Source organism: Hypanus sabinus, chromosome 4 (genome assembly GCF_030144855.1).
Source record: "Hypanus sabinus isolate sHypSab1 chromosome 4, sHypSab1.hap1, whole genome shotgun sequence".
In the NCBI taxonomy this organism is placed as follows: Eukaryota; Metazoa; Chordata; class Chondrichthyes; order Myliobatiformes; family Dasyatidae; genus Hypanus; species Hypanus sabinus.
The window spans coordinates 164120941-164193029 of NC_082709.1; positions in this window are offsets into that span (position 1 = coordinate 164120941).

Below are 72089 nucleotides of genomic sequence, written 5' to 3' on the forward strand. Positions count from 1 at the left end.
TCTGATCTCTTTGAAGTCAGGCTGCCAATCAGATTTTCTTTTTTGATTTATTAGAATGATAAAAAGATGAGAATTTACAACAAGCTGATTGCTATTCTGCACGGCTTTTTGAGATCTGCCTATTATATTTCACTTTCCCATCTTTACGACTTTATATACCACGTAGCATTCTGTGTAGAAGTAAAATAAGATTATTTAAAAATGGCAAAATTGTTCCACAAATGGAAGTTGACTGTTTTGTTTTAGGAAGATATGATAAATATAAAACACAAGTTTATATAATAATGCAAAACCTGTATAATTAGCCTGAATTATGATTACAATCATGCAGTGAAATCGGAATGGATATAAATGCATCGAGATCTCCTGGTGTTCAGACCAATATTCCTCCTTAATTGTCTGCCACCATTCAGATAAGGTTGTCAAGTTTCTTGCAATCTGTGGCTAGGTTGATAGCATTATTACCTCTGAATTAAATGACTCTATCATACTCCACAGAGTTCATATTTATGGAAGCATTACCTCTTGAACAAGATGTTAAAATGAGAACATGTGGGTCTTTCTGGGGGATGCAAGAGATTCCTCGGTAATATTTTGCCTAAAAGGAAAACTGTTATTTTGTGTCCTGTCCGATATTTAATCCTTGGTCATCATTTCTGAAAGAGAAGTTGACCTTGTCAATCTCAAATTGCAGATTGTATGAAATTCACAAGTATGTCAGAAAAAATTATTTTGTTTGTTGACATAATTGGCTAGTTATGAATTGCTTGGGAATGTTGATAGCATCTTTGTTTAGTGTGCGTCTCAAACTGAGCTGTAGATTCATTCAGCTTCCATCTCATTTTCAGATGAGACCTCCAAATTACCTCAAACCAGGATTTTTCAAGTGGCCTGGAGGAGAATGAGAAATCTGGGGTTTGCACAATATATGATAACATAAATTTTACTGAAGATGTATTTAATTTTGCTGCTCAGTGTTCCAGAAGTCTCCTCAGGTCCTAAACTAAAATACAAGTCAAACCTCGCATAACTTAGACTAATTCAAATTTGACATGCATAAAAGGACATAATTCTTTTTGATACCCAAATCAACCACACATAGAATTTTCTCCCAGAAATCTTGGGATAGTTACTAGAAGTCTACTGAGCGATTGGGACTACTTTCTGTGCTATCAGACCTCTCCCAAGAAATTTCAGGAGGTCATCTCTACAATGACCCACGATCCTGAATGCTAAGTATTTATTTATAAAGAGCCAGAATGGACTGATCTAACACAAAGCAGAGAATGTATAATTTTTACATACTTGACACACTAACCAGTACATTATGGAGTGATGGGAGACATTGTCCAAGATGGCATGCAACTTGGACAGCATCCTCTTTTCAGACACCACCGTCAGAGAGTCCAGTTCCACCCCCACAACATCACTGGCCTTACGAATGAGTTTGTTGATTCTGTTGGTGTCTGCTACCCTCAGCCTGTTGCCCCAGCACACAACAGCAAACATGATAGCACTGGCCACCACAGACTCGTAGAACATCCTCAGCATCGTCCGGCAGATGTTAAAGGACCTCAGTCTCCTCTGGAAGTAGAGACGGCTCTGACCCTTCTTGTAGACAGCCTCAGTGTTCTTTGACCAGTCCAGTTTATTGTCAATTCTTATCCTCAGGTATTTGTAATCCTCCACCATGACCACACTGACCCCTTGGATGGAAACAGGGTCACCGGTGCCTTAGCCCTCCTCAGGTCCACCACCAGCTCCTTAGTCTTTTTCAAATTAAGCTGCAGATGATTCTGCTCACACCGTGTGACAAAGTTTCCCACCGTAGCCCTGTACTCAGCCTCATCTCCCTTGCTGATGCATCCAACTATGGCAGAGTTATCAGAAAACTTCTGAAGATGGAAAGACTCTGTGCAGTAGTTGAAGTCCAAGGTGTAGATGGTGAAGAGAAAGGGAGACAGGAAAGTCCCCTGTGTCCTCTGTGTGTAGAGTAGTAGATGTAGTGTATATGGATTTCAGCAAGACATTTGATAAGGTATCCCATGTAAGGCTTATTAAAATGTAAGGAGGCATGGGATCCAAGAGGACATTGCATTGTGAATCCAAAATTAGCTTGCCCACAGAAGGCAAAGAGTGCTTGTAGATAGGTCATGTTCTGCATGGAGGTCAGTGACCGGGGTGTGCCTCAGGGATCTGTTCTGGGAACCCTACTCTTTGTGATTTTTATAAATGACCTGGATGAGGAAGTGGAGGGATGGATTAGTAAACTTGCTGATGACACAAAGGTTAGGGGTGTTGTGGATAGTGCAGAGGGCTGTCAGAGGTTACAACGGGACATTGATGGGATGCAAACCTGGGCTGAGAAGTGGCAGATATTGCTTGGATTGAGGAGCATGCCCTATGAGAATAAGCTGAGTGAACTTGGCCTTTTCTCCTTGGAGTGACGGAGGATGAGAGGTGACCTGACAGAAGTGTACAAGATAATGAGAGGCATTGATTGTGTGAATAGTCAGAGGCTTTTTCCAGGGCTGAAATGGCAAAAACAAGAGGGCACAGTTTTAAGGTCCTTGGAAGAAGGTCAGGGCAAGTTTTTTTACACAGAGGGTGGTGAGTACATGAAATGGCCTGCCGGTGATGGTGGTGGAGGTGGATACGATATGGTCTCTTAAGAGACTGCTGGACAGGTTCATGGAGCTTAGAAAAATAGGGGGCTACGGGTAACCCTAGGTAATTTCTAAAACAAGTACATGTTCGGCGCAGCACCATGGGCCGAAGTGCCTGTATTGTGCTGTAGGTTTTCTATGTTTTTCTATGCTTATGTTTAATCCTATGTTAATCGTCTAGTCAGGAGCGGACTAGACAATAAGTTCTAGTGTTGAATATCTCATGGAAAGACAGTCTGAGCATCCAGGTTACTTAATGTCACTTTAATGGCATAGCATTAGATCTTTCTGGAACATACTTCACACCACTTCCACCAGCTTGCAACTGAATTTTACACTTAAAGTTCTGCACCATATGGTGGGGTTTTAAAACATCGAAGCTAAATTGCAGTCACTTCTGGATAATCAAAACAAATATTATATCCAGCAAACACATGGATGAAGTTAAGATCAAACCTATGTATAAAGTTAAGGTGCATAATGAGATGCATTGTCTCCAAAAGAAGCAATAGGCTGTGACTTGAATTTTTGTACCCACCAAAAGAACTAAGTCTGTTTGTCATCACAAAAAATGATGGAGTAATTTAGCAGGCAGCATCTATGGAGAGGAATAAACAGTCGACGTTTCAGGTCAGCACTTTTTATCAGGATTGGAGAGGAAGGGGAAGGAACCCAGAATAAGATGGCAAGGAGGAGGAGGAGGAGGACGACAGACTTGCAAGTGATATGAGGTACCAGGTGAGGGAAATGTGTGTGAGTGGGGGAAGGGAGTGAAGTAAGAAGCTAGGAGGTGATAGGTGGAAACGGTAAAGGACTGAAGAAGAAGAAATCTGATAGGAGAGGACAGTGGACCACGGGAGATAGGGAAGGAGGAGGGGCATAGAGGGTGGTGATGGGCAAATAAGAAGAAGAAAAAGGCTAAGAGAGGAGCCAGAGTGGGTGATGCACCATCAATAACTCACACTGAGACGTAAGGCAAGATATCGGCTTTTATTGACTGGAAGAAGGAACCAGGAGTGAGTGTCCATCATACTATGTCCTGGAGCGTCCGGCCTCAGATCGCCTTTATACAGGGGCCTGTGGGAGGAGCCTCAGGAGCAGTCAGCAGGGGACGTGTCCAGACAGGCACATAGTTCACCACATTGGGGAATGGAAAAACAGAGAAAAAGGAGGTGGGAGTTAGAACTGGGAGTTAGAGAAATCAAATGGAATAATGTTCACTCTGCCCAATGCCTCTTTTAAAGAGGCATTATGAAAAACGATTCATAGACAACCATTACAGAATTATTCCCAAGTTGAATGGTAAAAATCTGCTGAAGAATTTATAAACTACCTTGCAATGGAAAGTGAAGGGCGTAGCAGAATGAAAAATTATTTGCTGACTGTTACTGAAGATCACAAACAAGAGAAAATCTGCAGGCACTGGAAATCTAAGCAACACCACACAAGATGCCGGAGGAACTCAGAGGCCAGGCGGCATCTATAGGGAAGAGTGCAGACGATGTTTCAAGCCAAGATCCTTCATCAGGACTAGAAAACATGATGAGGAGTCAGAGTAAGAAAGTGGGAGGAGGGGAGGAAGAAGCACAAGGTGATGGGTGAAACTGATTGGGGGGTGGGGGGTGGAGAGGTGAAGTAAAGAGCTGGGATGCTGATTGATGAAAGGGATCCAGGACTGGAGAAGGGGGAATCTAATAGGAGAGGACAGAAAGTCATGGAAGAAAGAAAAGGGGGAGGAACACCAGAGGGAGGTGATGGGCTGGTAAGGAGAGAAGGAAATGGGAATGGGGAATGGCGAAGGGAAGGGGCATTACTGGAAGTTCAAGGAATTAATGTTCATGCCATCAGGTTGGAGGCTACCCAGATGGAATACAAGGTGTTACTCCTCCAAATAGAGTGTGTCCTCATCGTGACAGTAGAGGAGGACATGGACTGATATATCAGAATGAGAATGGGAAGTAGCATTAAAATGGGTGGCTACTGGGAGATCCCATTTCTTCTGGCGGAGGGAGCTTGGCGAAGCGGTCTCCCAATCTGCATCAGGTTTCACCAACATACAGGAGGCCAGATACAGTAGATGACCTTAAGGGTTTCACAGATGAAGTGTTGCCTCACCTGCAAGAACTGTTTGAGGCCCTGAATGGTAGTGAGGGAAGAGGTTTAGGGGCAGGTATAGCACATATTACTTGAAGGTGTTGGTCAATGAAGCATATTCTCGGTTTAAACCAGTAACAGTAATTGTCCATGATGTGGAAAAGGGCCTGCTTGTAATACAAAATTTGCTGACAAACAGTATGCCCAAATGATTGACTGCACTGAAAGGGATTGTCATCAATTAAGAGTAAAGAATGGCAGATAGATAAGGATAAGGCAATATGCACAATTTGTGATTACAGAATGAATGAGTGTCCATTAGCAAAAGAGGAAAGGGAAATGATTTGTGTTCATTTATTGACTGGAACAGGATCCAGCCTGTTATGAAGAAGCTTTGGTATGCCTCTGTAAACTTTACAGGAAAGATGACTAAATGTTGAATTATTGGAGAGACTACATTTAAAATCTTCACAAAACCCTCTCTTTGAAAATGGATTAGGAATATTTCAATGCAGAGTACCAAAAATAATCCCAAGATTTGCGAAAGGGAAGGATATATTTAACAAGAACCTTGTTTCAGCTGAAATGAAATTGTTGGTGTATAGCGATAGGTATGCAAGTAAACTCTCTGTAAAAGCAATTAATATTGTGATGAAGAATAATCTTTGAAAAAAGTCAAATAGGTGCCTGCAAATAGCTAATGTGGCAATGGTGCTGCTGTAAATTTGTTTCTGACATGGAACTTCCACCTAATAGAAGATTTTAGTGAAATTCACCACTACAAGAATTTTTAAAATGACTTTCAATGAATTAATATCCCTTAGTGCTGAAAGTGAATACTCTTTCTTCAAACTCCAAGCATTATTCATAACCAGTTTTGATGTCAATGTCATTTTAGTTCAGCTGATATACAAAAGGCCATGATCTCTAGTCATACTCCAGGTCCTGAGTGTATAAAATGAGCAGCAGGTTAGCAGTGTCACTATTACCAGTGACTAGAAGCTTTGTTCATGGAGATAACTAAAGCAATGATTCTCAAACTTTTTACCATAGTGGACCACACCTGTGGCTCTGAAAGAGTTGAAACAGATTGGTTTAGGTGGTAGTTCTAAGACTCAGTAGAGGATCCAAAACCACATTAACTTCAATGGGGATTGATCAGCTGCCAAAGGGAAAGGACTTTTTTTTAGACATAATTAGCTTTAATTTAGCGTCTATAATTACTTTAAAGTATTTTAATGTTTTAATAACTTTTTTACTTAAAGCTATTTTACTATTACTTATTTAATTGGTTATAAGACCATAAGACCATAGGATATAGGAGCAGAATTAGGACATTTAGCCCATCGAGTCTGCTCTGCCATTTCAGCATGGCTGATCCATTTTATTTCTCTCAGCCCCAATCTCTTGCCTTCTTCCTTTATCCCTTCATGCCCTGATCAGTCAAGAAGGTATCAACCTCTGCCTTAAATATACATAAAAACTTGGCAACGAGTTCCACAGAGTCACTACTCTCTGGCTAAAGAAATTCCTGCTCATCTCTGCTCTGAAAGGACACCCCTCTATTCCACGGGTGTGTCCTCTGGTTTTAGACACGCCCACCCTAGGAAACATACTCTCCTAATCCAGTCTATCATGACACAGTTGCCTGTGGCAACTCAACAGGTTTCAATGAGGTCACCCATGATTCTTCTGAATTCCAGTGAATACAGGCCAGTGCATCAAACGCTCTTTGTATGACAAGCTGTTCAATCCTGGAATCATTTTCTTGAAACACCTTTGAACCCCTTCCAGTTTCAGCACATCCTTTCTGATATAAAGGGACCAAAACCGCTAACAATACTCCAAGTGAGGCCTCACCGATATTTTATAAAGCCTCAACATTACATCCTTGCTTTTATATTCTAGTCCTCTTGAAATGAATACCATCATCACAATGCTCTCCTCACCACCAACTGAACCTGCAAATTAACCTTTCGGGAATCCTGCATAATGGCTCCCAAATCCTCTTGCACCTCAGATTTTTGAATTTCTTCTCCACTTTGAAAATAGCTGATTCTTTTACTTCTTCTGCCAATGTACCTGACCACGCCCTTCCCAACTCTGTATTCCATCTGCCACTTCTTTGTCCATTCTCTCATTTGTCTGAGTCCCTCTGCAGCCTCTCCCTTCCTCAAAGCTACCTGCCACTCCAACTATATTCATATTGCCTACAAATTTGGCCACAAAGCCATCAATTCTATCAAACAAATCATTGATATATAATGTAGAAAGAAGCGGTCCCAACGTAGAACACCACAAGTCACTGGCATCCACCAGAAAAGGCTCCATTTGTTTCCACTCTTTGCCTCCCTGCTAAACAGCCAATGCTCTATTCCTGCTAGTATCTTTCCTGCAATAACATGGGCTCTTAATTTGTCAAATAAAATTCATCAATCTTAAACTTTATTTAAAATAGGGTTGGCTCAGAAATGCAACAAGTAGACCCACATTCTATCCTGACCCTGGATGCTTTCTATATAGAGTTCTGCATATTTTTCCTGTGATTGTTTGGGTTTTCTCCTGGTGCTCTGGTTTCTTCACACATCTCAAGTGCATGTAGATTTGTGGATAAATTAGTCACTGTAATTTGCCTCTTTGTGTAGGTGAGCAACAGACTCTGGGGAAAGTTGATGGGAATGTGGGAGAATAAACTGAGTTAAATACGGGATGGTGTAAATGGATGGTTGATGGTTGGCATGGTTTCAACCAGCCATAAGACAAAACGATTTAGGAGTAGAGTGGGGTATTTGGCCAAGCAACTCTGCTCTGCCATTCCCTCATGGCTGATCTATTATCCATCTCAATCCCATTCGCCTGCCTTCCCTTGAAAATTTTTGCTCCCCTTACTAATCAAAAATCTATCATTTTCTGCCCAATAATTTGGTATCAAGAGCCGTCTCCGGCAATGAATTCCACAGATTCACGACTCTCTGGCTAATGAAATTCCTCCTCATCTCTGTTCTGAAAGAATATTCTTCTATTCTGAGGCAGTGCTCAGATCGTATACATCCCCACTATTCATACGTTAAAGGGCCTGTTTCCAAGCTGTGACTCTTTATGACTCTGAATCTTATATGGCAGTGACATTTCAAAACTATCAGCTTCACAAATGGCAAAAGGCCAACCCAGTTTTGCTGGCTGAAAAGGCAGGTTGAGACCAGGAATTTAGCTTTATGTCAACTACCATTTGGATCTCAAGTGTGCAGACAACTTCCAGGTCCCTTCTTGGTAAATGTGGGCCACTGGAAGAAAATGCAAGCAGTTGGCACTGTTCAGCAAAATCCAAACCAACATATTACATCTGCGTGTCCAAATAAATATGCTTTATATTGGTTATCGAACAGTAATGCAATACAAATTAATGTTCTGTATTCCAATGATGTCAAATGTTTACCAAGCACATTTTGAATAAGCAAGCTACGTACATCTGGGCTACAGCATGGATTAACCGATTGTGCCAGATGAAGCCTGTGGTATACATCTTGTACTTAAGCAAAGTGAGATCTGTCTTTTTAGAAGGATTCCATCGAATACGTGAGGTGCAGAGATCTCCATTAATGTGATATTCACAACCAACTCTGCACCAACACCAACAAATCAGATAACCATTGTTCTGCAATAAGTCTCCAGAAAAATGTTCAATTCTTCTCCTAACAAGAGCTGGCCCATTCAATAGCAGTGAATTGCCTTTCAAGCATATTCAAGATTCAAGATTGTTTATTCTCATTCTTCAATGCAGGAGTGTAAAGGAAAATAAAATGATAGTTACCCCAGATCAGATGCAGCATTCAAAAACACGACAAATATAAAATTAGTCCTATCAAACAACAATGTACATATAGCTGACTAGGCTGTATATACATAAGAACATAAGATTACATAAAGTGACTCTAGGTGCAGGATTATCTGAACATAAGATGACTCTGATAGGAAATGATAAAGTGACAAAGTGATTCTTGGCAACAGGGACTCTTCAAGGTAGTAGCAGTGCATATGAAAACACAGTGGGGCAGTGAATGTATCACCGTAGCGATGAGATGTGGAGTGTAAGCATAAAGTGGCAGTGCACACAACATGCAAAATAGAAGAGTGCAGCACAGGAAGGGGCCGTTCGGCCTATAATATTGTGCCGAACCAGGTACAAAGCAAATCAAAAACACAATAACGCTGATCGCACCTACCTACACCATAAGCAAATCCCTTCACCTTGTGCCTCATCCATGTGCCGATCCAAACATCTCATAAAAGCCTCTAATGTATTTGCCTCCACCACCATACCAAGCATCCACAACTCTCTGAGTAAAAACTTGCCCCTCACATCCCCCTTGAACCTACCCTCTCACCCTCACGTGGATAATCTCTGTCCACTCTGTCTATTCTTCTCATTATCTGTAGACCTCCATCAGGCAAATAAAGGGTGCTGAGAGGCTGTGGAAAGAGACATAGAGATATGTCCGTGGTATTTAAATATATGTACTATCTTTCATTAGCTCTTGACCATTGTATTAAACAATAACAATAAACTATTTCTTAGTCAAAAACTGTAAATGCTGGAAATGGGAAAAAAAATAATGGAAGGTAGAAAATGCTGAAAATACTCAGCAGATCAGGCAACATCTAAGGAGAACAAGAAATAGGGGTAAGATTTTATGTCCATGCAGAATCATTGGTCTGATAGAAAGCTGGGTGGCTATGTAAGTGGTTAGGAGAATGCATCAAGGATTCAGGGACAACAGGGCTTAACTGGCATGTTTTTGCTTCTATTTTTATGTGACCTGTTTCTCTCTCTATAGATGCTGTGTGATCTGATGAGTGCTTCCAGTATTGTCTGATATAGCCCACTCCTTAATCTTAAGTGGAAAGGAAATGTTTGCATTTGTCACTTTGAATGATACCAGGAATGGTTTACAATACAGATCACTGAAATTGCCAGCTACTTAAGAGATTAGGTAATGATGAACATACACAAGAGAAAATATGCATAAAAGTCAATGATTATGATCTCATCTGTGATATCTACAATGCATTTAATCCATATGGTTTCATTTTCTGGCCAAGATTCCACTAGCTAATAGTAATCACAGCAGGAGGCTTGTTTTCTGCCATGGGAAAGTTAGCCAGCCAGCCGAAGCCCACACTTAATTCTGTATAACGTCTTTGTGCCAAGTAGTCATAAAAACATAGTGGAAATGTCAGGCAAGTCATTATTTTATCCAGAAGCACTATGTTGAGAATTCATTCTAATAAAACTAACATCAGTCAGGAAAGGCTGGTGCACCATTACTGCAATTATTGGCCCGGTAATTTGAGTTTGCAAAGAAGGAAATTCTTTTGACAACTTGTATTTTATTCATTTCAATGTCTTTTTCTTGTATCTGACACTTGTTGCAAATTTTGTTTTGCAATGGTGAAGACGGTAATACTTTCAAAATCATGCTTTAAGACAAATGCTCAGAACCCTGTTCAGTGTGTCAGAACCACACACACACACACACACACACCTCAAACAGCAATATGTTTTTAAGAAGAGATACCACTGAATGTTTTTGTGATTTGGAACAAGATGGCTATACTGAATGCATCAACACAAACATTTCATCAATCTGTTCTATGGAAAAAAATGTCATATCCTTGGCAGGACATTGATGGAGATTAAAATCTGACAATGAAGTTAATCTTAAGCCACTGTACAATATGGACAATCGTGGATTGGCAGCCTATTTTACACCCAGCCCAATTTTTTTTTCCATAAATGAAGACCGGTTTCATTCCTTATTTTTATACCAGACAATGAAAAGTCAAAACATGCTGATCCAATCATTCATTAGTATATTGCTTCGATCTAATTGTCTCAAGTTGTAATTGAGATTATTTTGTTAAGATTCAAAATAAAGGCTCTTGACTTTTGATTTAAAGAAGAAGGTCATCTATAGTAAAAGATTGGGAAGATGTTTGTTAACCTGTACCCAATTGCTCAGTACTTTATTACTCTATGCTAGAAAAGCAATCTGCTGGCTTTTCAGTTTGGTAAACTGGAATATCTTGTAACTTGGGTATACATGTTCTGCAGTCAATATGCCTGAATCAGAGCAATCCTGGCTGACTGAGGAGGAGAAAGTAGTGGCATTTAGGTCTCTTTTCTTTATAATGTTAAGCTGAAGCCTGAAGTGCCAGTGGACATATTCCAAGTAAATAACAACATGTATTACATAAAAAACACAAGGAATTCTTCAAGTAACCTGGTTTGTATTTCTCCCTCAAACATCACTGAAGAATAATATCTGTTCAAAGTGTTACTTTTTTCATCTGCTGGTTGCTGTTGACCCGAAGCAAGAATGGTTTCCTCCAATAGCTGATCGTATACAAAACCCCAGACTGATCAAAAGAGTAAATTCAATTCAAGAGAGAATGCAAACAGATTCAAAGAAAGAATCAGCACAGGTGTTTTATTTGTAACTATAAGGCTTTTACTATAGATTTTGACAAAGCAGAATATTTAATCTCTTGCCTTTCTGCAATATGTAGGGGACATGATTTAAAATAAAAATTGCAGAGGATGCAAAAATTTCCTGTACAGGAGGCTCTGAACAATGGGGCCAGATTATAACAAACAGATGCACACAAAATTCTGGAGGAACTCAGTAGGCCAGGTAGCATCTATGAAAAAGACTGTAGTCAACATTTTGGGCTGAGACCCTTCATCAGGACTGGAGAAAAAAACAATGTTAGAAGGTGGAAGGAGGGGATGAGGAAACACAAGGTGATAGGTAAAACTGGGAGGAGGGGAGGGGGTGAAGTGATGAGCTGGGAAACTGATTAGTGAAAGAGATACAGGGCTGGAGAAAGGGGAATCTAATAGGAGAGGACAGAAGGCCATGGAAGAAAGAAAAGGGGGAGGAGCACCAGAGGGAGGTGATGGGCAGGTAAGGAGATAAGGCGAGAGAGGGAAAAGGAAACGAGGATGGTGAAGGGGTGGGCATTATTAGAAGTTCGAGAAATCGATGTTCATGCCATCAGGTTGGAGGCTACCCAGACAGAATATAAGGTGTCGTTTCTCTTCATCATGACAGTAGAGGATGCCATGGATTGACATTGTGAGAATGGAAATAAGAATTGGGTTTAGAATGGGTGGTCACAGGGAGATCCTGCTCTAACTCCTCATCTTTTTTTCTCCAGTCCTGATGAAGGGTCTTGGCCCAAAATGTTGACTGTACTTTTTCCATAGATGCTGCCTGGCCCACTGAGTTCCTCCAGCATTTTGTGAGTGTTGCTCAGATTTCCAGCATCTGCAGATTTTCTCTTGTTAGTGATTGGACAATAACGAATAGAATTCAGTTGAAATAGGAAGGATCTATTTCCCTGAGCTTGTGGAGCTTGTGATCAAAAAGCATGATTGGTGTGAGGAATTGGTGTGGGGATTCATAGATTGGAGAAGGATTTAAAAAGGAAGAATATTTTCACCCAGAAGGTTTTACAAGTCTGAAGCTCACTACCTGTAATGACCTAAAACAGTGGTGGAGGTAGAAACCCTCAATGCTTTCAAAAAACAATTTGTGGTTGTACTATAGGTCCAGGTAATACATGTTAATTTAACTTTTTTTTATTTTGGCAATACAGCATGAAGTAGGCCCTTGCAGCCCTTTGAGCCCACCACCCCAGAACACTTCGACAAACCTAATTAACCCTAACCTAATCACAGGACAGTTTGCAATGACCAGTTTACCAACTTTGGACTGCGGCGGGGTGGGGAGGGGGGACCAGAGGACCCAGAGAAAACATAATCATTCTATGGGGAGATGCGCAGAGACTCTTTACAGAGCAGCATTGGACTGAAGTTCGATCCCCGCAACTCCCCGAGTGGAACTAGCATCACGCTAACCGCTATGCTCTGATGGCAGGTGGGATAGGCTGGGTAAGTTTCCCTGTCCTCTACAGATACTATGATCTAATCATCTGAGTTTCCTGCATAGTTGTAATTCACCTTTTCAACTCTTCTCTAACCTGCATGTACTTGGATCCTGAGACGATCCAGAGCTTTCCAGGAAGAGCAATTCGACCCCGAGAAAGTTGATCTGCCAAGCTTGATATCTATATGGCCACACATGTCTTTACTGGCACGACAGGCAGGGATCCTGGACAGTATGAGAGTTAGCAAATTTCAGTGGAAGTTGTGGACCCTTACCCCAGTTCGGGGCTACATCTGAAACACTGATGGGCGCAAGGTTCGAATATCACCAGCTTAATGGAAAACTATATATTTTTTGCCTTGGAGGAAGGTTCCACTTTTTGAAATGTACTTAGTGATAAAACAGTGTCGCAGGTCAGTGGGGAACAATAACTGAAATTCAAGCTGCAGAGGAAGCAAATTCTTAGTTCTCAACTTGATTCACATTTGTCTACTTCACTGAGTAGACTTTGAAAACAGCCTTTTCTAACCCAATCTATGTTTTATCCTGAGGTTTAAGATCCTGCAAAAAAAAAATAAGAGAAGGCAGGGTAATTTTCTCTTGCCATGAGCAGAGAGAAGTTCATACTTGTATTTTCTAAGTTGTAGGACAATAAAACAAAAGTTATCTTTGATTGAGGCCTGTAAGCATAAGTTGTTTCATCTCAGCAAAGATTATTCTTCTGAAATGAAACCAATAGGAAACCCCTGTGATCAGGAGACATGATGATATAAATCAAAGAACTAGAGTGGGAGAGGTTTAAAAGTTGATTGTATAAATTTCATTCACCAAATACGCAATTCCTGTCATCCTGCTATGGGATGGAAGTTAGATTTGGAATATGCCATGGCTCAGTCTGTGCCATTCCTCTCTCTAATTGCGACAGATGGCAAAACCATATAGAAGTGGTTGAAGGAAAAGGTCAGGAGGAGGTAAAGTTGAAGAGTCATGGAACACTACAGCACAGAAACAGGCCCTTTGCTCCATCTGGTCTGTACTGAAGCATTAATCTGCCTAGTCACATCAACCTGCACTAGGACTGTTGTAATATGAACAAGTCACTGGAGAGGCACTGAAGCTAATGGATATGGAAGTGGTTTATTCAACAAAATGAGACATTCTCTGGAGAAAGAGGCCTCTTCAGCCCAATGTTACCTGACATTTTATATGCTAAACATCAAAGGAACATTCTATATTTACAATATACCCACAATGCTTCCTTTGAATTGCATATAATTTTCACATCTCCTTCTTCATTGAACTCCAGACATGCACAGTGAATGTTAATCATCATTATCTGTTTTTTTTTCAATTAACTGCTGTCCATAGCTCCTGGAAAAAGGCTGCATTTTAAATTTAATCTATAATCCACATTCACGTCTGAAGTTAATGTTTACTATATACTGTAATTCCAGAATACTTTCTACCAAGGACCATAGTCCTCCGTACTCCTCCCATCCATTTACCTATTTAAGCTTTTCTTAAATGTTGAAGTCGACCCTGCACTACTTTCGCTGACAGCTCGTTCCACACTCTCTCCACCCTTTAAGTGAGGGAACAGAATTCATATTACAGCCTATAAATAGCAAAATGAAAGGGAGATTCATTGTAACTTTGGACCTGTCATGGGCTTGTTGCAGCTGCCACTCAGTCTTGTATAGCACTGATATGGCAAAAAAAAGCTACTGCCACTCATTATTGAGTTTAACTGTCTGTCATATCAGGGCCTGTCTGTTAGATGCAGTCCTGATACATTTTGATAAAGTACCATGTCATTCAAATCAAAAAGGTGGGTTGATTCCACTTTACATTACTTTAAATATTTGATCTGACTGGTGGTGAGACAAATTCAAATGGCTGGATGATGAATCTTAGTAGCTCTTTGAAACATATCCCTATCGGCATCAAGAGAAGGAAATACTTTTTCACAAGTTAACTCCTTCATTAATATGCTTGGTCTATCTGAAAACTTGAAAGTTCCTCATTTGCTCAGCATAGCTTCTTCACAAATTACTTTGCTTCAGTTGTTTGCATGGCAGAGAGATTTCAGGAGGTTTACATCCCTCTGAGTGGAAACAGAAATCTCATCACAGCATTAGAGAGTTGAGTATTTCCTCAATTCAAAGTCAATTGCAAGCTGATGTTCCTTGTGCTGGACTCCAAAGGCAGGGGAAAAATTCTTACACTCCAGCCTCTTAAAACTATGAGAATTTTATGCACCAATATGATCATCTGTTGTTCACTAAGCTGCAAGGAAGTTAACCTTATGATCACAGGAATCAATAACTAAAATTGCACTATGAATACATACTTCTTTAGGTTTAAAGATCAAAACAGCACATGTAAGCATGGATGAATACAAATGGGCATCGACATAAACCTATCATATAAGTCAGGATGAAGCCTCCACCGGTTGGTGTCAACCATGGATATTGTGTCCTCATTGTCTACGTGATACGCAAGCCAGTAAGCAAACCAGGGCAGCAGACTCCCCTCTCCATGCAGCTGATGAATCCAAAGGAGCACCAGAGACTGATAGAGTTTGGCACGAGTGGCCCTGCAGGAGTTTTCAATCAGCATCGAACTCAACATGGGACTACCTTAGGAACTTCAGCTCCTGATTTTTCTCTTGGGGTTTATTCCTGAAACCTTTTCCATGGATTGTTACACCCACCAGGAAGCAGAGGTCTCAGATCAGAGTTTCCCTTCTCTTAGATGAGCCCCAGCTGCCCGAAGCGACTGGTTTTAGGGAGCCTGTAATCCACCTTTGCCCCTTCTCCTGCTAGTAGGAATGGATCCATCTGGCTCAGTTGCTAAATGCCAAGAAGAGGACTTGTTTGTCAGAAGCTTTTTGAGATGCCTGCCACAGGGAGCATTTAATAGGTAGTGGGAGCTCCCCCGACTATGTCAACCTTAAGGAATTCAGGATGACAGCTGGCCAACTTGGCTTGAAAACATGCTTCAATTACAGATGATACGTGCTTTGTATGAGCTAACATATGTCATCTGCATTAACACAGATTCAGGCATAACTCTCCAGCCATTTATGAAAATAGATAGTGGTTGACAGTCGGGGAGAAGTTTTAAATTGCAGATAGCTCTCTGTGATCTGGAAAGTTGGGTAGAAGAATGGCAAATAGAACTTAATCCAGAGAAGTGTGAGGTAATGCATTTGGGAAGGTGGAACGTATAAAAGATGGAAAAATGGTGATTACACTTGGAATAACAGAAAAATCATGAAGTATGTTTCCACAAATGTTTAAGGGCAGCAGGACAGGTCAATAAGGGGGTTCAAAAGAGACATGAAATGACTTCCTTTATTAGTCAAGACAAAGAATATAATCACCAAGAGATTTTGCTGGATCAGTAGATAATGCTGGGTAAGCTACATGGTACATGTACAGTTCTACTCACAATATTGACAGGAATGAATCAATTGCATTGAAGAGAATGCAAAGGAAATTTACAAAGGTCAGAATCAGAATCTGTTTTTTACTCACTGACATACATCGAAAATATGTTGTTTTGTCACAGCTGTACAGAGCAAAACATAAAAAACTATGATCAGTTATAAAAAACATAAGTTCAAAGTAAAATGTATTATTAGAATACATACATGTCATCACATACAACCCTAAGATTTTTTTCTGCAGGCATACTTAGCAAATCTGTACTACAGTAACTATAAACAAACTGTGCAAACGCAGATATAAATGGCAATAAATAAATAGCATAAAACAACAATATAACAGAGTCCTTCAATGAGTGTAGCTGACCCTTTTTGTTCAAGAGCCTGATGGTTGAGGGGTAGTAACTGTTCTTGAACTTGTACCTTCTACCTGATGTCAAAAGTGAGAAAGGAGCATGGCCTGGGTGGTGAGGATCTTTGATGATGGATGCTGCTTTTCTACGGCAACAATTCATGTAGAAATGGTGAGCTCTTTGCCTCAGGCAGCTGTGGAGGCCAGGTCTTTGTATATATTTAAGTCCGTGGTTGATAGATTCTTGATTGGTCAGGAAATGAAGGAATGCAGAGAGAAGGCATGAGATTGAGGCTGAGGAAAATTGGATCAGCCATGATGAAAAGGTTGGAGCAGGCTTGATGAGCCAAATGGCCTAATTCTACTCCAAGAATTTTATTTTCTTATAGATGCACTCAATTTAAGTAATTAAATTGTGCAAAAGAGCAATACTGACTTTAGTCTTTATGGGTTCATGGACCATTCAGAAATCTGATGGCAGAGGGGAAGAAGCTGCTCCTGTTACACAAGCGTGGCAGTGGACAAACCCAAATGCAGAACACAGGCATGGAGGCAGAGTCAGGAGGTGTTATTAACATAGAAAGCAGGGAGTCGGTATCCAGGAGCGATGCTAGGCCTAGAACTGGTAATCCTAAGAACCATAAAACAAGGTTACTCACACCAGAGTCAACCAACAAACTGGCAGCTCCTTGTTGCGGCCACGGAGTTTTTATACTGCATTTGCTGATGGAAAGTGGGTGTTTGTAGTTAGTGGAATCTGGGAGTGATTGAAAACTAAACGAGGTGATTGAGGCCCAATTCCCGAAGTAAATAGCCAGGTGGGCGATTGCCAGAAGGGACCATAACAGCTCCTAAAGCATTGTATGGGACTGAAAACTGTTACAATTAGGAAATATTGTATAAACCAGTGTTGTTTTCGCTGTAAAATTTAAATGTTTTACTCATGTTTCCTTTGATTAGCATTAAGCAAGTGATGAAGCATAACTTTGATCAGTTTCTTGAAATACCACTCAATACCTGCCGTTTTATTGTATATTGCCTTTGATTTTTTTTTTAACCTTCCCAACTGGGTTACTTCACTTTCTCTGGATTAATTTTAATTTGCCAAATAATCAAGTATAAGCAACCCCTCAAATGGTCAATTGGGTAATATAGATTTGACCTTAAATATTTCACAAACTATTATCCAAAAATTTAGGGTACAGAATAAAATTCATTATCATAGAGTCATCAATTCATAGAACACCATGGCACATAAACAGGCCCTCTAGTCCATGAAATCTATTAATCTGCCTACCTCTATACCCCTCTCATCCATGTACTTATCCAAATTTCTCTTAAATGTTATCACAGAATTTATGTCAAAAAGTAAGCAAATAAACACAAAATTTATATTTTATAATCTGCATTTCTTAACTCATAGACCGAAGTCACAGTTCTGCTGTGTGGAAAATCATATTATGAACCATTTTCTAGGAATGCAATGACCCATAAACTGGGGCTCACTTGTATAGTCGAAATTAACCACACTGCTTAAGTTTGTAAATGTAAATTCTTGCAAGATGCTTGAGTTTAGAAATAGGAAAGTATTGTTACAACTTTATGCAATACGATTGAGTTACCTGGAGTACTGTGCACACTTTCAGCCCTGTTGTTGTTGTGTGAATGAAGTCAAAGGAGAAAAGTACTGGTAGGTGTGAAGCAGCCTCTTTATTTGACCAAACAAGATACAGCAGGCATCATATTGAGTTGCTTTCAGTGAAAAGGTCTGGCTGGCCTAATGTGAACCTTGATATTTTATGTGCTAAACAACAAAGGATAATTCCATATTTACAATGTATCCACAATGTTTTCTTTGTAACTACACACAAACTTCACACTGCCTGATTTGCACCCACACCACAAACATCTAAATTAATTTTAATCAGCATTGTCTGCTCTGCAATTCAAGGCTTTCAGGAAGTCCTGACGAAGGGTCTCAGCCTGAAATGTTGACTGTTCCTTTCAACGGATGCTGCCCGACCGGCTGAGTTCATCCAGCTTGTTTGTACGTGTTGATTTGACCACAGCATCTGCAGTGTACTTTGTGTTTACTTTCAGGAACCTTTTGCTCAGAGCTGCATTTTAAATTAAATCTACAATCTAATTCAGATTTGAAGATTGACAGACAGACAGACATACTTTATTGATGCTGAGGGAAATTGGGTTTTGTTACAGTCGCACCAACCAAGAATAGTGTAGAAATATAAAACCATAAATAATTAAATAATAATAAGTAATAATGCCAAGTGGAAATTAGTCCAGGACCAGCCTATTGGCTTAGGGTGTCTGACACTCTGAGGGAGGAGTTGTAAAGTTTGATGGCCACAGGCAGGAATGACTTCCTATGACACACAGTGTTGCATCTCAGTGGAATGAGTCTCTGGCTGAATGTACTCCTGTGCCTCACTAGTACATTATGGAGTGGATGGGAGACATTGTCCAAGACGGCATGCAACTTGGACAGCATCTTCTTTTCAGGCACCACTATCAGAGAGTCCAGTTCCACCCCCACAACATCACTGGCCTTACAAATGAGTTTGTTAATTCTGTTGGTGTCTGCTACCCTCAGCCTGCTGCCCCAACACACAACAGCAAACATGACAGCACTGGCCACCACAGACTCGTAGAACATCCTCAGCATCGTCTAGCAGATGTTAAAGGACCTCAGTCTCCTCAGGAAGTAGAGATGGCTCTGACCCTTCTTGTAGACAGCCTCAGTGTTCTTTGCCAGGTCCAGTTTATTGTCCATTCATATCCCCAGGTATTTGTAATCCTCCACCATGTCCACACTGACCCCTTGGATGGAAACAGGGGTCACCAGTGCCTTAGCCCTCCTCAGGTTCACTACCAGCTCCTTAGTCTTTTTCACATTAAGCTGGAGATGATTCTGCTCAAACCATGTGACAAAGTTTCCCACCATAGCCCTCTACTCAGCCTCATCTCCCTTGCTGATGCATCCAACTATGGCAGAGTCATCAGAAAACTTCAGAAGATGGCAAGACTCTGTGCAGTAGTTTTAGTCTGAGGTGTAGATGGTGAAGAGAAAGGGAGATAGGACAGTCCCCTATGGAGCCCCAGTACTGCTGACCACTCTGTCTGACACACAGTGTTGCAAGCACATGTACTGTGGTCTGCCAGTCAGGTAATCAATAATCCATGATACCAGGGAAGCATCCACCTGCATCTCTGTCAGCTTCTCACACAGCAGAGCAGGGCAGATGGTGTTGAACGCACTGGAGAAGTCAAAAAACATGACCCTCACAGTGCTCGCCAGCTTGTCCAGGTGGGCATAGACACGATTCAGCAGGTGGATGATGGTAGCTGAAGTTATTTCCTAGATATGCTAAACCCAAAAATCGCTCTAACACTGTTATTTAAGAAAGTGTTTACAAGCATTTGAGGCACTCCAGGAGATACCGGATAGTCTAACTCCTGAGATGAAGCTTTTGTCCAAAATTTAGTGGCTAAAGAAATTAGATGTTTATTCTTTGGAAGTTAAAATAAAGGTAACAATACTGGAACATGGAAAATCCTGGGGGTGGGGGAGGTGGGGTAATGATAGGATGGATATCAAGATTTTTAGCTTAGTGGGAGAATCTGAAGTAAGGATACAGTTGTAAGATAAGGGTCTGGTTATTCATAACTGAGGCTCATCATAACTTCTCAATTCTCTGAAACTTTTAATCATGGATGGTTTTACAGGCTAGATTATTAGAGGTATTTAAAAATTAGTTAGATAATATTTTGAAAGATAGGGAAATTGAGTGCTGTAAAAACCTAGCACAAAAAAGGAGATAAGGCCAGTGCAAATCAGCCATGATCCTATTGAATAGTGGGCAGCCTTTAGCAGTCAGCTGGCATACTCCTGCCCCTATTTTCTAAAATTCTTATGTTAGTCAAGGGGATAATATAAACTGAGTTTTCTGCAAGGGATTGTTTCTGGAACCTCCCGCGGATACCAAAATCTGCGGATGCTCAAGTCCCTTATATAAAATGGTGTAGTATTTGCATATAACCTATGCTCATCCTCCTGTATACTTTAAATCATCTCTAGATTACTTATAATACCCAATACAATGCAAATGCTATGTAAATAGTTGTTATACTGTAATGTTTAGGGAACATTGACAAGAAAAGTTCCTCTTGCTCACAACACAAGCAGCAAACGAACGAGATGTCAAGCGAACGATGATCAAACAACAGGTAAAACTTGTAATACCTGTACAGTAGTTGTTACACTGTCTTGTTTAAGGAATATGGATGATTTGGAGCAGGCTCAATAATACTAAAGTCAGGAACTGCGGAGATTGAGGGCTGAGGATCTTCAAGCGTTGAACGTTGCGACTTCAGAATTGCAGATGCTTTAGTTAGAAACATTGTTATAGGAAGCTGTTTCTTCTTTTTCTTTGTGTCATCAAACAAATCTTGCAAGGTAGCCTTTGTCTTTTGTGAGATTCTTGAGCTCCTCTGGGAATGCTGCTGCGGCCTCAGCATTAGCCGATGCCGATTCTCCTGTGATCTTTATGTTCTTGAGGCTGTAGCACTTTACGTAGCCAGCCGGCCATCTCTTACTAGCCTTAAACTCTTTTCTCTCGCTCTCATCAACCCCGTCACAGTAATGCTCATAGAGACTAAGAGTTTTCTCATGTATAATTTGTACGATATACTGTATTTACATATCTGATACTGGGAAGTGAGAGTATATTCAGGTCAAAGTGGCTAACCGACTTATATGTCAATTGTATTCAGATGATCATTTGGCTCAGAAAACAAATGGTTTGTTGTCACATACTGTTGATGGTATGTATGTAGATTGACATTTCATTAGTCCATGTCATAATATACCACAAAAAGCAAGGTTGCAGGGAAAACATCCTTCATTCGTCATTATATTTCATTTTAACTTATTTACATTATTTCAAATAAGAATGGCCTATCATCCCATGGAACCCAGCGACAGTGTTGAGTACACCTAGTTACAAAATAAAAGCAGAAGCTTAATGAAGGATTAGACAACGCCTATAGAAAAGAAGGCAAAGTTAAAGCTTCAGGATATGATCAAAGTTATGTCTCAACCCAAATTAAATGCCCACTAGATCACCTGAATTTTAAAGTCGGCATCTCGGTGATTCCTTTCGGTGAGGTTGCTCATTTATTGTTAGTTGTGAAGATATGGAAGAATATGTCCTGCAGATTACCAATGTATATAGTTCAGTCTAATCAGAGCTTATTTAACAATGTACATTTATATCAGGGTGTGTGTGTGTGTGTGTGTGTGTGTGTGTGTGTGTGTGTGTGTGTGTGTGTTTAAAAATGAAAATCTCTTTCAGATGTACACCATCTCAATCAAATCAGTGCATTCGATTGAGGGATAAATATTGGTCAGTGCAATGCAATTAACTGCTCTACTCTTTTTTCTTAGAAAGAATGAAAAATATGCAAGAAATTGGAATAGGAATAAGCCCTTCAGTCCTTTGAAACCGCACTATTTGTTTACAAATCATGACAGAATTTCTATCAGAGCTATTTTCCAGCACCATTCTTATCTCCTTTGATTTCCTTGAGGCCCTCCATTGGTGGGGGTTGACCATGGCTGTGGTGTCCTAGCTGTCTACATGATACACAAGCCAGTACACAAACCAGGGCAGTAGATGCCCTTAAAGTCCAGAAATATTGAAATTAAAGATAAGCTTTATTTGTCACATGTACATCAAAACATAGAATGAAATGCATCAATGGTGTCAAATCACATCAGCAAGGATTATGCTGGGGCAGCCTGTAAGTGTCATCATGCTTCTGGTAGCATTATAACATATAATTATAACATTATAGCATTATAACATGTCCACAACTCATTAACCCTAATTGAACATCTTTGGAGTGTGAGAAGAAACTGAGTGTGAGAGGAAACCCTCTTTGCCACAAGGAAAATGTACAAGTTCCTTACAGACAGCAGTAGGAATCAAACCCCATTCTTACGGTTGACACAGTAAAGTGTTGAGCTAACCACTATGCTACTATGCCGCTCCCTCCACCCATTTCTGTTTGGAACGATCACAATAACTGAGCCTCCACAGGTCACCAGGGTAAAGAATTCCAAGGTTCATAGCTCCCTGCTTCGTCTGTTCTAAACAGCTCACCAATCACTCTAAATCTGTGCCCGTGAGTCTTAGACTTGACTGCCAAGAGGAAGAAGCCCGTTAAGAATTCAGTATATTTCATGAAATCTCTTCCCATCCTTTTAAAGAATACTAACCCAATATACTCAATTTTGTCATGGCATCTTTTGTGTCTTTTTTTTTGTTTTAGGAGAGCATGGAGTATTAGTTTAATTCCTTATTTGAAAGACCATAGCTCCTACAGTTCAACACAGCAATAGAATGGCAACTTCAGCTTGTATGGCTAGATTTCTATAGTGGGACTTGAACCCACAGCTTTGAAAACAGCTTTCAAACTAAGCAACAGCTGTTAGGTGCCAAAGGATATGAGTGGACAGATAGATGCATTATGATGTGTCTTTAGAGGAAAGTTTACAGAGTGATTAATCTAGTAATATATAGCTAGTGAGGTGGGAATAATGGCATGTGCTCCATTATCTGCAAGTTATGCAAAGTTGGGCTTTGTAAAATGCCTGGGGCTGCGGAACTTCATTAATGGTCCTATCTGCCTGTACAGTGCAGAGGAAACACCCACTAGTCCTTTCCAACCAGCAGCTGTAGGTCCTTCAGATTCTCATCTATTGTATTTCCAGATGGCTGGTGCAAAATGGAACTCCATCCACTAAAGTGAAAGGCATCATGGAATCACAGAATTGGGCATTCAAATCCACCAAAGGAGGTGTAAGGTGCTCCTTCCCTCCACTAGCCTACAGGTCATCCTTGGGCAAGGCGTAGCTCCTCCTTAGCCCCCCCCCCCCCCCCCCCCCGATTAGGGTCAAGTGAAGCCATGGGAGAGTGGTGGATAAACATATGAGCAGCTGGTGCACATCACAAGTCCTGTTTCTGCGACCACTGATGCCAGGCAGATAATCTTTGAAGAGCATTGATAATGGCTGGAGTCACCCGTCTTACAAGAGCAAGTATGTAATGCTGAGGCTTTATAAGGCACCAGTGAGGTCTCACCTTGAGTATTGTGTACAGTTTTGGGCCCTTCAACTTAGAAGAGATGTACTTGCATTGGGGAGGGTCCAGAGGAGGTTCAGAAGGATGATTCCAGGAATGAAAGGGTTATCACACAAGAAACATTTGATGGCCCTAGGTCCGTACTCACTGGAACTTAGAAGGATGGAGGGGGGGATCTCATTGAAACCTTTCAAATGTTGAAAGGACTAGACAGAGTAGATGTGGAATGGATGTTTCCCATAATGGGAGAGTCTAGGACAAGAGGGCACAGCCTCAGGTCAGAGGGGCGTCCATTCAAAACAGAGATGCGGAGAAATTTCTTTAGCCAGAAGGTGGTGAACTTGTGAAATTTGTTGCCACTTGCAGCTGTGGAAGTCAAGTCATTGGGTGTATTTAAGGCAGGATGGACGGGTTCTTGATTGGACACGGCATCAAAGGTTACAAGGAAAAGGCTGGGAACTGGGCTTGAGGAGGAGAACAAAAGGATCAGCCATGATTAAATGATAGGGCAGACTTGATGGGCCAAATGGCCTAATTCTGCTTCTATGTCTTATGGGATGTTACACTTCTTAGGCAAGTGCAGAGTAGCAGTGTGTGTTCAAGTGAATGTGGTTTCATACACCCTCGGCCAAGTGGTCAGTAAGGTGAATGAGCTGCTGTAACAGAGCATGGAAGTTTTACCTACACTCACCAATGCTAAGAAGGGAAGTGTTTATTTAAAGTTAAGTAAATTCAATACATCCAATTAGTATTGAGAAGTGTCAATAAAGATACTGTCACTCAGGCTGCTGGTCTTACAAAAAAAGGATTTCCAGATGTGAAGGATGATCGTGATTGCATTTAACCTTTGGAAAGAAATCTCAGGCTCTTTGTATGAAAGCTGCCAACCTATAATGAGATTTATACTTACTACAATCAATAATACCGGACAGTGATATCATCTCTTCACTCCGCTGAAATGGAATAGCAGTCTGAAATATGTCTCTGTGTGAAATGTAGGACTCGGACGGTATTGACTATTTGAGGCCTTTTGTGGAAATAAAAAGCAGGGCAGAAACCAGTTAAATTCACATTTTAAAATTAATTTCTCTTGCCTGCTCTTTTCTGAGGATCAGAGGTTTCTGGAAATGGTAAAATATATTACGTCTCCTGAGTCACCCCTCGAGAGACAGTGGTGAGCCACTTTCTTGTACCACTGGTGAAGGTTCTCCCACAGTTCAATAAGGGGTTCCAGGAACTGGTCGCAGACACACTTATTTCTAAGTCAGGGTGGCGTGTGACACGGAAAGGGACCTGTGTTCTTGTGTTCTTGCTTCCCTTGTCTTTATCAGTGGTAGGGTTTGTAACATTGGAAAGTGCTGTTGCAGTAGCTTCAGTGAGTAATTACAGTGTATTGTGTAAATAGTGCACACTGCAGTCATGAACCAGTGGTGGAGGAAAATTATTGTACTGCGACATGGATGAAATAAAAACAATGATGTTCTGAGCTTGAGATGATTTAAGGTAGATGCTGTATGTATAGCTTTATTTGTCACACATACATTGAAATATATGAAAATCATTAACACTAACCTGTCCACCTTTGGAAAGTGGGAGGAAAGCAAAGCACTCAGAGGAAATCTACATGGTCATGGAGAGAACATATAAGCACCTTACCGTCAACATCAGGAACTGGACACTGATCCTACAGCTTGTTGTAGTAAAGTGTTGTGCTGACCGCTGCACTGCTTTGCTGCCCCCGTTCTGATTAACTTACAGAAACCATGCCCATCTTCTTTTCCATGAGATATGGTGAAGTTGCTCGAATGGTGAAAGACCTTGTAGAGTGGATGTACAGAGGATGTTTCCTATGGGGGGGGAGAGTCTAAGACCCGAGGACACAGCCTCAGAATAAAAGGGCGTCCTTTTAGAACGGAGATGAGGAGGAACTTCTTCAGCCAGAGAGCGATGAACCTGTGGAATTCTTTACCACGGGCACAAATGGAGGCCAAGTCTTTATGTATGTTTAAGACAGAGGTTGATAGATTCTTGATTGGTCAGGGCATCAAGGGATATGGGGAGAAGACATGAGATTGGGGCTGAAAGAAAAAAAGTGGCAGAGCAGACTCAATGAGCTAAATGGCCCAATTTTGCTCCTATATCTTACGGTCTTATAGTCATATATGACTCCACCCAAAGGAATGCTTTTCCCCTGAAGCCCAATTACTTCAATTTTATCAAAACTCCTTGATGAAGCTTTGTCCAAATGCCACTTTGATATCAAAGCCAATGAGTTTTACTTCCTCTTTGCAAGTTGACTTTAATTAATGTTTGATCTAAAGATGTAATATGGTCTGGCAAAAGCCAAACTCCTTACTCTTGCATTGGTTGTTGGAAAGTGTCATTTCACAGAAGTGTTGACAGCAGATTCCATCACTTTGTCAGTGATTGAAACCTGATCGAATGAGCAGTAACTTGCCAGATTTGATTTTTCTTTCTTTTTATGAACAAGACACTTCTTTTCACCTCATCATATAGATACCAGAGTTGTAACTGTACTAGAACAAGTTGGCTATCTGGATGGTTAGGTCAAGAAACCAGTTTACAGCATTCCACTGGGACATTTGCTTCATTCAGTGTCCTCAGCCGTCTGTTGATTTTATGCAGAAAGAACTAAAATGGCAAAAATTGCTTCTGTCATTGTAAGTATCTCTAGAGAAAGACAAAATTAATTATTCACTCAGAAATTCAGGATGGATTTTTGGGTATCTCTCAACCTTGGCTTTCACACTCAAACACTGGTCTCTCACTTCACTGAGGTAGAAGATGTTCTGGGGCAGTGGGCTGTTCTCCTGCTGGTTGCTTACTTGTCTACTACTGGTGATGATTAAATGTGGCAGTACTGCAGAGTTTAGATCTGCTCTGTTGCTTGTGAGGTTACTTACTTCTATCCATTGCATATTGTTTTATGCTGTTTAGCACATATATTGCCCAGTTTTGCAGCTTCACCGGATTAGTATTTCATTTTTAGAAGTGTCTGCTCCCTGCATGTCCTACTACAATCATTGAACCAGTGTGGATCGTCTAGCTTCTAAAAGTAGAGCGAGGAATATGCTAAGCCATGATGTTATGATGTTATAGTATGTTTTTGCCACTGCTGACAGTTCACATAGAAGCCTAGTTTAGAGCTGTTCACTGTCCATCCCATTTAGTAAAATAGTGAAGACATGACACACAATACAATACTTGCAACTGTGCACTTGTTTGAATAAAAAGTCACACTTGTAGCATACAAAAAGGAGCCGTATTACTACAAAATATTGTTCCCCAAGCTTTTCCCTCTGTTTGTACCCAAGGCATAATCCTGAAAAAAAAAACTGCAGAATTCTTCTTATGTAAAAACATTGGCTTACAGGGTATTTCCGACATTTTCTATTTATACTAACTACTGGTTTTTTTAACTTTTGATCGAGGTGATCTTGTTACATATAAATGATTCTTCTGTTCACAGTAACAGTAGTGACTAAGCTAAAAAGCATTAATTCTTCAGATGGAAATCATTTCAGAGTATCATGCAAGACATAAATGTTAGTTTCCTTCATACTTCTAAACAATAGTAATTAGTAAAACCACTTCTTATCCAACTTCCAAAATAAACTGTATTGAAGTTATCAGCGGAAACTATGCTTAGCTAGTGCAGCAGGGATTACTTGGTAGCCATGTGATGTTATAGGCATGAACTTCTCCACCGTGATTATTCTCAGCACTGTTGCTCCACAAGGATGCGTCCTCAGCCCCCTACTCTGTTCTCAATAGAGCCATGACTGTGGTAGATTGTACTCTAGCTATATCTGCAAGACTGCAGATGATATTATCTTAGTGGGCTGTATCTCACACAGCAATAAATTGAAATACAGGAATCAGATACAGAGATTAGTGACATGGTGTCATGACAAAAAAAAAAAATCACTCTATGCCGGCAAAGCAAGAGTTTGTCATTAACTTCAGGAAGCAGGGCAGTGCACATGGTCCTCTTTATATCAACATGCTGAGGTCAAGAGGGTTGAGAGCTTCAAGTTCCTTGGAGTGAGCATCACTAATAGCTTGTCTTGGTTCAACCACATAGATGCCATAGCCAAAAAGGCTTACTAATGCCTCTACTTCCTCAGGTGGCTAAAGTAATGTGGCATGCCCTCACAAATTTTTATCAGTGCACAATAGAAAGCACCCTATCTGAGTGCATCATAACTCTAAATGGCAGCTGCTCTGCCCATGACTACAAAAACTGCACAGAGATGTGAACAGAACTCAGCACAGCAAACACCCTCTCCTCCACAGACTCTGTCCTTTTCACTGCCTTAGACCCAACCACCCCAGACATTCTCTCCTCTCCCATCGGGAGTGTGTGTGTGTGTGTGTGTGTGTGTGTGTGTGTGTGTGTGTGTGTGTGTGTGTGTGTGTGCCCTTAACTCCTGGTGGAGTCATTGGGGTGCTGTCATGACAAGCTTTTTGCACTGATCTTTTTGGTGACTGCTCATTGTAGGGCATCTTGGGCATCTGAAACCTGGCAGAGCCCATCCCTCTCCAGGTTTTTTTTTACAAGGTCGAGTTGCTAGCTCAACACTGGAGACACTAGCTCGATGGAGAGCGTGCAAGGGAGCCAGCTGGATTTGAACTCAGAACTCGGGACCTCTCACCTCGAGGTCCTGCATGATGCCACTATGCCACCAGCCAGCATACAAGATACAAAAGCCTGAAAGAATGTACTGCCAGGCTCAAAGATAGCTTCAGCCTTTCTGTTATAAGATTATTAAATAATTTCCTAGCCAATAAGATGGAGCCTTGGTCTCAAAATTTACCTTGTTATGAACTTGTACCTTATTGACTACCTGCACTGCATTTTCTCTGTAAACGTTTTACTTTATTCTGCATCTGCTCTTGTTCTACCTCATATTTCCTCAATGCATTGTGTACTGAATCAACCTTTATCAGCAGTATGCCAGAAAGCTTTTCATTGTATCTCAGTACACATGACAGTAACAAATTCCAATTCCAATTCCAGTGAGGTCAGGATCAAATTCAGATTTGATAAGGTGCCCCATGCAAGGCTTATTGAGAAAGTAAGGAGGCTTGGGATCCAAGGGGATATTGCTTTGTGGATCCAGAACTGGCTTGCCCACAGAAAGCAGAATGGTTGTAGACAGGTCATATTCTGCATGGAGGTCGGTCACCAGTGGTGTTCCACAGGGATCTGTTCTGGGACCTTTACTTTTCATGATTTTTATAAATGACCTGGATGAGGAAGTGGAGGGATGGGTTAGTAAGTTTGCTGATGACATAAAGGTTGGAAGTGTTGTGGATAGTGTGGAGGGCTGTCAAAGGTTACAACAGGATATTGATAGGATGCAAAACTGGGTTGAGAAGTGGCAGAAGGATTTCAACCCAGATAAGTGTGAAGTGGTTCATTTTTGTAGGTCAAACATGATGGCAGAACATAGTATTAATGGTAAGACTCTTGGCAGCATGGACAATCAGAGGGATCTTGGGGTCCGAGTCCAGAAGATGCTCAAAGCAGCTGCGCAGGTTGACTCTTGGTTAAGAAGGCATACAGTGTATTGGACTTTATCAATCGTGGAACTGAATTTAGGAGCTGAGAGGTAATGTTGCAGCTATATAGGACTCTGGTCAGACCCCACTTGGAGTACTGTGCTCAGTTCTTGTCGTCTCACTACAGGAAGCCATAGAAAGGGTGCAGAGGATAGGTCAAGGGTAGGTTTTTTATTCAGAGATTAATGAGTGCGTGAAATGGGCTGTTGGCAATGGTGGTGGAGGCAGATACGATAGGGTCTTTTAATAGACTTTTGGATACTTACATGGAGCTTAGTAATATAGAGTGCTATGGGTAAGTCTAGTAATTTCTAAGGTAGGGACATGTTCGGCACAAATTTGTGGGCCAAAGGGCCTGTATTGTGCTGCAGGTTTTCTATGTTTCTAGATCTGTGGAGCTTCAAGGAGCAATGCCAATGTGGCACTCTACATTAGTAAGTGCTTGTACATACTTCTGAGAGAAATAACACCAGTTATTAGTCACAGAGTCAAAGAGAGAAACAACATGGAAATAAGTCCTTTGGCTCACAGAGACCTCATTGACCATCAACCATCCTTGTATTTCTACATCTATTTATACCCCTTAATTCATCTTTGATTTTATCCACATACAAATCACCTTCCTCCAGAATTTACTACCCACCTGTATACAGGACTCTATATACGATAGCCAATTATCTTACCAACCTGCATGTCTTTTAGGTGTAGGAAGATTCAGAGCATATGATGGAAACTGATGTGATCACAAGAAATACATGTAATCTCCACAGAGACAACACCCAAGGTCAGAATTGGACCCGTGTCTCTTGCACTATGAGACAGCAGATCTATTAACTATACAACTCCAAAATATCGTTTTCTGGCAAGATTTTCAACCACATTGGTTTGAATCACAATGAGGCATTTCACTCCCTGATTAATCAGCCTGTGATGCTTGAATGATCAGCCACATTCCTCCTGCACTCAGAGGGAGAGTGTTGCAAAACCCAGCACCAAACACTCATCAAACAGACTGATCCCACAAACATTTTTAATAAGTTCTTTGAAGAAATCCTGCAGAAAGACAAATGTCTTCAGAATAGGGAGAAGAGTAGACAGCTGGCATAAGAGGAGGCACTAAAGTCAGGATAACGCCAGGGAGGCATCTATAAGCCCTCAAGTTCCCTTTGTGAATTCTGAACTGTTGGGAGCCTTGCAACGCAGCCAAATGCTCTTCTCAGGTGTGAAAGGGAAAGTTGCGTTTAATTAAAAACAGAAGGTTCCCCATATTCCTGCTGGAGCATTTCCTGAGTTCTGCAAAGTAACTTTGCACCTATTTAATGGTGTGAAAACAACTTCACATCCCAATTTTGGGCATTGAAAATTCAAAGATGTTACTATTGCATAAAGCAGTGTAATTAAAATGATTAGTTTTATATTGTGTGCATAGAGAGCAGTGCAGAATGTATATCGTCACACAAAATGTACAGAAGCCCAGTGTCCCATAGCACCAAGTTCGAGAATAGGTACTTCCCTTCATCAATTTAGTTCTTGAATCAACCGGCACAATTCTAATCACTACAGTTTCGCAACAGTATGACCACGAAGAAAGCATGGCAGCACCTCTACTTCCTTAGGTGTTTGCAAAGATTTCGCATGACAGCTAAAACTTTGAAAAACTTCTATAGATGTGTGGTTGACAGTATTTTGACTGGCTACATCACAGCTTGGAATGGAAACACCAATGCCCTTTTGGAAAATCCCATAAAGAGTAGTGGATATGGCCAAGTCCATCATGGGTAAAGCCCTCCCAACCATTGAGTACATCATCACAGAGTGTTGTCACAGGGAATGCTGGAGGAGCTCAGCAGGCCAGGCAGCATCTATGGAAAAAAGCACAGTCGACATTTCGGGCCAAAACACTTCGGCAGGACTGGAGATAAAAATCTGAGGAGTAGATAGATCAGCTCCTCTACTTATTTTCTCCAATCCTGCCAAAGGGGTTTGGTCCAAAACATCGACTGTGCATTTTTCATAGATGCTGCCTGGCCTGCTGAGTTCCTCCAGCATTTTATGTGTGTTGCTCAGATTTCCAGCATCTGCAGATTTTCTCTTGTTTGTTGTAGCAGGGAAGCAGCATCTATCATCAGGAACCTCACAACATAGGTAATGCCATCTTCTCTCTGCTGTCATCAGAAAGAAGGTACAGGAGCCTCAGAATTCACAGGTTCAGGAACAGTTATTACCCCTCAACCATCAGGCACTTGAACTAAAGGAGATAACTTCAGTCAACATCACTTAACCATCACTGAAATGTACCCACAACCTATGGACTTATTTTCAAGGACTTCTCATTTCATGTTCTCAATATCTATTGCTTATTTATTAGTATTACTTCTCTCTTTTTGAATTTGCACAGTTTATTGTCTTTTGCACAATTGTTGAATGCCCAAGTTGGTGTGGTCTATTATGTTTATTATTCTATTATCAATTGTCATGGACCATCACAAATGCAATAGAAAAAAGAATCAATGCAACAGAGATGTGGCTCCTCAGAAGAATGCTCTGCATATCATATACAGACAGGATGACAAACAAAGAAGTTCTACAGAGAACAAAAACAAAACGTACATTACTTAAAAAAGTGAGAAAACAGCAATCAAAGTTCTTTGGACGCATCATGTGAAGAGAGACATTAGAACGTTTAGTTACAACTGGAAAGCTGGAAGGAAAAAGAAGCAGAGGCAGACAGAGGATGAAAGTCATAGATGGATTAACATCATGGTTAGAAACAGGAGAGGCAACAGCTACAATTCGGAGGTCAGGGACCGTGATGGATGGAGAGACATGATTGCCCACGCCGAATGGCAAGGCACTTGAACTAACTATCAATTGTTTATTGAGTATGCCCACAAGAAAATGAATCTCAGGGTTGAATATGGTGACATATATGTACTTTGATGATAAATATACTTTGAAATTTGAACCTTGAATTTTGAACTTTGAACTTTGATTGCTTCGCACGAAAACAAACCTATTTTTGTTCTAATTTTGATCTTTTATGTAAAGATTGTGCACGGTATATTTTATGTCTCATTTATTGTTTTCTTGTGTTTATATTTTACTATGTGCCTGTGATGTTGTTCTCTTAAGCTTTACATTATTCCAGTGCAGACATTTACTTGTGTGCAGGACAATGAACTCAACCTTTAATTTATTGTGACTCCATCTTCAATTCAATGTGACCATTGGAGGAGACCTACAGAGGCTAGGTACCATGTTACTGGACTTGATGTCTTACTGGATTACCTGCCAAATTAAGGAAGATAATATTTTACACACACTGAAAGCAATGTTAAAGTAGTAGAAGTTATTTAAAAAGCCATTTAACCTCCTGCAATAACCCATGTTAACTTATCAGTGCACATTGTTACAGACAAGCAAATCTAAATTTAAATGTTCTGATATTTTGATGTTTGAAAACTATGAGCTCCATGTGTCATCAGATGAAAGTAAATTGACCATTTTAATGGGAGCAAGAGAAAATTCTTGGCATTTCTTAGCTGGTGCTCTGTCTCGTTATTCAGTATCACAACAAAAGAGAAAACTTAATATGAGGTTTGCAGGATGTGGGAACTGAGTGACATGATGTCTGTTCTGGTCTGAGTTCTTCATTCTTCTATTTCCCTGCAAATATTTAAGTGCACAATAATACACTCGCAAATTTCTACAGATGTACCATGGGGAGTATTCTAACCATCTGATATGAGGGGGTGAGGGGTGAAGGGACTAGTGCACAGATCAAAGTAAGCTGCAGAGAGTTGTAAAACTAGTCATCTCCATCATGGGCACCAGCCACAATGGAATCCAGGACATCATCAAAGAGTGGTGCCTCAGAAAGGTGGCATCCATCAGTAAGGACTTCCATTACCCAGAACATGCCCTCTTCTCAATACCACCATCAGCAAGGAGGTACAGAAGCCTAAAGGCACACACTCAACAATTCAAGAATAACTTAGAAGCATAGAAACATAGAAAACCTACAGTACAATACAGGCCTTCGGTCCACAAAGCTGTGCCGAACATGTCCTTACCTTAGAAATTACCTAGGGTTATTCATCGCCCTCTATTTTTCTGAACTCCATGTACCTGTCCAGGAGACTCTTAAAAGACCCTGTCGTATCCACCTCCTCCACCATTGCCAGCAGCCTATTCCTCACACTCACCACTCTCTGTGTAAAAACTTACCCCGGCACCTCCTCTGTACCTACTCCCCAGCACCTTAAAACTATGTCCTCTTGTGGCAACCATTTCAGCCCTGGGAAAAAGCCTCTGACTATCTACACTATCACTGCCTTTCATCATCTTACACACCTCTGTCAGGTCACCTCTCCTCTGTCGCTCCAAGGAAAAAAACCCAAGTTCACTCAACTTATTCTCATAAGGCATGCTCCCTAATCCAGGCAACATCGTTGTAAATCTCCTCTGCACCCTTTCTATGGTTTCCACACCTTTCCTCTAATGAGGCGACCAGAACTGAGTACAGTACTCCAAGTGGGGTCTGACCAAGGTCCTACATAGCTGCAACATTACCTCTCGGCTCTTAAACTCAATCCTACGGTTGATGAAGGCCAATGCACCGTATTGAACTTGAACGTATTGAGCTTCTTCACCTCTGCTATTTGATTTCTGAATGGACATTGAACCCATGAACACTACCTCACTACTTTATTATTTCCTATATTTTTGCACTACTTATTCAATTTAATTACTTAATATATTGTATAATATATTTATATACATACTGTAATTGACAGTTCTCTTTTTCTCTCTATTATCATGCATTTCATCGCACTGCTGCTGCAAAGTTAACAAATTTCATGACATATGCCAATGATATTAAACGCGATTCTGATATAAGAACGATACACTCCTGTTCAATTGGCACCTCAGTAAGGGAGATAGCAACCTCATGAAAGGTAGCGAGAAATTCTGTTAAAAATGAAGTTGCAGTAGGATTAAACTGTGACACTTTTGCAATTTTTTTAAAGTTATGTGGAGCATCTACAGGTCTTAAAAGTGGAAGAATGTAACAGGTCTTGTCTTTCAACCCATTGAGCACCGATGAAAAATATGGTCTCCTTCAATTCATCGAAACTTACACTTTGCTCCAACTTATAAAAGCCCCTATTAATACTTTAGCACGACTTTTCCACTTACTGTGATCATTGCATGACTGAATAGGAGTTACCAAATTAGTACCAGATTTTAAAATATAAACAAATACAATTATTGTGTAAGTATTAAATCCTGTACCTCTGAGTTTCTTTTCTATCATCTCACAGCTGCACAAATATGAGTAATGTTCTTAAAGGAGCTTTGTTACAGTGTAATAAGGACCTGATGGATTTGCTTTTCTTAAAATAATTCAAATCTTTCTGAAGGTTTTCTACTTGCTTATTATCTACAACCTGATTTTCAGAAAATAAATACAGAATAAATTCTCCTTTTCGGGTTCCATCAGCTTTTGTGCTTGTCTCCTGCCAGATATTGGGTCATACAAAACAGTACAGCTTATTCTTCAATCTCCATTCATAAGAACAAGGAGCATATGTATGCAACTAGACTTGCAAGCGTTGTCCACCATTCATCAAGATCAGAGCAGATCTTCAACCATTTGCTGGCACTATTCCATATCATTTGATTCCCTTAAAGTCCAGAGTTCTATTGATTTGTTGTTTGGTGAACGCAATATGAGTGTGACCACAGCCTTCAGGGATAAAGAATTCTAAAATCTGACCCTCTACTGGGAGAAGAAATTTCTCTTCATCCCAGTGCCACAACCAAGTCAGCTATATAAGAAGCATATGTTGAATTGGTATTTTTTAATAGTACATTGTTCCCTTAATGCTGGTAAACTCTCTGTAGGGAAGGTCTTACTGCAGGCTCCTAGATGTTAAGTTCATAAGGAACTTGAATATTAAGCTCTTTTAACTATTGAACCAATAAAATATGTTTGAATTATTATTTCAATGTCGGTAAAATGATAACTTGTTAGCAGCAATTTTCACCACTAACATTAATGTGGTAACCCAGTTTTGAAATATAGGCTGATGGCTAAATACAGACTTATAGGTCAGTAGTAGTTTCCTTTCTCTCCTTTCAAATAATATATCTTTCATTTTAACACTTCATTCAAATATACAGCATTCTCTCAGTACTGCATTGGATTATTCTCATTAAATGTCATCTTGAGAGGGTCTCAAACTCCCAACCTTGTGAATTAGCGCTGTAAATCTTACCTATTGAGTCCTAGTACAAGTGGTACCTAATAAAGTGGACACTGAGTGTATTTCTATATGTTCATCGTATTCTGCTGCTGTCGTCCATCCACTTTGTTTAACATGTTGTGCATTCAGAGATATTGTTCTCCACACCACTGTTGTAATGTATAATTATTTGAGGTTATTGTCACCTTCCTGTCAGCTGGAACTTGTCTGGCCACTCTCCTCTGACTTCTCTCATTAACAAGCCATTTTCACCCTCAGAGTTGCTCCTCAGTGGATTTGTTTTTTTCATTTTTTTGCACTATTCTCTGTAAACTCTCGAGACCGTTGTGGGTAAAAATCCCTGGAGATCAGCTATTTCTGAGATAGTCAAACAATCTGGTATCATCAATCATTCCATGGCCAAAGTCACTTCGATCACATTTCTTCCTCATTCTGGTGTTTGGGCTGAATACCAACTGAACCTCTTGACCATGTCTGCATGCTTTAGTGCAATGAGTTTCTGCCACATGATTGGCTGATTAGATATTTGCAGTAATGGGGTGTACAGGCATACCTAATAAAGTGGCCATTGAGTGTCCATTTTAATTTGTTTTTCATTGGTAATTTTCAAAAAAAAATCTAAGCCTAACATTGCTGGAACACTAACTAATAATTAGTTTAAATATTATCAGTGCAGACCATGAATCACCAAAATGTCCACAAGACCAATGTCACCGAAATTCAATAGCTTCTTGTAATTTTATTTTCTGGCTGTTGGGCATCCTCTGAGAATGGTAAACAAGGCCAGAGAGAAGGGAATATTGTTCCTAGCATGCCTTGGATTTTGGTCTGAAATGAAATGGAAGGTGGTCGGAGCTGAAGGAGACATAATTTAAATTGGTGTCCCGGCACTAGGGTAGACCACCTCTGCATCTGGGACTTTGAAAGGCAAATCTCGTTTTGTCTTATAAAACTGTTCAAATGTCAGGGCTGCCACTAGTGAGAAAGCTGAAATAGGAACAAACTGAAAACAAGTGATTACCTATTGCTCTCTTGCCAGCTTGTCTTGTTCTCTAATTAAAGCAGAAAATGCTGGAGACACTCAGTAGGTTAGTCAACATCTGTGGAAATAAGAGATAAGCTGATATTTCAGGTGTGGACTCCACATGAGAATGGTTTACATTCAAATCATTAACTTTTTCATTGTCTCCATAGATGCTGCCTAGCCTGCTGAAATCTTTGCAGCATTTTGCATTGTTTGGGATTCTAGTATCTGGAGGGTATCCTGTTTCTGTTGTACTGTTTCCATTTTGGCTTCTCTCCTCAGTCAGATGCAGTATTTATCTAGTATACAATGAGCTAATGCTGAGACTTACTTTCACTATAAAATCCTACACTTTCTGTTCTATCGTAGTTGGCTGTTTGCCTTTTACATTCAGTGGCCACTTTATTAGGTACTTTCTGTATCTAACAAAGTGGTCACTGGGTGTATGTTCATGGACTTCTGTTGCTATAGTTCATCCACTAAAAGATTTGACATGTTGTGTGTTTCGAGATGCTCTTCTGCTCATCTCTGTTGTTACACATGATTATTTGAGTTATTGTTGCTTTCCTTTCAGCTTGAAAAAAATAGTTAAGACCAAAAAAAATAGTTAAGACCAAAATTGGGCCATTAAAAACAGAAACGGGTGAATTTATTACGGGGGACAAGGAAATTGCAGACAAGTTGAACAGGTACTTTGGATCTGTCTTCACTAGCGAAGACACAAACAATCTCCCAGATTAATAGTGGCCAAAGGAACTAGGGTAAAAGATGAACTGAAGGAAATTTATATTAGGCAAGAAACAGTGTTGGATAGACTGTTGAGTCTGAAGGCTGATAAGTCCCCAGGATCTGATGGTCTGCATCCCAGGGTACTTAAAGAGGTGGCTCTAGAAATCGTGGATGCATTGGTAATCATTTTCCAATGTTCTATAGATTCAGGAACAGTTCCTGCTGATTGGAGGGTGGCTAATGTTGTCCCACTTTTCAAGAAAGAAGGGAGAGAGAAAACAGGGAATTATAGACCGGTTAGCCTGGTGTCAGTGGTGGGAAAGATGCTGGAGTCAATTATAAAAGAGGAAATTACGACACATTTGGATAGCAGTAGAAGGATCAGTCTGAGTCAGCATGGATTTATGAAGGGAAAATCATGCTTGACTAATCTTCTGGAGTTTTTGAGGATGTAACTATGAAAATGGACAAGGGAGAGCCAGTGGATGTGGTATACCTGGACTTCCAGAAAGCTTTTGATAAAGTCCCACATAGGAGATTAGTGGGCAAAATTAGGGCACATGGTATTGGGGGCAGAGTACTGACCTGGATTGAAAATTGGCTGGCTGACAGGAAACAAAGAGTAGCAATTAAAGGGTCCCTATTGGAATGGCAGGCTGTGACTAGTGGGGTACCACAAGGTTCGGTGCTGGGACCACAGCTGTTTACAATATACATTAATGATTTAAATGAAGGGATTAAAAGTAACATTAGCAAATTTTGCTGATGACACAAAGCTGGGTGGCAGTGTGAAATGTCAGGAGGATGTTATGAGAATGCAGGGTGACTTGGACAGGTTGGGTGAGTGGGCAAATGTATGGCAGATGCAGCTTAATGCGGATAAATGTGAGGTTATCCACTTTGGTGGCCAGAGCAGGAAGACAGATTACTATCTAAATAGAGTCAAGTTAGGAAAAGGGGAAGTACAACGAGATCTAGGTGTTCTTGTACATCAGTCAATGAAAGCGAGTATGCAGGTACAGCAGGCAGTGAAGAAAGCTAATGGCATGCTGGCTTTTATAACAAGAGGAATTGAGTATAGGAGTAAAGAGGTCCTTCTGCAGTTGTACAGGGCCCTGGTGAGACCACACCTGGAGAATTGTGTGCAGTTTTGGTCTCCAAATTTGAGGAAGGACATTCTTGCTATTGAGGGAATGCAGCGTAGGTTCACGAGGTTAATTCCCAGAATGGCGGGACTGTCATATCTTGAAAGATTGGAGCGACTGGGCTTGTATACACGGGAATTTAGAAGGATGAGAGTGGATCTGATTGAAACATATAAGATTATTAAGGGATTGGACACGCTGGAGGCAGGAAGCATGTTCCCACTGATGGTTGAGTCCAGAACTAGAGGCCACAGTTTAAAAATAAGGGGTAGGCCATTTAGAACAGAGATGTGGAAAAACTTTTTCACCCAGAGAGTGGTGGATATGTGGAATGCTCTGCCCCAGAAGGCAGTGGAGGCCAAGTCTCTGGATGCATTCAAGAGAGAGTTAGATAGAGCTCTTATAGATAGCAGGGTCAAGGGATATGGGGAGAGGGCAGGAACGGGGTACTGGTTGTGTATGATCAGACATGATCACAGTGAATGGCGGTGCTGGCTAGCAGGGTCGAATGGCCTACTCCTGCACCTACTGTCTATTGTCTATTGAACCAGTCTAGCCATTGACCTCTCTGATTAATAAGGCACTTAGGCCCACAGAACTGCTAGCCACTGAACGTTTTTCATTTTCCTGCACCATTCTCTGTAAACTCTAGAGACTGTTATGCGTGAAAATCACAGGAGATCAACATTTTCTGAGATGCACAAACAATAATACTAAATACACAGTCAAAGTCATTTAGATAGTATTGCTTCCCCATTCTGATCCTTGCTCTGAACAGCAACTGAACCTTTTGACTGCATGCTTTTATACTTTGAGTTGTTGCCAAATGATTTGCTGATTAGATATTTGAATTAGCAAGCAGTTGTACAGGTGTATCTAATAAAGAAGCCATTGAGTATATACTTCCCATATAGATTCAAACCATAATGGATAGAGAATCCTCCAAGATGCAAGAAGCACAAGAAATAGAAGCAAGTGTAGGCCCTCATGTCTGCTGTGTTGTTCAGTACAATCCCAGTGTCACTTTACTGCATTAACTCTGCATTACTTCCTAACCTCCATATCCAGAAATCTCCACCTTGAACACAATCAGTGACTGAGTTGCGACAGTACCATTGGGTAGAAAATCCCAAGAATTCACTCTCTTCTGTGTGAAGAAGTTCCTTCTCATTTTGATTCTGAAAAGCCAACCCTTTATATTGAGTTGAAGTAACATTCCTAAACCTGCTCACTGCTGCTTGTGAAATCTTGCCAAGTGCATGCTAGCTGAAGTGAGACTGGACACCCCAGCCAGGGTATAAATCATCTCAGCATCTAGCTTGTCAAGCCCCATAAGATTATTGTATTTTTCAATCCAATCATCTTTAATTCTTCTAAACTCTGAGAAGTAGAGACACTGTCTGCTTAATCCTCTTCATGGGGTAATTCCCCCCAGCGCTAATGCTAAGGAGGCGCTCTGTGAAATGTACGGAGCTATTAGCGAACTGCAGAACGCACACCCTGATGGTCTGTTTATTGTTGCCGATGATTTTAACCACGTGAACCTTAAGTCAGTGCTCCTCAAATCCTATCAGTATGTGGACTTTGCAACAAGGGGGGAGAACGCATTCGACCTGGTTTACACAAACATCCCCGACGCGTACCGGGCAGAGCCCCGCCCCCACCTCAGTTACTCAGACCACATCTCGGTTATGCTAATCCCAGCATTCAGACCGCTGGTCAGGCGCTCCAGGTGAAAACCTGGCCTGCAGGAGCCATCTCCGCTCTTCAAGACTGCTTTGAGAACTCTGACTGGCACACGTTCAGGGAGGATGCAACCGATGGCGACTCTACCAACTTAGAGGAGTACACAGCATCAGTGACCAGCTACACCAGCAAGTGCATTGATGATGTTACTCTGTCCAAGACCATCACTATACATGCCAACCAGAAGCCATGGATGACCGCAGAGGTGCATGCACTGCTGAGGTCCTGCGACTTCGCCTTCAGAGCAGGCGACAAGGCAGCTCTAACAACAGCGAGGGCCATCAGAGGGGCAAAGTGTGCACACGCCCAGCGAATCCACAGCCACTTCCAGGACAGCAGTGACACGCGGCGCATGTGGAAGGGCATCCAGGACATCACCAATTACAAGACAACATCACCTGACTGTGCAGGTGATGCCTCCCTCCCAAATGCGCTGAATAACTTCTATGCCCAGTTTGAGGCAGAAAATGACGTGGTGGTGAGGAAGTCCACCCCTGCTACGAATGACCAGCTGCTGTGTCTCTCCGTGGCTGACATGAGAAGAACCCTGTGCAGGGTCAACCCACAGAAGGCTGCTGGACCAGACAACATCCCTGGTAGAGTGCTCAGAGGATGTGCAGACCAGCTGGCAGATGTTCTCACTGACATCTTCAACATCTCCCTGAGCAGTGCCACCATTCCAACGTGCTTCAAGGCCGCCACCATCATCCCCATGCTGAAGAAGTCTTCAGTGTCCTGCTTAAATGATACCATCCCATTGCACTCACATCCATCATCATGAAGTGTTTCGAGAGGCTCGTCATGAGGATATCAAGACCCTGCTGCCCACCTCATTGGACCCCCCCCCCCCCCGCAGTTTGCATACCATCCCAACCGCTGAACAGATGACGCCATTGCCACCACCCTCCACCTGGCCCTAACCCACCTGGATAAAAAGGACACGTACATTCGGATGTTGTTCATCGACTTCAGTTCAGCATACAACAAAATCATCCCTCAGAAACTGATTGGAAAGCTGAGCCTATTGGGCCTGAACACCACCCTCTGCAACTGGATCCTAGACTTCCTGACTGGGAGACCTCAGTCAGTCTGGAGCAGGAGCAGCATCTCCAACACCATCAAACTGAGCACTGGGACCCCCCCAGGGCTGTGTGCTCAGTCCACTGCTGTTCACTCTGCTGACCCACGACTGTGCTGCAACACACATCTCGAACCACATCATCAAGTTCGCCGATGACACGACAGTGGTGGGTCTCATTGGCAAGAACGACTAGTCAGCTTACAGAGAGGAGGTGCAGCGGCTAACGGACTGGTGCAGAGCCAACAACCTGTCTCTTAATGCGAACAAAACAAAAGAGATGGTTGTTGACTTCAGGAGGGCACGGAGCAACCACTCTCCACTGAACATTGACGGCTCCTCGGTAGAGATCGTAAACAGCACCAAATTTCTTGGTGTTCACCTGACGGAGAATCTCACCTGGTCCCTCAGCACCAGCTCCATAGCAAAGAAAGCCCAGCAGCATCTCTACTTTCTGCGAAGGCTGAAGAAAGTCCATTTCCCACCCCCCCCCATCCTCATCACATTCTACAGGGGTTGTACTGAGAGCATCCTAAGCAACTGCATCACTGCCTGGTTTGGAAATTGCACCATCTCGGATTGCAAGACCCTGCAGCGGATAGTGAGGTCAGCTGAGAAGATCATCGGGGTCTCTCTTCCTGCCATCATGGACATTTACACTACACGCTGCATCCACAAAGGAAACAGCATTATGAAGGACCCTATGCATCCCTCATACAATCTCTTCTCCCTCCTGCCATCTGGGAAAAGTCTCCGAAGCATTCGGGCTCTCACGACCAGACTATGTAACAGTTTCTTCCCCCAAGCTATCAGACTCCTCAATACCCGAAGCCTGGACTGACACCTTGCCCTACTGTCCTGTTTATTATTTATTGTAATGCCTGCACAATTTTTCTGCACTTTATGCAGTCCAGTGTAGGTCTGTAGTCTAGTGTAGCTTTCTCTGTGTTGTTTTTTTTTTATTACGTAGTTCAGTCTAGTTTTTTGTACTGTGTCATGTAACACCATGGTCCTGAAAAACATTGTCTCATTTTTACTACGCACTGTACCAGCAGTTATGGTCGAAATGACAATAAATGTTTTGACTTGACTTGACTTGAATTGCTTCATCTCACCCCAAGAATTGATCTGATGAAAAAGATTAGTGGCAGCACGTTATTTCCTCTCAAAGGTAAAAAAAAAAGTGCCCCTTTTAATTACATACAGATATTCATTAATGCAAGCACCTAATCATGCAGTCATGTGGCAGCAACTCAATGTATAAAAGCATGTAGATATGATCAAGAGATTCAAGCAACACACACAAAATGCTGGTGGAACACAGCAGGCCAGGCAGCATCTATAGGGAGAAGCACTGTCGACGTTTCGGGCCGAGACCCTTGGTCAGGACTTGGTCAAGATAGTAAGAGGTTTAAAAGTATGAGGGGGAGGAGGAAATGCGAAATGATAGGAGAAGACCGGAGGGGGTGAAGTGAAGCTGAGAGCCAGAAAGGTGATTGGCAAAAGGGATACAGAGCTGGAGAAGGGGAAGGATCATGGGACGGGAGGCCTCGGGAGAAAGAAAGGGGGAGGGGAGCACCAAAGGGAGGTGGAGAACAGGCAGATTGATGGGCAGAGAGAGAGAAAAAAAAGAGGGGGGAAGAAAACTAAATATATCAGGGATGAGGTAAGAAGGGGAGGAGGGGCATTAACAGAAGTTAGAGAAGTCAATTTTCATGCCATCAGGTTGGAGGCTACCCAGCCGGTATATAAGGTGTTGTTCCTCCAACCTGAGTGTGGCTTCATCTTTACAGTAGAGGAGGCCATGGATAGACATATCAGAATGGGAACGGGACGTAGAATTAAAATGTGTGGCCACTGGGAGATCCTGCTTTCTCTGGCGGACTGAGCGTAGGTGTTCAGTGAAACGGTCTCCCAGTCTGCGTCGGGTCTCCCCAATATATAAAAGGCCACACTGGGAGCACCAGACGCAGTATACCACACCAGCCAACTCACAGGTGAAGTGTCGCCTGACCTGGAAGGACTGTCTGGGGCCCTAAATGGTGGTGAGGGAGGAAATGTAAGGGCAGGTGTAGCACTTGTTCCGCTTACAAGGATAAGTGCCAGGATGGAGATCGGTGGGAAGGGATGGGGGTGCCGAATGGACAAGGGATTCGCATAGGGAGCAATCCTTGCTGAAAGCAGGTGGGGTGGGAGGGAAAGGTGTCCTTGGTAATAGGATCCTGTTGGAGGTGGCGGAAGTTATGGAGGATTATACTTTGGACCCGGAGGCAGGTGGGCTGGTAGGTGAGGACAAGTGGAACCCTATCCTGAGTGAGGTGGTGGGCAGATGGGGTGAGGGCAGATGTGCAGGAACTGGAAGAGATGCATTTGAGAGCAGAGTTGATGGTGGAAGAAGGGAAGCCCCTTTGTTTAAAAAAGGAAGACACCTCCTTCGTCCTGGAATGAAAAGCCTCATCCTGAGAGCAGATGCGGCGGAGACGGAGGAATTGTGAGAAGGGGATAGCCTTTTTGCAAGAGACAGGGTGGGAAGAGGAATAGTCCAGGTAACTGTGAGAGTCTGTAGGCTTACAGTAGATGTCAGTAGGTAAGCCATCTCCAGAGATGGAGACAGAAAGATCAAGAAATGGGAGGGAGATGTCAGAAATGGACCAGGTAAATTTGAGGGCAGGGTGAAAGTTGGAGGCAAAGTTAATGAAGTCAACGAGCTCAGCATGCGTGCAGGAGGCAGCACCAATGCAGTCGTCGATGTAGCGAAGGAAAAGAGGGGGACGGATACCTGTATAGGCTTGGAACATGGACTGTTCCACAAAGCCAGCAAAAAGGCAGGCATAACTGGGACCCATACGGGTGCCCATGACTACACCCTTGGTTTGGAGGAAGTGGGAGGAGCCAAAGGAGAAATTATTGAGAGTAAGAACTAATTCCGCTAGACGGAGGAGAGTGGTGGTAGAGGGGAACTGGTTGGGTCTGGAATCCAAAAAGAAGCGGACAGCTTTGAGACCTTCCTGGTGGGGGATGGAGGTATATAGGGACTGGACGTCCAAGGTGAAAATAAGGCGGTGGGGGCCAGGGAACTTAAAATCATTGAAAAAATTCAAAGCGTGAGAAGTGTCACGAACATAGGTGGGAAGAGATTGAACAAGGGGGGAGAAGACAGTGTCAAGGTATGCAGAAATGAGTTCGATGGGGCAGGAGCAAGCTGAGACAATGGGTCTACCTGGACAGGCAGGTTTGTGGATCTTGGGTAGGAGGTAGAAATGGGAAGTGCAGGGTGTGGGAACTATGAGGTTGGTGGCAGTGGATAGGAGATCCCCAGAGCTGATAAGGTTGGTGATAGTATTGGAGACAATGGCCTGGTGCTCCTTAGTGGGGTCATAATTAAGGAGTAAATAAGTGGAGGTATCAGAGAGTTGTCGCTGTGCCTCGGCCAGGTGGAGGTCAGTGCGCCAGACAGCAACAGCTCCCCCCTTATCAGCAGGTTTTATAGTGAGGTTGGGATTGGTGCGGAGGGAGTGGAGAGCAGAGCGTTCGGGAGGAGTGAGCTTGGAATTGGAACACGGTGTGGTGAAGTCTAGATGGTTGATGTCCCATCGGCAATTAGCAATAGAAAGATCCTGAGCAGGCAGAAGACCAGAGCGTGGTGTCCATGAAGAGGAGGAGGGTTGAAGACAGGAGAAGGGTCATCGGTGGGGGTAGGAGAGTCCTTGCCAAAGAAGTAAGCTTGGAGACGGAGCTGGCAGAAGAAGAGTTCAGTTTCTTGGCATACACGGAACTCGCTGAGCTGTGGGCAAAGGGGGACAAAGGTGAGGTCCTTACTGAGGACAGAGCGCTCTGCCTCAGAGAGTTGAAAGTCGAAGGGAATGGTAAAGACCCGGCACGGATAAGAGATGGGATCAGAGGGGGGAGGAAGGCTGGTGGTGTCGGTGGAGAGGGGAGGGTTGGGGCGAGAGGAATATGGAGCCTCTGAGGGCCCAGGAGCTGACGATGGGATCTGAGGGAGAGGGGAGTGGTGGTGGGGGAAGGGGAGACAGGAGTCACAATCGCAGCATGTGAAGACCCGGCCATGAAGACTGGTCAAGAGATTCAGTTGTTTTTCAGACTAAACACCAGAGAAGAAATGTGATCTAAGTAACGTTAAACCTGGAATAATTGTGCCAGACAGGGTGCTTTAAGTATCTCAGAAACTGCTGATCTGGGATTTTCACACACGACAGTCTCTAAAGTTTGCAGAGAAAGGTGCAAAAAAAAAGCAAATATCTGGTGAGCAGCAGTTCTCTGGGTGAAAAATGCTTTATTAAAGAGAAAGCTCAGAGGAGAATGCTCAGACTAGATCAAGCTAACAGGAGGTGACAGTGACTCATATAACCATGTTACAACAGTGGTGTGCAGACGAGCATCTCTGAATGCACAACATGTTGAGCCTTGAAGCAGATGGGTTACAGCAGCAGAACACCACAAACCTCAACTCTGTGGTCACTTTAATCGATACAGGAGATACATAAAGCATTAAAATGGTCACTGAGTGTATACTTCAGCTCGTAGGGTATAAAATGGTAAATTTCACGTGGGTAGCATCTCTTTTATAAAAACAAGTTAAAGATAATGAATGATATTTGCGTGTCTCATTAATGGGCCATCATTTAATCTTATCAATGAGACTGATCTCTGCTATTACACAGGATAGACATTATTCACCTTCTAAGTATCATCTTCGATGAAAGCTCATGTGATATATTTTACGAAATCTGTCAGCATTTTGCACTCTCTGTATCATTTGTGTCATCATGAATACCTTCAAGGAATGTTTGAGAGGATTGATCATGAACTGCAGCAGGAATTTTTGAATGTGCTCATGTTCTCTAAAGATTGAAGATGAAAGATTAGCTTTATTTGTCACATGCAGATATATCAAAACATACAGTGAAATACGTTGTTTACACTAATGTCTAATAGAGTCCGAGGATTGTGCTGGGGGCAGCCTGCATGTGTCTCCATGCTTCTGTTTCCAACATATCACGTCCACAACCTATTAGCTCTAACCGAATGTCTTTGGAATGGGGAGGGAAACTGGGGAACACAGATTAAGCCCATGCAGTCATTGGGAGAATGCACAAGCTGCTTACAACCAGGGTTAAGAATTGTACCCTGATCAGTGATCACTGACACTGTAAAGAGCCGTGTTAACCACTATGCTTCTGTGGCAGCCTGTATATGTCTCAATGTTGAGGTCTTTAACTGTTATATTGTAAGCTAGATATTGAATACTGAATAGAACAATAACTTCAAGCCAGAAGTGAAGGTAAATTTATTCTTCTTTGTAAATGCTTTCCGTGATGTTATCTTGCTTTTGAGTGCAAAATCCATCTGATTGAAGGGTCTTTTTTGAAGGGTCAGCCTTAGTGGAGACTACCTGAGAGAGAGATCTGTTGCAGTATCCGATCTTTGTGAAGATCTTCTTAGAGTAAAGAATCAAATTGTTACATCTGTGGCCCCCTCCTTTTTGAGAATCGTAAGATCACTATTAAGTCAGTTCAGGAGACCCAGGAAATGAGAGAAAGACATGCAGAATCCACAAAGAGTTTGGAATGTGTCCTGGCCTCTGAAAGGCGGAACCATTGATAACAGCTATTGTCTCTTGGAGAAGGAATTGTGTATTGAATACTTTACTGTACGATGCATCGAAGCCCCCAGGCATTGAACCAAGGGGGGGGGGGTTGGTGGAGGGATTGCATCATCCCAACCTGATTGACATCTGAGACCCTGTGAGTCAGGATAAAAGAGGGTTTGTGGGAACAGCCCCTCAGACACACCAGAAGAAACGCTATAACTCCTGTAACAGCGTAATAGTGAAAGCCGGTGGAAACAGCCCACATGCGTCCTTTTCCATTTGCCTTGGAATTGGTGGGTCTTGCCACGGAAGAACGGTTTTAGCTAACAACAAAGGAAAATTCAGCCCCCACCGATTCTTGAAGGATTGACCCATAAAAGGAATGGGCAAGTTTAACTCTCTCTCTTGACTCCAACCAAAGGCTGCAGCCTACAGCTTGAATGAACCAAAGTGACTTTTATATTTCCATCAGACAATACATTATCCCCTAGACAACGATAGAGCTATTATTGATTATTATTATACCCCCACTTTTAGATTTAGTATTGACGACGTATATCATCTGTGTGTTTGCATTGATATTATTTTTGTGTATTTTATCAATAAATACTGTTAAAAATAGTACCATCAGACTTCAACGGACCTCTCTATCTTTGCTGGTAAGTGACCTAGTTATGGGGTGCATAATAAAATGAAAAATGAAACTTCTGTCAAAGTGAAGAAGTTTTGTTGCAGGCTATCATTTTTATGCAGGCCATCTTAGTGAATGGCAAACCGCTGATGCTTGTCTCTCCATTACCCACACTTAACAGCAGCAACCGTTTGATCAAAGGTCAGGTGATGGAACACACTATAGCACTGCACTTACCAACGTGCAGCAGGGTTACCGTCTCAAAATTCACAGTTCCAATGTAGATCGTAGATGGAAAGAATCTCATGGAACACAATGATAGGCCAGCAAATCTTTGTACGGGACCTTCTCATCCAGAAACCCAAGAGATGTCTGAGTAAATGTGCTGACACCTCAGTGGCTACTCCAAACATAAAACAAGCATGTTTAAAAAAATGATTGTAATATCTACATTCTCTGTCACTAATATCTGAATATGATATTAGTTGTTATATGGTGATATGATACATGATAAAATTAATCATATAATTAATAAATAATAATTCAAAAATATAAACAATTTAAAAATAATTAGCACACTTAAAACACTAGAAAATCAAGATGCTTAAAACTATTAAGTTAATATTTGAAAACATTCAAATTTACTCAGTTGATTCCAACAAATTGCCTGGAACTTACCTCTGTTCCTTGAAGAGAACAGAGTTGCTGAAGCCTTGCCAGTTTTAGCTGAGAGCTCAGATTTCCCACTGTAATTACTGGTGATCTCCTTCATCAGAATTCCAACATAAATTGGCCAGCTCGAGTCGCTTGTGTTCATGTCATGATCCGTAGCAGTTATTCCGATTGTCAGTCCAGCACCGCCCAGAGCACACAACAATCATGCAGGGGTCCTCTGCTTTGGCTTCAAAGGAACCAATGACAATGAAGGGCAAAAGTGGGATTATGAAAGGGGAATGATAAAACTTAATTTGGTTCATGAAGCATGATTACGCTATTGTAAAACACAAGCCTACCATTCAAATTCACATAAGCAGAAAAAATTCAACAGATCCTGGAATTCCTGAACAATACACTCAAAATGCTGGAGAAACCTCTCACTGCTATGGTTGGAAGTTCCCACCTGCCTCAAAAGGGCAACAATTATACCAGTGCCCAAGACTAGCAGTATAGGCTGCCATAATGACTATCGTCCAGTAGTACTCACATCCATGGTGATGAAATGCTTTGAGAGGTTGGTGAGCTTGTCATTTAAAGTAAAAAAAGTAAAATTGGATAGGTATATGGACAGGAAAGGAATGGAGGGTTATGGGCTGAGTGCGGGCCAGTGGGACTAGGTGAGAGTAAGCGTTTGGCACGGACTAGAAGGGCTGAGATGGCCTGTTTCTATCCTGTAGTTGTTATATGGTGATATGGTTATATGGTCATGTCTGGAATCAACTCCTTTCTCAGTAAGGACCCGGACCCTCTGCACTTTGCCTATCACCACAATATGTCTGCGGCAAACACAATCTCAAAGGCTCTCCACTCAGCCTTGGATCATCTGGACAATACAGATACTTATGTCAGGATGCAGTTCATTCACTATTAACACCATCATTTCTGCAGTCCGGATCAAAAAGCTACATCTTTGACTTCCTAATGAGAAGACCACGATCTGTGTGGATTGAAAGTAACATCTCCACCTTGATGACAATCAACAATGGTGCGCCACAGGGGTGTGTGCTTAGCCCACTGCTCTACTCTCTCTACACCCATGACTGCAAGGCTAGGCACAGCTAAAATGCCGTCAATAAATTTGCTGATGATACAACTATTGTTGGTAGAATCTCAGATGGTGACGAGAGGGTGTACAGGAGTGAGATATGCCGGCTAGTTGAATGGTGTCATAGCAACAACCTGGCACTCATCATCGGCAAGACCAAAGAGCTGATTGTGGACTTCAGAAAGGGTCAGAGGAGGAAACACGAACCAATCCTCATAGAGGGATCAGAAGTGGAGAGAGTCAGTAATTTCAAGTTCCTGGGTGTCAATATCTTTGAGGACCTAACATGGACACAACATATTTATGCAGCTACAAAGATGACAAGACAGACACTATATCTCATGAGGTGTTTGAGGAGATTTGGTTTGTCATCTAAAATACTCAAAAACTTCTACAGGTGTACCATGGAGAGCATTTTGACTGGCTGGAAACATTGTCTGGTATTGGAGGGCAACTGTATATGATTGAAGTAAGTTGCAGGAAGTTGTAAAATTAGTCAGTTCCATCATGGGTACTAGACTGTAGTATCCAAGACATCTTCTAGGAGCGGTGTCTCAGAAAGGTGCCATCCATTATTCAGGACCCCATCACCCAAGACATGCCCTCTTCTCATTGTTGCCATCAGGAAGGAGGTAGAGAAACCTGAAGACACAATTTCAGTGATTCAAGAATAACTTCTTTCCCTCTACCATCTGATTTCTAAATGGACACTGAACCTGTGAACATTACCTCTCTGCTTTTTATTTCTATTTTTGCATTACTTATTTAATTTAACTATATATATGCTTCCTGTAATTCATGTTCTTTTTCTATATCTATCATGTATTGCATTGTAGTGTTGCTGCAAAGTTAACAAATTTCACAACATATGCCAGTGATAATAAACCTGATTCTGATTCTGAAACTCAGTGTGTCAGGCAGCATCTAAGGAGGAGAATAAACTGTTGATGTTTCAGACCGAGACTTGCTGAAGTGTCTCTGCCAGAAACATCAGCTGTTTATTCAAGCTCACATAGTCTGCAAAGAGAGCTTTTGAAAATATTTTCTCAAAGGTAAATTACATAAAAATCCAGAATACACTCTGTATCTTTTATAGTCCTTAAAATAACATGCCCATGCCAATTGACTCAGCATGGCTTCAGAAACACTTACTGCATGATTCTCCTTCCAGCAGTCAGGGCTCCCTTTATCTGCACTTATGTTTATGATCCACAATAACATTGCCAAATACCTGTTCAGTGAGCTGTTAGTCAGCAACAGTATTAGAAAGTTTATTCTATAAATCTGCAAGAGAGAGAAGTCCTTTCAATTTCACATAACTGTAAGGCAGCAAACTGACTTCTCACTCTTCTGTTAGATTCACCTTAGAGTCCAGTCCTTGAACAGTGATGCCATGTAGAGTGTATCTGGATGTATGTCATAGATGGTCCTTAGCTTTCCTATAAGGGGCAGTGCTCAAAGGAACGATGCCCCATTATGTGGAAGGGATTACTGACTGTATAGAGAAAGTACAGAGTTCAGGATCACCTTAATTTAAATTAATTCATTTATAATAATTTGTTAATATTTTAAAATTAATTACATTTAAATATTTCAAATCCATTTCAGTTTTTTTTTCAAATATCTTTTGAAAACATATTTGGGAGAAGTCAGTGTATGGAGAGCAGGGGGGGCACACTGAGAGTCTTGTCAACGGGATGGGTTTGGGTAATCCTGTCTGTTAATGCAGTGAGTTGATCACCTCTTTCCACCAAAAGTATTGCTTTCATCCTCAAAATAATCACTGGAAGGATTATTTAATAAAGATCCAATTTAATAAAAGCATGGTATGATTTGCTGTTTCTGAATGTCTCTGATCAATGGGATGAGATTCTCCTCTGTTACTAGACTTGTGGTATGATAGGTAAGATAACTTTAAACAGTCTCAATCCAATTGTTAATAGAATAGGCAACACACAATTGATCTTATTTCACTACTTGGCGACCTCTTTGTTGGTGAAAATGTAAAGATGATCCACACTAGTGCACCAAGTGACCCTGTGCAGAAGCTAACACTTATCTTGTACCTACGTGCTCTACCTTGCACAAGAGGTTGTGCAGATACTGGGAACCCAGAGCAGCACACACAAAATGCTGGGGGAGCTCAGCAAGTCTGGCAGCTTCTCTGAAAAGGAATAAACTGTCGACCGAGACCTTTCATCAAGACTGGAAAGGAAGGGGTAAGAAACCAGAACAGGGAGGCTGGATGAGTTTTCTTCTGGCTTCTTCCCACTTCTTTTCCAGTCGTGATGAAATTCTTGGCCCAAAACTTCGACAGCTTATTCCTCTCCATAGATACTGCCAGAACAAGAAGGTGGGGGAGCTTTATTCTGGCTTCTTCCCTCTTCCTCTCCAGACCAGATGAAGAGTCTTGACCAGAAATGCCAACTGCTTATTCTCCCTAGACACTGCCTGATCTGCTGAGTTCCTCCAGAACTGTGTGTGTGTATGTGTGTGTTACTTTGCACATAAGTGTGTCACGAAGAAGGCACAACAACAGGTCAGCTACTTTAGATGCTTATATAGATTTGGCATTTCACACAAAAACTTTGTCAAACCTCCATAGTTCCATCATGGCCAGTATAGAAATAACAGCTACCAGGACTGGAAAAGTGTTATGAAATTGACATTGTAGACCAATTGATTCAATTGCTGTTAAGCCTGTCCAGCAGAGCATGAAAGAAGCTGTTCTGTATGTTCAGTCCCAAAGAAGGGTCTCAGCCCAAAACATCAGCTGCTAATTCAGTTCCACAGTACTCAGCCTGACCTGCCGAGTTCCTCTAGCATTTTGTGTGTGTTGCTTGCGATTTCCCGCGTCTGCAGAATTTCTCATGTTTATAATGTTCTGTGTGTTTCTTGTGTTTCTTGTGCTTCTCTGCAATTTCCTCTAATGAATAGAAATAAATACTTGATTCTAAATTTGGGCTCCTGAAAAAATATATTGGAACTGTTATATGAGATGGATTAAAATCAGCTTAGTGGGATGTAGCCAAGTACTATGGTAGATAGTTACAGCAGATGGGGGGCAGTGGAGGAGGGGGTGATGTGCCGCTGATGGGAAGAGGACACGTAAAATGTCAGGGCCATGATTATGAAGTTTGTCAAAGATGCCAAATCCAACTGTATTGTTGATAGGAAGGAAGAAAGCTTCAGCCTGGAGGGCAATACCAAAGCATTAGTTGGATGGATAGAAAAGTGACAAATAGAATTCACTGAAGAGATGAAGCATTTGAGGGGAATTATCCAGTGATGAATATACAATACATGGAGGGTTAAGGTACAGTTAGCCTTTGGAAAACATATGTTTCAACACCTGGTGATAGCAGGACAGGCAGTAGAGAAGACATGAGATATATTTGCCCTCATTGACTGAGACATGAAACATAAGAGCAAGGAGATAATTGAGAACCACATAAAACACTCAGATGCTCTCAGCTAGACTGTCATGCACAATTCTGGTCATCACACTAGAGAAAGGTGTGCCAAGAAGAGTTGGAGAATTACTGTGATAAGGAGAGCCTGGCCAAGTTTGGGTTATTTTCTTTAAATCCAAAGAGACAGCAAGAAGATTTGATTGTAGGGAATAACATTATGAAAGGTCAAACCAGAGTAATCAGGAACAAGTTATTTCCCTTTGTACAAGGGGACATAAATTTAAAAGGAAGGAGGAGTAGAGGAGAATTATGGGAATATTTTTTACCTGAGTACTGGAAATCTGAAAGGGTTTGGGAGGCAGAAACCTTTGTGATAATCATTAGTAGAGACAAAGTTACAGACCAAGAGCCGGGAAAAGCAAATAACTTGGTCCGTTTTAGAATCATAGAACATAGAAAACCGACAGCACAATACAGGCCCTTTGGCCCACAAAGTTATGCCAAACATGTCCTTACCTTAGAAATTACCTAGGGTTACCCAAAGCCCTCTATTTTTTTGAGCTCCAGGAACCTGTCCAGGAGTCTCTTAAAAGACCTTGTCATATCTGCCTCCACCATTGTCATTGGCAGCCCATTCCACGCACTCTCCACTCTATGTGTAAAAAAACTTACCCCTGACATCTCCTTTGTATCCACTTCCAAGTACCTTAAAACTTTGTCCTCTCGTGTTTGCCATTTCCACCCTGGGAAAAAAGCCTCTGACTATCCACATGATCAATGCCTCTCATCATCTTATAGTTTTGGGCTGTCGCTGACAAGATGGGCTGTATGACCTCGTTTTGTGCCATTAATTTTTGTTAGATTCTATAAAAGGCTACATCATTGTTTCCCACTTCAGTTTAGTTGTGTTGAACAAATGCATCTGTCCCACAGTAGCAGATAGGAGTGATAAATATTTCTTAAACTACCAATAAACTCTACATTAAACTGTTGAATTTGCGCAACCTCGGTAACAGTGTTTTCCCTCAAGGAGGTGTCCAGTAGCTTCCCTTAAGGAGCCACTCAGTCGGCACTAAATGTCGGGTGAAAGAATACCATCCATCCAAATGAAGTCATGTCAATCACAGATGACCTGGACCAGCAAACTGTACTCTCAGCTCTTGCATATCATAAGATTGATGCATAATCCTGAAAACATTGCATTGTACACACGCCAATGAATACTCCAATTGTTTCACACCACATCTGGGTCAAAATCGATTACACTCCTCAGTAGTCTTCATTCTACTTCTGGTGTAGTGTCTCAGCCCAAAACATCAACTGTTTATTCATTGCCACAGATTCTGTCTGACCTGCTGAGTTCCTGCAGCACCTTATGTGTGTTGTACTGGATTTCCACATCTGCAGAACCTGTTGTGTTTATGTTTCTCATAAATGGAAACTGTTTTTGTGAACTTTTCTTTTGAATGGTTTTGAATTAAGCTTTATTGTCATACAGGTGCATGGATCTATTGTATGGCATAAGTAAGACCCTTTTGGCAGTATGCTTGGTAGAAAATAGAAATAGTCCCTAGGCCATTAATTAATACATCAGTCCAATACTTTCCCTTTGTATTCTGCACCACTGCCCATCACATGAAAGAGGAAAGCATTTGGCAGGATATTACCCAGGCAGTCCACAGATAGGAATAGTGAGTTAAATATTCATCATGGACTTTGAGGGATCCTGCCTGGGCTAAGGGAGCTCAAAGACAGGCAGTAATCAGTGCAACTTTGACTAAATTCTCATGGCAATTAAATAAAGGAGCATCCCACACGCAAAGGACATCGAGGTAATAGAGCCTTGACCAGTGAGCAATCCAGACATCAGAAATTTGAGAGGAGATGATTTCACTCAGGTCAACTGCCCAATTAGAAAAAAGTAGCAGCAGCTTTGATAGGCAAACAATCCACATTTGAGATTGATCTGCAAGGACAAATTAAAGGAAAACAGAGACAAGTGCCATGGCCATCGTCACAGTGCCTGTCATCTGAGTGGACAGAATCAGACCACTGAAGCTCTTCAAGGCTTCAGTCAGAGAAAACAAAGAAAAGCTCAGGTTATTTTTTTTTCCTTCCCTTCTTTATGTCTGCTTAGCTAGGACATTAGAGATGCCAGGTAGGATAGTTGAATGCTTCTCTTGCAGAATGTGGGAAAGCAGGGAGATGCTCAGTGTCACTGACGACTACAACTGTGAGAAGTACATCCAGCTGCAGCTTCTAACAATCCGCGTTAAGGAATTGGAGCTGGGACTGGATGAACTCTGGATCATTCCCAAAGCTGAAGGGGTGATAGATAGGACATATGGAGAGGTAGTTACACTCGAAGTGCAGGACACAGAGAGGTGGGTGACGGACAGTAAGAGGAAACGGTTTAAAAAGCCAGTGCAGAGTACCCTGTGGCCACCCCCCTCAACAACAGGTACATCACTTTGCATACTGTCAGGGAGGAGACAACCTAATAGAGGAAAGTCATAGCAGTTGGGTCTCTAGCACTGAGTCTGGCTCTGTGACTCTGTGAAACATGGAGAAGAGGCAGGCTGTGATGATAAGAGATTCATTAATCAGGGGAATGGACAGGAAGTTCTGTGGGCAAGAATGAGATTCCTAGATGATATATTGCCTCCCAGGTGCCAGGACACAGGACATCTCAGATTGAGTCCACAGTACCCTTACGTGGGAGGTTGAACAGCTAGAGGTCGTGGTTCATGTAGGTACCAATGATGTGGGTAGGACAAGTGATGAGGTTCAATGCCACATGCTAATGAGGCCATAACTAGGAAGATTATACAATTTTCCACATGGCTAAGGAGCTGGTATAGGAGAGAAGGCATAAGATTTTTGGAAGCTGGGACCTGTAAGTAGGGATGGTTTGCACCTGAACTGGAGGTGGATTATATCCTAGCAGGAAGGTTTGTTAATGCTGCATGGTGGGGTTTGAACTAGAGTTGCAGGGTGAATGGGAACCAGAGTGCCAGAACGGTCAGTGGAGAGGTTGTGGAGGCAGATGTTGGTAAGACCTCAGACAAAGTCAGGAATCAAAAAGGTGAGCACAATGTGACTAGTGTCCTGAGCGACATATACTTTAATGCAAGAGGTATCATGGGAAAGGTGCATGAGATCATCACCTGGAATTATGACATTGTAGCCATTAGTGGGACTTGGTTGCAGGAGGTGCAGGACTGCCAGCTGAATATTCCCAAGTTCTATTGTTTTAGATGTGAATAGTCTAGAAAAATGTCATGGCAGTGCTCTGTCAGGACAGACAGGAGAGCTCGTTTAGTTATGGGGGGATTGTGGTGAACTACATATACCTGTCTGGACACCCCCCCGCTGACTGCTCCTGTGGCTCCTCCCACTGACTGTGGCTCCTCCCACAGACCCTGGTATAAAGGCAATTGAGGCTTGAGCCCTGCCCTCAGTCTCCAGGATGTAGCATGGTGGTCAATTGCTGCTTGTTCTTTCTTCCGGTAAATAAAAGCCGATATCTCGCCTCACATCTCAGAGAGTTATTGATGGTGCATCAGGGATCTGAGAAATAAGGAAGATATGACCATGTTAATATGGCTATATTGTAGACCACCCAACAGTCCTAGGGATTTAAAGGAACATATTTGTAGAGCAATCACATAAGGTTGTTATAGTTGCTGATTTTAACTTCCACGTATTGACTGGGAATCCCATACTGTAAAAGGACCAGATGCGATAGAGTTTGTCAAATGTGTTCAGGAAAGTTTCCTTTATCAGTATGTAGAAGTCCCAATAACAGAAGCTGAGATACTTGATCTGCCATTAGGGAATGAGACAGGGCAGGTGACAGAAGTTTGTGCAGGGCAACACTTTGCATCCAGTGACCACAGTACGATTAGTTTCAAAGTAAAAGTTCAAAAAGATAGGTCTGGTCTGCGACTTGAGATTCTGAAATAGAGGAAGTTCGATTGTGATGATATTGAAATGGTCTGACAGGTGTGGATTGGGACAGGCTGTTTTCTGGCAAAGGCATACCTGGAAAGAGGGAGACCTTCAAAAGTGAAATTTTGAGAGTACAAGGTTTGGATGTGCCTGTCAGAATAAAAGGTAAAGATAACAAGCATAGGGAACACACACAAAATGCTGCTGGGACGCAGCAGGCTAGGCAGCATCTATAGGAAGAAGTACAGTTGATGTTTTGGGCTGAGACCCTTCGTCAGGACTCCTTGGTTTTCAAGAGATATTGAGGCCCTGGTTAAGAGAAAAAAAAGGAGGTGGATAGCAGGTATAGGCAGGTAGGAACAAATGAGGTGCTTATGGAGTATAAGAAATGCAAGAGAACACTTAGGAAATAAATCAGGAAGGCTAAAAGAAGGCACGAAGTTGCTCTAGCAGACAAGGTGAAGGAGAATCCTAAGGGATTCTACAGATATGTTAAGAGCAAAAGGATTGCAAGAGACGAAATTGGTCCTCTGGAAGACCAGAATGGTAATCCATGTGTGGAACCAAAACAGATAGGGGAAATCTTAAATGAATTCTTCGCATCTGTACTTACTCAGGAGATGGACATAGAGTCTATGGAACTGAGGCAAAGTGGCATCAACTACATGGACCCTGTATGGATTACCGAGGAGGAGGTGTTTGCTACCCTGAGGCAAATCAGGGTGGATAAATCCCCAAAAATCCACACTAGATGACTCTCAACACTCTTCCCCAACAATCCAGTGGTAATGTGGTAGCCACTGCCAATAGTTAATGATAAATTTATGAAGGGACTGTTTAATCATAATTTTCCAAATAATGATATATTATGGATAGGATTTTCATTAGTAATGCTAATTAAGTGAACAATAACAAATCAGCAAATTAATATTAGATTTTTTCACTTCTAATATCTATAATCCCTAAACTGCTCATCTTTCTGTTTTTAAATCCTGAACACACTTTATATAGAGTATCTCTAATCAATTTTGGATTAGCAACCTAGACATGTAAACTTGATCAAAACAAGCTGTACTCTATTTCTTCAGTTCCCCAAAGCACTCTGCCCCTGGAGTATATCATTTCTTATTCAGCATGTCTGTCAAAGAAAGAGCTACAGCTAATCTGGTATCTTCACTGTCATTTTATTGAGCTGTGTGCCATGATACCATATGGCAATCAGGATATCTGAGCAGTATAATCATCTTCAAAAGACAATTCAATGATTGTTGCAATTAAAATAAACATGCAGCAATTAAATTACACTGATGATAATTTTTCTAATTAGAAAATTATTCTGAAGTTTTCCATTGAAATTAGTGTACTCAAAGATTAGCCACTGTTTTAATAGAGGACAAGGGATTGCATAGCTGCTTAGCTATGTCTGCTGTAGCTGCAGAAAATAGCTTTATAGCTCTTCTGCTCTGTATTACTGAATTTGCATTATGGAATTGAAGTGTATATGTTTCAGAAAAACTAGGGAAGTTTGAACTTACAAATTTGTAATTGTGCCCAGTTTGGAATTACATGGCAAGTATACAATTCAGACAAAGTAGTTGTATTTATGTCTCTTATTTTAAAAATATGAGCCAGTATTTAAGTGTCTTTGTTTTATAACATAATCTAATGCCCAAATGGAAACATATGGCTGTGTTTTAGACGTATTAAGATTTATACAGGACTGAGAAATAAGGCGAGTCTGGAGATAACGGAGGGATATATAAAGGGTTCAGCCATGAAGAGTTTGCTATAAGGTAAGGATGGGTAATGTTGTGGTGGAGGAAGTCAGTGGAACTTGTGAGGACTGCAACTCAAATTCACTTTATAAATTAGCAAGGCTGTAGAAGTTTGATTCATCCTGGAGAAGTGGGAGATGGCGGCCAGAGGGTAGAGCTTGATACAAGAAAGATAGCTTGAATCTATTGTGCTCACACAGCTTTGGTCCACATTTAATGCTCAACAAATAGTCTTTATGGTAGCACTTGTGGAGCATGGAGATCTATAGGCAAGCAGGGTGGAGACAGCTGGACATTATCTATTGTACTGTGCAAAAGTCTTAGGCACACACACACACACACACCTATATATATATATATAGCTGGGGTTCCTAAGACTTTTGCACAGTACTGTATTTGTCAACATGGAGCAGAGATGATATTTGTAAATCTGGCAGAAGCAAAGGATGTTGGAGTGGCAAGGGTGGAGTGCCTTGGGAAAAGTGTAGGACAGGTAGTAGAGGAGTCCCAGGTGTGGGGAAGGGGCACGTTTTCAGACTCAACCAGCCTGGAGAATCCAGGCAAGGTCACTTGATTCCAAACAATTGGTTTATTGATCAATACAGAACATCTCTTGTGCTTCCCACTCCCTTACCTCTCCCTTCCCTCTTCCCATCCATGATTCCCCTCTCCCTGTCCCTTTCCCACTCTCAGTCCATAATAGTGACCCATATCAGAATCAAATTTATCATCACGCACGTGTCATGATTTTTTTTACAGCAGTACAGTGCAACACTGAAAATTATGAAGGTACCGTGCAGAAGTTTTAAATATCCTAGCTATATATGTACATGTGCCTAAGACTTTTACATGGTACTGTATATGTGTGAAAGCCAACGACATGTACAATTGACACTGCTGAAGGTGATCGTGGAGCTAAAGGAAAAAGAAAATATCAAGCTACTGATGAATATTATCATACCACTTATTATTTGTTAACTTCCACACAGGGAAAAAAAAGTATCTTAGGCTTTTTCAAGGCATTTCATGGTCAATAAATACATTAGCTTATACTCTTTGTTGTTTTATATGCAAATGTTAAAAGGCCTGAACAGATTAGATATGGCAAAGTTATTTCCCATAGTAGGGGAGTCTAGGACAAGAGGGCACGACTTCAGGATTGAAGGTCGTCCATTTAGAACAGAAATGCAGAGAAATTACTTTAGTCAGAGAGTGGTAAATCTGTGGAATTTGTTGCCATGAGCTGCTATGGAGGCCAAGTCATTGGGTGCATTTAAGGCAGAGATAGATAGGTTCATGATTAGCCAGGGCATCAAAGGGTATGGGGAGAAGGCAGGGAAGTGGGGATGACTGGAAGTATTGGATCAGCCCATGATTGACTGGATGGGCTGAATGGCCTACTTCTGTTCCTGGTCTTATGGTCTTAAGTACAGCAGTTAATCAGAACATAATAAGATCCAACATTCTTCACTAGTGATAAATAGTGCATTGAAGATTCAGTCCAGATAATAAGTACAAAATTTGAAATAAGCCCTTAATGCAAAGATCACTGAACTTGGTTAGTGCCTTTCACTAACTGGGTCAGCATAGTCCCTGGATCTGTGGATTGCCAAGTATTATAAAGCTGGCCAAACAGTATGAAGTTGATCCATCTTTAATATGATTGTGGTGTTCCTTTTATCACAGAACACCAATTAACTGCCCAGAAAGCTTTCAGCGTGCTTGATGAGCTCAGCCATATTAGTTTCCTATCTTCCTGTTTCCCCATTTCTTTTGCAGAGTTTTGTGCTAAAGCAGTACAATTATTCTATGATTAGATAGTATATTTCTTCAATTTTATTTCCAATGTATATTTGAGCCTTCAGAATCTAGATCGACACAGATGTGTGACAATATTTAATTTCTGAGTTAAGTTCTCCCAAAGCCAGGAGGATAGCATTGAGAAATGTTTGCATAACTAGATCATGAAAGGATTACTTACAGTATGACGCATATTCAAACTTATGGCTGAAAAATGCATGACACTGAACAACAAATGCAGAAAAAATTAATTCCACATTAGCACAGGTCTTCCTCGTTATGCATACATGCAAATTAGATCTTCACTCACATATCAAATTTCCTATCCAATCACCTAGATATCACTTCCACTCAAGAATGTCTACAACGTACTACAGAAGCTTCAGGTTACCTTCTGTGTTAGATCAGCCCTGATCTTATTGAATGCTGAAGCAGCTTCAATGTGCCAGATGGCCTACTCATGCTCCAGTTTCTTATGCACCTTTACCCCAAACAACCTTCAAGATCTTTAACTGTGACAGGACACTTTTAACTAAAATTGATTGCAATTTTAAGTTAATTTGCAAGTACACCAAAAAGATTATTTCATTGAAGTAGAGCAACATGAACGTCAAAAACTAAGAACATAAGCTGATAGTCAATCATCAATTCCTGCCTATTAATGATTATAGGAATACTAATTTTGAGTAGTTAAGAATTCACTCTGCTGGTATTGTAACATTTATTGCTGGATGTTTTGCCTTGCTACCTTTTGATAGAACTCAGAGTCTAGAACAGGGGTGGGCAAACTTTTTGACTTGTGGGCCACAAAGGGTTCTAAAATTTGACAGGGGGGCCGGACCAGGAGCAGATGGACGGAGTGTTTTGGTAATACACCTCATAAGAGAAAATAAAATATCATGGGATATGTAGAAAACATGTGCTTTAATTTCAATTGAAAATGAACAAATGCATTACAACAAAATATCTGTCTTTGAAGTCCCATGGTGTTTAGCTATTTATTGAAATGACTTTTAAAACACTGAAAATTAAATAAATAAAATACAGCTTTTTTAATAGTAACAGTTATTATTTTAAAGCACTGAAAATTCTGTTATCCTTCAAGATATTATCATCATCACTCTCCTCCTGACTGTCTTTATTTCAAAAACGGTAGGAGATGCAGGTCTACTTGTCCTGCTCCTTCTTATTCAATTGTCCCCTATGCCAAAACTCAACAACGACCAACACAAAGACAGTGACAGCGCACCAGCGGAACACGTTATTTGATCTGGAGAGCATTTTTTATTTTGATAATGTACATGCACCTGCGCACTACTCATGTCCATCACTTAACAGAAATGACATGTAACATGTAAGGCTTATTGAAAAAAATATTTTCAAATGCATTTTTTACATAACACAACGAAGAAACTTATTTTTAATTTCAGTGGGAACAGTGTTGTTGGTCTCCCTTTTTAGCCAGCGCATCAAGGTCTGGATTTAGTTTTGTTGTGGCGATTCTCAGGATGGATCTGAGGTGTTGGTCAGTTAACTTGGATCTGTGGCTGGCTTTGTTGATGTTCATGACTCTGAACGCCTGTTCACACAAATAGGTCGAGCCGAACAAAGAGTAAAGCGCAAATGTGGAGTAATACGCTGCACCTCAACAAAGGTCAATGTATATAGAGTGCGTCATCTATTGGGAAAACGCCAGAATTGCGGGGAAAAAATGTTAACAAGGTTTCTTAATATAATTTCATCAGGTTCTGCAGGCCGGATTAAAAAGCTTAACGGGCCGCATATGCCCATGCCGTAGTTTGCCCATGCCTGGTCTAGAAATTGCACCTCAGAGAAAAAATTGATATTTAAGTGAAATTTACATAAGTAAATTCACTTTTGAAAATGAAAATAACTTGCATTTTCTATAAATCTGAAATAGAAACAGAAAATGCTTCAAGCATTCAACAGGTCAGGCAGCATCTGAGGAAGAATGGTGCATCTGTGGAATTATTAGCCACAAGCGGCTGTGGAGGCCAAGTAATTGGGTTTATTTAAGGCAGACATTGATAGATTCTTGATTAGTCAGGACATGAAGGAAATATAGAGAAATGACAGGAAATTGAGGCTGAGATGATTTTATCAGCCATGATGAAATGGTGAGGCAGACTCAATAGGCCAAATGGCCTCATTCTGCTGCTATATCTTATGGTCTTGTGATCGTATGGAAAGAGAGACAAAGAAAACAATTCTGGTCAAAGGCCAGCATTTTCTGCTTATATTGTAAGTTAATGTTGTTGTACTGATTCCTCAATTATACCAAAGGCAACATTTTTTTCTGAGTTTTGTTTAGAGCTCAGTCTTTTTTTTTACAAAAATGATAATGGACCTATATTCCCAAAGAGTGCAAAATATGTGTCAAATAATGCAAATCACTGAACTCAGTGAGACAGTTTCAATTGCATAGAGCATGGGATTGATTTGTTGTACAAATTAATTATGAAATTGGATCAAAAGCCAACTCAGTTCATATCAGATAGTGAAAACTCTGTTCATGTGATGGCCTACACGCAGGAAAGAGAGCAAGTATTGGTGGTGTTAGTTTCTATACAATGTTTATTTAGGGAAACTCATCAAACTGAATATGGAAATGTAATTAACATATATTCTTGCCTATCCTTAGAGAGAAATCAACAATATATGTGGTCATTAATCTATCTCAGTCACAGTGACCAGGTCTCACTAGAGCTTGATTCCAGGGGGAATCTTCTCTGGCTGCTGCTTCCTATTTTATCTTAAGTTCGACTTGACACTAAAGGCTGACTGCAAAACTGTGCACAGTTCTCCTCAGTAGCTGATAACATCTTGGCAACCACTCGTGTCTCTGTGCCACAATGAGTTATTCCCATCCTCTGTGTTCTGGTTCACAAACTGTCCATTGACTTCCATAGTCTTTGGATTAAGTGGCCCTCTCCCCTCGAAGAGACAGAGACATGAGTCATTTATTGCTGGTTGATTTCAACAGGTCCTTAAGTGCCAAAGAAATCACCCTTGCTGAACACCAATCAGGGCAAAATGAACACAATTAGCACTCCAAAGTGCACCGACTCTTACATGAGCTTTGGGAGAAACAGATGCATTGTCCTTGGCACAGAGCCATGATTGTGCTTGTTTTTAAACAGGCCGTTAAATTCTTAGTCTCTTGACTGTTTAAATAGAATTCTAAGGCAAAACATGCTATGAGAAGCACATGCACTGTATCAGGTGAATTTTCCATTAGTGCTACAATGATGGTCTTAGAAATCACAACGTAAGTTTAGAGAATTAAGTGTAAGAGCTAAAGTGTAAATTAAACCCATAAATAAACTGCATATTTTAATCTTCTTAGAAAACCTACATAAAACATTAAGGTTTGAATTTTTTATTTTTTACCTTTAGTTCAATTTTGGGTATTTTCATTTTCATTCATATCAAAATCAGGTATTTTCAGTTATTAAATTGACTTTTTAGTCAAGAGATGGAGCAACTTTCAATTGAAGGAGAAGTGAGGGGTAAGTTTTTCACACAGAGAGTGGTGGGAGCCTGGAATGATTCGCCTAGGATGGTGGTAGAGGCAGATACAGTAGAGATTTTTAAGAGATGTTTTGATAGGTACATTAATGTGAAGGGAATATGGATATGGATATAAGGATATGGATATTGATATAAAGATATGGATATTGAATAGGTAGAAAGGATTAGTTTAGTTGACCATTTGATTAATAATTTAATTGGTTCAGCACAATTTAGATGGCCAAAGGGCTATTCCTGTACTGCACTGTTCTATACTTTATAATCATAACAAAGTGCTGTTACATTGAAATCCTTAGCAATAAAAACACTGTCCATTCATAGTATTACATATTACAATTTACTGCTGTCTTCCAAATTGCACTGACCAGCAGAGCACCATATAAATGAGATTTGACAATGGTCCACATATTCACTTTGAAGAAAGATGATTGAAAGTATACACTCTGCTTGGTTGATATTTATTATCCATACAGCTTTTCTTAGTGAGAAAAAAAATAGAAATCTATTCTTTCAAGTTCGTTGTTTGGGGTTATATCCAAAAATGTTCCAATACCTAACAATATTATAGAGCATTGCCTAACACTGAATTCTGACAATATGAAATGTGATTTTGGTTTAAGGTAGGAAAGATCAAATTAAAGGCAAGTTTAGGAATGATTTTGAGACACTTTTCTTTGCTATAACAATGATTAGTACTTCCTAGTTGAGTGGCCAAAGTTAATCCCTGCACTTGCTCAAGAAACAGGTGGGTCCTTAATGAATCCATTGTATAGGCTTCTGGGGATATATGACTTCATGAGATCTGAATGGAACTGCTTAATTTGCATTTCCCTTGTGAATCCTTTTGTGTAGTATCTTATTGACTTATCCTAGACTTTTTGTCCCCTTTGGAGTCTTCATCTAACAGTTGCCATCACTGTATGGCAGCCATCCTGATAAGCTTCAAATGTTTTCAAACTGTTCCAAACTACTGGTTAACAGCTGCATAGCTGTAATGCACAATGAAAACAGAAATTTGTACAGATGGATGCATTTGGAAATAGTTTCCAAATGATTTGTTGCAAGCTTCCAAAAATTATTTCATTTCTACATATCTTAATGGAAGCAGAAAAAGACATGTGAATGAATTTCTGATTCAGAATCAGGTTTAATATCACTGGCATATGTCACAAAATTTGTTGTTTTGCAGCAGCAGTACATTGCAATAGATAATAAAATCGGTAAATTACAATAAGTATAGTACTGTGTAAATATATATACCTAGAGTGCCTGAGACTTTTGCAGCAGTAGTGTAGCAACTTTACATATTGCACTGAACCACTGTTGCAATAAAAGACAAACTTCATGACATGTGAGAGATTCTGATGTGGGGCTCAACTGTGGACAGAGAGTGGGAGAGGGGAATCATGGTTCGGAAAAGGGGAAGAGAGATGGGAAGGAGCTGGAATCACCAGAGAGGGATATTCTGTAATGATCGATAATCCAGTTGGTTGGAATCAAGTGACCTTGCCTGGTGTCTCAGAGTTGGGTGGGTCCGTACCCGCGCTATCTCCAGTCGCTGGGACTCATCTGCCACCTGTCCCACATCCCAGCTGCAGTGTTCCATCAACATCCTTTGCTCCGGCCAGATTTACAAACTCACTCTCAACTCCACGTTGACACATACAGTGCTGTGAAAAAGTCTGAAGTTAATAAATCCTCAGTTAATAACTCATCAGGTGTGATTGATAAGTTCATGGCCTAAGGTAGAAGGAGATGAGTTATTACCTTCGAACTTTCTGCATAATCACTCAAAGAGTTGAACTGCACATGCATCTAATGAGAGCTGTATAACTCATCTCCTTCTGCCTTAGGCCACAAACTTATCAATCACCCATCTGTGGACACTTTCTGGAGGTCCAAGATCCCTATGCTCCACGACCGCTGGACTAAGAGTGTAAATGTAGGAGGGGTCTATGTTGAAACATAAATGTACTAGGTTTTCTAAAATTGACTCCTTCTACCTTAGGCCACGAACATATCAATCATCCCTCATATATCTGCCTATGACTTTTGCACAGTACAGATATATATATATATATACATACATACTGTATATGATTAAAAATAAATAGTGAAGAAGAAAAAGTTAGAAACATACTGAGGTAGTGTTCATGGATTTACTTTCCATTCAGAAATCTGTTGATGGAGGGGAAGAAGCTGTTTCCGAAATGTTGAGTGTGTGTCTTCATGCCCCTGTACCACCTCCTTGATGGTAGCAATGAGAAGAGGGCCTTTCCTGGGTGGTGGGGGTCCTTCAAGATAAATGCCGCTTTCTTGACCCATTGCCTTTTGAATGCTGGGGAGACAAGTATTCATGATGCATCTGGCTGAGTTTACAACTTTCTGCCTCTTTTTTCCAGTCCTGTGCTGTAGTCCTTCCATAGTAGCTGGTGATGCAATCAGTTAGAATGCTCTCCACAGTACATCTGTGAAAATTTGCCAGTGACTTTGGTGAATTCTCCTCAAACTCTCAATGAAATATAACTGCCGCAATGCCTCCTTTGTAATTGCATCAATATTTTGGAGCAAGATAGATCCTCAGAGCTGTTGACTCCCAGGAACTTGAACTGCTTATGCTTTCCACTTCTGACCCCTCGATAAGAATGGTATGGGGTTCCTCACATTCCCACCAACAGGACAATATTATCCTGTTTTCAATAGGATAAGCCTAAGGTTGAAGAGGACAGTAAATCAAAGGTAAGCAAGTACAAATGAGACTTTCCTATAGTTAGTTTGGAATGAAAAATAAGGTGATCAGTTAAGTATAAAACATACGCTACCTCTGTAATACCAATGTTTCAAAAAAGAATATTAGAAGGTTAAGAAATTTTGGCATGTCACCGAACACCTTAACAAACTTCTGCAAATGTATGTATGTATGCATTTATTTATTGATTGTTTGATTGATTGAGATACAGCACAGAATAGGCCCTTCATCAAGACTAATTAATGGAATTGCGCATTTTGTTTCCTCCTGCTACTGCAAAGAGGGTGATGCACAATTTCTTCTTCGTCCATTAGCTGAGGAATGGCAGGAAGTGATCTCGGTCTGCTGCCTTGAAACTTTATGAAGTCAGGATTAAAAGTTGAGGACTCCCAAGGTTAATGTAGTTCAGGTGGTTGATCCATCCCTCACCCCCACTCCACCTGCTCAACGGGATGTAATCGAAGATTATGTTCATTTATTGAGGTACGGGCCCTTCAAGCTGTGCCACCCAGCAACTATTCAAGGGACAATTTACAATGACTATTAACCTTCCAATCAGTAGTTCTTTGGACTGTGTGAGGAAACCAGAGCTCCTGGAGGAAAGGTGCATACATCAGGATGCTCTATATGATTACAGCTCAGCATTTAATACCATCATTCCCTCAAAACTAATCAGTAAACTCCAAGACCTGAGCCTCAATACCGTCTTGTGCAATTGGATCCTAGATTTCCTGACTTGCAGACACCAGTCAGTTCGGATTGGCAAAAACAGCCCCTCTACAGCCTCCATCAGCACAGGGCTGTATGTTTAGTGCTCTGCTCTACTCGCTTTATACTTATGGCTTGTAGGAATGGAACAGCAGTTGTCATGGCGGATTTTAAATTCCAAGTAGATTGGGTAAATCAGGTATGTCAAGGAAGTCTTGAGGAAGACTTCATAGAATGCATCCGTGATGGCTTTCTTAAGCAGCATGTTAGTGCACAAGAGAAAATGCTTCCTTAGAACTAGTCCTGTGCAATGAGACAGGTAAGATTAACGATCTTGTAGTCAGGGATCGTCTTGTAAAGAGTGATCATAGTGTGATTGTATTTCGCATACAATTGAAGTATGAAATAGTTAGATCTAAAACTAGTGTATTATGCTTGTACAAGGGAGACTACAATGGGATGAGTGAGGAGTTGACTAATGTGGATTTGGAGCTCAAGCTATTTGGTAGGATAGTTGAGGAACAGTGGAATACTTTCAAAGAGATTTTTCACAGTGCTCAACAAAAGTATACTCCAGTCAAAAGTAAGGACAGTAAGTGTGGGGAGAGCCAGCCTTGGATAACTAAGAACATAAAAGATAGTATCAAATTAAGAGCTTGTGTACAAAGTCGCAAAGAGCAGTAGGAGACTGGAGGGCTGGGAAAACTTTAAAAAGCAACAAAGAACAACTAAACAAGAAATACGGAAAAGGAAGATAGACTATGAAAGTAAATTAGCACAAAATATAAAAACAGATAGCAAAAGTTTTTATAAATATATAAAGTGGAAGAGGGCTGCTAAAGTCAACATAGGTCCCTTGGAAGATGAGAAGGGAAATTGATATTGGGTTATAAGGAAATGGCTGAGGCATTGAAGAACTATTTTATGTCGTCTTCATGGTGGAGGACACTTCTAATATGCCAAAGAATGATATTATGGATGAAATGGGAGGTGAGGACCTCGATAAAATCATTGTCACTAAAGAGATAGTGATGAGCAAACTAGAAGGCCTGAAAGTAGGTAAGTCCCCTGGTCCTGATGGGATGCATTCCAGAGTGCTGAGGGAATTGGCGAAGGTTATAGTAGATGTGTTAGTAATCATTTACCAAAACTCTCTAGACTCTGGGCAGATCCCAGTGGATTGGAAGACAACAAATGTCATGCCACTTTTTTAAAAAGGATGTAGGCAAAAGACAGGCAACTATAGGCCAGTTAGCTTAACATCTGTAGTTGGAAAATGCTTGAAGCTGTCATTAAGGAAGAGATAGTGAAACATTTAGAAAGGAATGGTTCCATTAGACAGATGCAGCATGGATTCAGGAAGGGCAGGTCATGTTTGACAAACTTACTGGAGTTCTTTGAGGACATAATGAGTGCAGTGGATAGAGAGGAACAGGTGGATGTTTTATACTTGGATTTCCGGAAGGTGTTTGATAAGGTGCTGCACAAGAGACTTATAATAAGATACAGATGCATGGAGTTGGAGGAAGTGTATTGGCATGGATAGTGAATTGGTTAACCAATAGAAGGCAGAGAGTTGGTATAAATTGGTTTTTCTTCAGTTGGCAGTCAGTGGTGAGTGGGGTGCCGCAGGGATCGGTACTGGGCCTGCAGCTGTTTACCAGTTACATTGATGATTTGGAAGTGGGGACTGAGTGTAGCATAGCAAAATTTGCTGATGTCACTAAACTGAGTGGAAAAGCAAATTGTACAGAGGATGTGGAGAGTCTGCAGAGGGATATAGATAGGTTAAGTGAGTGGGCCATGGTCTGGCAGCTGGAATACAATATTGGTAAGTGCAAGATTATCCACATTGGAAGGAATAATAGAAGAGCAGATTATTATTTAAATGGTGAAAGATTGCAGCATGCTGTTGTGCAGAGGGACTGGGGAGTGCTTGTTCATGATTTGCAAAAAAGTTGGCTTGCAGGTACAACAGGTTATTAAGAAGGCAAACAGAATGTTGGCCTTCATTGCTAGAGAGATTGACTTCAAGAGCAGAGAGACCATGCTGCAACTCTACAGGGTACTGGTGAGGCTACACCTGGAGTACTGTGTGTAGTTCTGGTCTCCATACTTGAGGAAGGATATACTAGCTTTGGAGGCAGTGCAGAGGAGGTTCATCAGGTTGATTCCAGGGATCAAGGAGTTAACCTATGAGGAGAGATTGAGTCACCTGGAACAATACTCTCTGGAATTCAGAAGAATGAGAGGGGATCTTATAGAAACATAGAAAATTTTGAAAGGGATAGATAAGGTAGAAGTAGGAAAGTTGTTTCCATTGGCAGGGATATTGCCTCAAGATTCAGGGGAGAAGATTTAGGACAGAGATGAGGAGAAACTGTGTTTCCCAGAGAGAGGTGAATCTCTGGAATTCTCTGCCCAAGGAAGCAGCTAAAGCTTCTTCACTAAATATATTTAAGATACAGTTAGATAGATTTTTACACAGTAGGGGAATTAAGGATTAAGGGAAAAAGGCAGGTAGATGGAGCTGAGTTTACGGACGGATCAGCCATGATCTTATAGAATGGTAGGTCAGGCTTGATGGGCCGGATGGCCTACTCCTGCTCGTATTTCTTACGTTCTTATGACAGAGCAGTCATACTTATACAGCTCCAACACCATATTCAAGTTTGCTGATGACACCACTGTTGTGGGACATCACAGAAGTGGTGATGAATCAGTAAACAGAAGAGAAATTGAAAATTTGTCTCAGTAGTATTTTAACAACACTCTCTAACTCATCGTCAACAAGACCAAGGAACTGATTATAGACCTCAGAAGACTTCATGAGCCAGTCCACATCAGAGGATCACAGGTGGAGAGAGTCAGTAACTTTAAACTCCTGGATGTCACTATCTCAGAGGACCTGTCCTGGAACAATCATATAAATTAATTGCAAATAAATCATGACAGCACCTCTACTTTCTGAGGAGTCTGCGGAGATACAGCATGGCATCAAAAACTTTAACGAACTTCTATAGATGTACGGTGGAGAGTGCATTGACTGACTACATCACAGCTTGGTATGGAACACCAATGCCATTGAACAGAAAATCTTATAAAATGCAGTGGATTCAGCCTAGTACATCATGGGTAAAGTCTCCCAACCATTAAGCACATCTACATGAAATATTGTCATAGGAAAGCAGCATTCATCATCAAAGATCGTCACCAGACCATGCTCTTTTCTCACTGCTGCCACCAGGTAGAAGGTACAAGAGTCTTGGTACTTGCACCACCAGGTTCAAAAACAGTTACAACCTCTCAACCATCAAGCTCTTGAACAGAAGACGATAACTACACTAATCTATTGAGATGTCCCCACAACCAATGATTTCACTCTAAGGACTCTTTATCTTGTTATTCATGCTCTCGTTAAGTTACTGTACTATTTATTTATATTAGCAATTGCACAATTTGTTGTCTTCTATGCTCTACTTGATCTTTCATTGATCCTATTATAGTAACTATTCTATTGCTTTGGTGAGCATGCCCAAAGGAGAACGAATCTCAGGGTTGTATGTGGTGATATACATGTATTCTGATAATAAAATTTACTTTGAACTTTGAAACCCATACAGTCAGGGAAGAATGTACAAACTCCTTACATATAGCAGTAGAAACTGAACCTAGGTCACAGGTACTGTAGACAGTGGGGAAAACCACTGCACTACTGTGCTGCCCATGTCACTTCCATGGATTGTTGAAAGTTCACTGAAGGTGTGGCGTGTCACTGAACACTCCAATAAACTTTTACCGAAGTACTGTTGAAAGTATCTTGAATGGTTGCATCATGGCAATTCAAATGCATGCGAATATAAGAAGTTGCAGGGAACAGCCCAAATCATCACAGGCACATTCCTCCCCACCATCAGCAGTAGCTACATGAAATGGTCGCTCAAGAAGGTAGCATCTATCATATAAGATTCCTACCATCTGGACTATAACTTCTTGCAGCGACCATTGGGTAGGAGGTAAGGAATCTCCAAGTCCCATGTTACTAGCTTCAAAACAACCACTTCCTTTCTTTTGGCTCTTGAGCCACAACTCAGTATACTAACACAATGATCACATTGTGTTAGAAAGGGCTTTGTTGTTTGTGTTCTAATTGTATTTTATCTGTTTTTTTTATCGTACTTAAGCATACAAGTACTTGCTCATATGACAATAAATGACTTGACTAGACTTGGCCTGACTTGGAAATATGTAAATTGTTCCATGAGTATTAAATGATAGAATCTGGGTAAAGTTGATGAGAATGTGGGCTTTATAGGATTAGTGTAAATGGGTACTTAATGGACTTGTGGACAAAGAAAACTTTCTGTGCTGTAGGATTTCATAAGAAATAAAACCTAATTCTATCATAGAATTCTTTGAAAACAATGAACTGTTTTTAATCAGATTTTGTTCCGTCATGCACTTATTTTCTTCAAAATAACATTCTATAATGCCACACTGTTCTGCAACATTATTAGCTCTAACAGTTTACATTGGAACATCACACTCTGTATGAATCTGATTACAAGGATTTAGAAAACTATCATTTCCAAGGGAGCAAAAATAATAGTTTTCTTCACACTAACATTACAGATGTAACAAATTATAAGGCTCTTTCAAATAGACTATAACTTGAGAAAGAGCACAATTTCTACTCCAATGAGTGATACACAATTTGTCAGCCAGTAAAATATGGCCAAATTTCCAAGCATGTATTCATAATAAAAGGCCTCTCTAACCTGTCATTAAAAGCAAAAACCTTAGACAACAGCCCATGATTTCCTATTCATTGACTTTCTAATATGCGCTGCATGGAGTGGTAAAAATCAGCAAAGGGTACTTGTGTTAT